This window comes from Ictidomys tridecemlineatus, chromosome 16, assembly GCF_052094955.1.
Source record: "Ictidomys tridecemlineatus isolate mIctTri1 chromosome 16, mIctTri1.hap1, whole genome shotgun sequence".
Taxonomy (NCBI): Eukaryota; Metazoa; Chordata; class Mammalia; order Rodentia; family Sciuridae; genus Ictidomys; species Ictidomys tridecemlineatus.
The window spans coordinates 30,731,503-30,803,591 of NC_135492.1; the positions used below are offsets into that span (position 1 = coordinate 30,731,503).

The 72,089-nt window shown below is 38.3% G+C and overlaps 1 protein-coding gene across 1 annotated transcript; it reads left to right on the plus strand.

The window, feature by feature from the left end:
- The first annotated feature begins 14,151 nt into the window (after positions 1 to 14,151).
- LOC144371517 (uncharacterized) lies at positions 14,152 to 39,602 on the plus strand. Its single transcript, XM_078033834.1, has 4 exons — positions 14,152 to 14,328; positions 31,469 to 31,595; positions 31,776 to 31,836; positions 32,406 to 39,602. The coding sequence occupies exons 1-4, from the start codon at positions 14,326 to 14,328 to the stop codon at positions 34,732 to 34,734; spliced, it is 2,520 nt and encodes an 839-aa protein (XP_077889960.1). The 5' UTR covers positions 14,152 to 14,325; the 3' UTR covers positions 34,735 to 39,602.
- The last annotated feature ends 32,487 nt before the right edge of the window (positions 39,603 to 72,089 follow it).

Genomic DNA, 72,089 nt, shown 5'->3' on the forward strand with positions numbered 1-72,089 from the left:
TTTGCTCGAAACAGGAATAAAGCCAGCAAAGTTTCTGTGATGACCAAAAAATCCTTATTGTCATTCTAACTGTAAAAATAAATATGTATACTCAAGGATTTATTACAGTTACATCAAGTGATGTCACATAGAAGAGTGCACTCCTAGTTAAGAATAAATTAAAATGGATCCAAATGTTTTAAGACCACGTGGTTACATAAAGTTAATATAATTATAAGTTATGTTCTTATTCTTAATATATATTTTTTTAGATATTTAGATAACCTATATTTGTTAATTGTTGAGATCCACAGCCAAAGGGGCCCCAGCAAACTTCCAGCTGCCAGCTGATGATTGGCTCAAAGCGGCCCCAGCAACATCTAGCTGATTGGCTCCTCTGCGGTGATGTTCATTGGGCTGTTTCCCTGCCCTTCAGACTGCCAGCTGATGATTGGCTCACAGTGGCCCCAGCAACATCCAGTTGATTGGCTCCTCCACGGAGCTGCTCATTGGGATATTTCTTTGGCTCCACCCACGCAACCCAGCCAATCGGCCTCAAGAGCAGGAAAATTGTGGGAGGTGGAGAGGCTGGTGTGGGGGTGAGAGGCTTGTGGGAAGCCAGTGGTGGCAGTTGGGCTCTGAGGGTTTTTTCCTGAGAAGCGGTTTTGTTTGGTGTTTGTAGTTTTAAAAATAAAGTTAGTTTCTTTTGACAAATGGCTCCTGAATTGTGCCCAGCCAGACTGCGGCAGTTAATCTATAAAATAATTAGCACATGCCTAATTGATTAGTTAATATATATTTGCCTAACTGTTTTTCTTCAACAGAAAACCCATAATTTATGCTTTATATTTACATTTATCAGATACTCTCCCTTTTCAGTTACAGATATTTGAGATAAATGTGTTTACTATAAATTTGTTTTTAAGTGAAAATACAATCTTCAAGTGGTTTCTAATTCTCAAAGTTACTGTTCAAACTCATAAGATGATAAATAATTATGTCTACAAAATATCTAAGGATTTTAATTATATTTTCATTGATATTTCTTATCAAAGTAAAATAATTTGTTTATAGATCCTAAGGTTTTCAGAAATTTTTCCAAAGTATAGCCAAAAAAAGAATTTCTAAAAGAAAAAGATGCTTCAACAAAGACAAAGCACACATGGATCCTAAAAAGAAAAAAGAAATCATCTTTAGGTAAAACAAGGTTTTTATATTCATTTTCCTAAGTAAAAAAAAATTTTATATTGTTATCTAAACAGATGATGTAAAAAGTTAGAACAATTTAAAAAGAGATCTATATATACTAAACTGACTATAATTAATTTAAGGGTATTTAAGGTTATTTTCCTAATTTAATTATACTAATATGAGCTAAGATTTTGTCCATATTTTGACATGATAAACTACCTATTATAAAGTAAGTTTATTTCTTTAAAGTAAGATCCTTATTGCCTGATAGTTCTTACTGTTTAAGACAAAGATTAGTTTTGGTAAATAAATTCACATTGTTGATTAAACATTAAGTATATTGAACTACTAACTTAAATCCTGATTTTAACAATTGTCCTTAGAGACTAAAATTGATTGATTCTAAGACACTGAGATACTAATTTTTACATATTTTGTTTGTTAGATAATTATAAAATTAAAAAAAGTTTTATTAAGACTAATGTTCTCCAAATTAAAGTTATATATTAATTTTAAACAATAACGGTTACAAACTTGAAAAAAAATTATTGATATTATATAAGTTATCTAACTAGATCTTTTGTCCATAAAAAATACAGTAAGATTCATATACTGCTCCCTACACAGAAAATAACCTTCATCATATTTTTTAAAGGCAATTAAGAGATACCTATTTAAAGGATAATATTCTAAAATATAGAGATTTTGAAACCTTCTCTCAAAAAGATTGAGGATTCTTTCTAAATTGTTAGGATGGATCGACTAGTCTATATTAAAAATTTTAATAATCAATAAAAGGTAAATCTATTCTTAGTCATTTAAATACTTGTACTATTATCTATAACTTAAACTAATAATACTATGACTTATGCCAAGCCTTTACTCAATTTTATTAAATAAAGAAAAGGGGGGATACAGGATCCCAGAGAGACACTAGATTTTACAAATACCTTAAAAGTTTTTTCTTAAATTGTATTATTGAGAGTCTTAGTGTTACTGAACATGATTCAGTAAATTTAATCAGATATCAAAGGAGAGTTTAAACCAGTTATCATTATAATAAGTGAGAAACCTGGCCCAGGAAGGTCAATTTCCAGCTACAAAGTTTATAGCCATGCAGCTTCACGAGCTTGTCAGGTAAATAAAAATGATGCAAAGACTTGTATGGACCCATTTTCCAGGTTCACCTTTAAAGTGTCTTGCAGTGTGGACTGGAAAGTCCACCCATGAAACTAAATTAATTGTCCTGACTGTAATGGTCAGTTATACCTATATATTGATTCTATGGTAAACAGACTGTCTGGAAGTATCTTTTGAGAAAAAGAAAGTGTTGAAATAACGGATTGTTCTGCATCCGTGTGGATAACAGCTATAGACCAGATGTGAGTAACACCAATTAAGGGCCAGTTCTGTATGAGGGATCTACTCTTCGTCTGTCTCTCTCAGCTTTGTGACTATATTATTGTTTGTCTTTCTATGGCCTGTCTCCTTCCTTCCTGAATTCATCCCCACCATCCCGGTGCTGTGAGCTGGGCCCTCCATGGAGAAGTAACCTGAGTTTGCTGATCCTAGGGTAAATGCTGGCATGGAGGCCATGGGGGCATTATCTATCAAGGAGACATAGAGCCCTCTTGGGGACGATGCCATGAACACTCCACATCACCCTGTTTGGCCCCAGAGAATGGCTGGTTAGCCAATGACAGGTAAGATTCCTCAAGGGAGAGACAACCAAAGACAGGCACAGTCGCAGAGAGGCCATCAGGAGAAAATTTGGGGGCCAGCAAAGGTGAGGCAAAGAACCTCACACCCCCGAGGTGCAAAGGCCTAATTCTTCTTCCCTTCTGAGAGAGGTCTCTTGCCCCATGGTTGCTTTGCTCCCCACATCCAGCTCAGATCAGAACCCTAGTGACAGAGACCTAGTCAACAGTGACTGCCTGCTCACCAGAGCAGGAGACAAATGCAGCTACAGTAATAGGCCATGACTGGATGCTTTTCTCTTTCTTGGTTCTCATTTTTTTTCTATGCCTTTTCTTTTCCTTTTTTTTTCTCATCAGGGTTCTCCTTTGACAATAAATTTAATAGAAGAGGGGAAAATGTTAGAATAGCCTTCAGTTGCAACTAACAGCTATGAGCACATAGAGTTTCCTCACAGTATGGTTACACTAGACAGAAGATGATTGGCTTATGGATATCATCTTGCTTATGTAGATTGACAGGCACGCCCCACTCAAACCCTATAATAGTTGTGTATATTGAAAAAAGAAACTGAGCTACTGGACATTGACTTGAGGTTTGTCACCAGCCAGTTATCACCAGTTCTTGGGACTGAGGTAGCCAAATAGCAGAGCAACAAATTGAGCACACCAGTGACAGAAACTTATGCTAGACAGCAGATAAAAAACTCAAGCCAGCCAATTTTGCTGGACTTTAGTGACCAAGACTACATTTACCTTTATGGACAATTGTTGGAAAGATTATTAAAATAAAATTTTTCAAGGGTATTTTATTACTGACAGAACTAATTAACTCCTTATATATGAGAGTGAAGAGAAAAAATAATAAATATCCTGTAGCCTAAAAGAATACAACTTACTGCCTCATTAAATATTGCCAGCTAATATTTATGAAGTATAATATGCTGAAGTTAATATTCAGGCTTTGAAAAAGGTGTATGTTTATTAACCAGACCTAGCCAAACTGCTGGTCTCATAATCCCTAAAGTAACTACTTTAAATATTATTTCTTGCTTATTCAATTTCGGCCTTTGTGGCTATGTCTTAAAACTTACAATGTATGGATTTTCTTAATGTTTGACTTAAATTGCATCCAACTTCTTTCATGGTCAGATAAGTGCTAATGGAAGGATGAGAACTAAGTAATGATGTTCTAAAAGACAATGTAATGAATAATGAGAGTGAGTCCTTTGCCCTATGGTTTATGGAGAGGCCTAAATGTCATGGCAATAAAAATGTGTGTTATTATGGCCAAAAACAATGTGTCCCAATAAAATTGGGAAAAGATTAAAAATCTTCTGATGAGTGTTTGGCAAGGTAATAATAATCCAGATTATTATGTTGACTGTTATGAAGATAATATGTTTTCTACTAATTCTTTTTGTGTTTCAATAGCAGATTGTGATGACCTTGGACCAAGAGCCAAGTGACTGAAAGAAAATTTCCTAGTTACATTCCTTTTTTTATATTAGGAAAGGGGGAATATGTGGGAGGCCAACCTTATGGGTGACTGAGTTACACTCCCCAGCTGGGTGCTGAGGCACTCAGTCACAGAAATGGGTGTGTCTTCCAGGGTTGTGCCTTGTGTGTGTCCCCTCCTCTTACTGTGCCCTTGGGTGTGGCCTACCCAGGTGTCAGTCAACCTGCTGACAGTGGACATCATGAAGATAGACTCAGCCCCCTGAACCCTTGCCTCATTTGAATAGCTTCTCCTCAATAAAAGTGGTCAGCGCATGCTCTCTCTCTCTCTCTTTCTGCGGTCCTTTAAGGTCAGAGGAGCCGTCACAGCAACCCCAAAGAAAAAGGTATTTGTGTCTTTTGTGTGGTTATTTCATGCAGCCCAGTTAGCCCAGTTTAACTGAAGTGACCCCTGAGCCTTTTAGTCACGAGAACAGAAACCCGGCACTCACCCATTGTTGGTGGGACTGCAGATTGGTACAACCACTCTGGAAAGCAGTATGGAGATTCTTTAGAAAACTTGAAATGGAAGCACCATTTGACCCAGCTATGCCACTTCTCGATTTATATTCAAAGGACTTAAAGATCAGCACACTACAGTGACTCAGCCACAAAGATATTTCTAGCAACTCAATTCACAATAGCTCAACTATGCAATCAGCCTAGTTGTCTCCCCCCACACACATACACACACACGAAGATTGAGGAGGGAAAAAATAAAAGCCTATTGGATTAGATAAAGGGAAATTATGGGAAGGGAGGGGAGTGGTATAGGAAAGAGAGTAAACTGAATGGAACACATTTTTATGTTCATATGTAACTACAGACCAGGGTAACTCCACATCATGTACAACTAAAAGACTAGGATCCTAATCAGAATAAGTTACACTCCATGTATGTATAATGTTTCCAAATATACTCTAGTGTCATGGAACACAGAAATGCAAATACTGAAATTACTCAAATTATCAGGACAAAAAAACAAGAGGGAATTTTGGGGTTCTTGAGAGAGGAAAGATGTCTTAGAATCATACTGAAGATTCAATCAGAAACCACTTTTAAAAATTTTTTATTTTTAATTTTATTTTCTTGGTATGGAGGATTGAACCTATGGGCACTTAACCACTGATTCACATTCCCAGCTCTTCTTTATATTTTATTTAGATACAAGATCTCACTGAGTTGCTTCAGGCCTCACTAAGTTGCCAAGGCTGGTTTGAAACTCGCCGTCCTCCTGTGCCAGCCTCCTGAGTTGCTGGGATGACAGGCATGAACCACTACACCAGCAAGAACAGAAAATTTGATAAAGAGTACCTCATCAAATTGATAAGAATTTTCTCTTCAAACACCATAAAGAATGTGAAAACAGTCTCTAGACTGGAGCATTCCAAAATCTATGCATACATCAATATAACATGATTTTACTAATGAATGTTTTCCAAAGGTTATTGATATGTCCTGTGCAAATACCCCCATCTCTGAAATCTGGGGGATCTTAGAGTGTGTCTCCACTTGCTGCTCAGGTGACACAATCTGAGGCTAACAGGGACCCTAAGAACTCTGCAGCTGCGTGTTCCTGCAAGAGCCCGGCAGGGGGCGCCCTTCCCACACACTCTACCCTTCTCCTGCAGGATTTTTTTAATTGGAGGAGGAATGATGGGGTCTGACTCTCATTCATGCTTTTCCTTCAAGTAAGGATACAGAACAACTCCAAAGCTGAAACCAGGCCTCTTGTGGACAAGACATCAGGAAGCTAGACTCAGCCCTCTGAAACCTGACCCCTTGCCTCATTTGAATGGCTTCTTCTCAATAAAAGGGTTCAGCCTGTGTGTGTGTGTGTGTGTGTGTGTGTGTGTGTGTGTGTTTGTGTGTGTGTGTGTGTGTATTTTCTGAACCTCCTACCGGATCAGATGACTGTAACTCAGGGATGCATTTGCTTATCGCAGAAACAAAGCCATCCATGTTCCTGAAATGACCCCCAAAATTCTTCTTCTTGTTCCTGACTATATAATTACAAGAAATAAATAAATGTATACACAAGGATCATCAGCTACATCATGTGATGTCACATGCAAGCGTGCACTCCTAGTTAAAAACAAATTGAAATGAATCCAAAATATCTTAAGAACCACGTGGTTACATAAAGTTAATCAATTCTACTGTGTTAATTATAGGTTATGCCCTTATCTACAGAAATATCCAAGCACTTTAACTATATTTTCATTGATATCTCTTTTCTTTTTTTAAAAAAATATATTTTTAAGTTGTTGATGAGCCTTTACTTTTTTTATTTATTTGTATGCAATGCCAAGAATTGAACCCAGTGCCTCATGCATGCCTGGCAAGCATGCTACCACTGAACCCCAACCCCAGCCCTCATTGATGTTTCTTTTTTATCAAGGTACAAAAGTAATTATCTTTCAAAAATTATTTTCATAAATCATTTCAAAGTGTAACCAGGAAAAATTCTAAAAGGAATTTCAACAGAGGAGAAGCACACACTGGAGGTCCTAAGAAAAAAGAAATCATCTTTGGGTAAACCAAGATCTTTAAATTCTAGATTTTTATGATAAAAATATTTTCCTAAATAGAAATATATTTATATTATTAATTAGACAGATAATATAAAAATGTAAAAATAAAGATTTGTATGTACTGGACTGACTAAAAGTTTTAACTGATTAATTCAAGGATATTTCAGGCTATTTCCCTGATTTTACTCTATATGCTGATACTGAGCTAATATTTTTTTTTCATATTTTGACATGATAAAGACCTATTAAAATATTAAGTTTAATTCTGTTAAGCAAGGTCTTTATTGCCTAATGATTCTTATTGTTTAAGGCAAGGATTAATTTGGGTGAATAAATTTACATCCTTGATTAAACACTAAATACATTAAACTGCTGACTTAGATTCTAATTTTTACAATTCTCCTTGGAGACTAAGTTTGATTGATTCAAAGACTGTCCATTCTTGCATATTTTGTTTGTTGAATCATCTTGAGTTCTGGGAATTTTATTAGGACTGAGCTTCTCCAAATTAAAGTTGTACATTAGTTTTGAGTAATAAAAGTTGTAAACCTTGTTGAAAATTCATGGACATGATAGAAGTTCTCTGATTGGACCTATTATCCACAAAATTTGGTAGGATTTATATAATGCTTAGTGACATTTTTTAAAAGACCATCGAGAGAAACCTATTTAAAGGATAATATTCTGAGACATAAAGATATGTTGAGACCTTCTCTCAGAAAGAGATTGAGGATTCCTTTTAAATTTGTTAGGATAGATCAACTAGTATTTATATTGGGAAATTACAATAATCAATTCAAGGTAAATCTGATCATTTAAAGACTTGTACTACTATCCATAACTTAAACCGATGATACCATGGATTATGCCAAGTCTTGACTTAATTTTATTAAATAAAGAAAAGAGAGAACACAGGATCACAGAGGCACACACTAGATTTTACAAAATATTTAATTTTTTTCTTAATTGTAATATTGAGAATCTCAGGGGATATAGCTCAGTTGTTAGGGTGCTTTGCTAACATGTACAAGGCCCTGGGTTCAATCCCCAGCACCATCAAAAAAAAAAATTGAGACTGCTCTTGAATTTACAGAATCATGTTGACTGCTGCTGAATATGATTCAGTAAATTAAATCAGATTTGAAAAGATAGAATTTAAACTTATCATCATGAAAATGACTGAAAAACCTGACACAGGAAGGTAAATCTTCCAACTGCAGAGTTTACAACCACGCAGCTTCATGAACTTCTCAGGTAGGTAAAAATCATGAAGAGACTTCTATGGACCCATTCCTCAGATATATTTTTTAAATTTGCTTTATACTTGTAGATGGAAACAATACCTTTATTTTGTTTATGTTCTCATGTGGTGCTGATGATCAAACCCAGGGCCTTGCAAGTGCTAGGTGAGCACTCCACCACCGAGCCACCACCTTAGCCTTCAGATCCATTTTTATGTACATTGTAATGTGGACTGGAAAGTCCACCCATGAAACTAGATTAATCTTACAGACTGTAGTGGTCAGTTATCTGTTGATCCTATGGCAAACAGGTTGTCTGGGATTATATTTGAGGAATAGTCACCATATGAGAAACCTAAACCAGACAATCATGCTGCCCTTAGAAATTAGATCTCCTTATCTGGACCATTGTCCGAAGAGAAAGATTGTTGAAACAGAATTTTTCTCTACAGGCCAGTTATTTACACAAGGTATCCACCAATGTAGGGTTGCCCTGATCATTCTACAATAGAAACTGGCACCTTTCCTAAGTATTATTCCTGAGTATTCTTGAATATTATGCAAATGTCTAGTCAGGACCACACAAGAGTTCTAGAAATAGTGGATGCATTTAGGCTGGTCTCCTAGAGTGGACAAGAACAATTACAGGAGAATGCCTGTAATCTGGAGGTTTTACTGGTAATACCCTAACCCTCAGTGAGATGGCACCCAAAAGGATGTTAAGATGTTTGTCTTCTGCCTTCAGAATATCTGCCTCACTGACAGACCTAACAGACTCCTTAAATGTGAGAATTAAGAGAAAGGATGATGACTATCCTGTCGCCTGCATGAATACAACTCATCTTAGTTATTGCCATTTGATATTTCAGAGCTATACTATGCTGAAGTTAAGGTTCAGGTCTGAAACAGGTGCATGCCAGTTAACCAGACCTAGGCCAGCTCCTGGTCTCATATCTTTGAAGTGACTACTTTAAATATTATTCGTTGCTTCTACAATACAGTCTTTATGGCTCTGTTTCAAACTTACAACACAGGGATTCTCTTAACGTTGGACTTAAATTCCTTCCAAGAGCTTTCATAGTCAGATAAATGCTGATGGAAAAACTAGAACTGAGTTAAAATGCTCTAAAAGGCCACTGTGATAAATATTGTGACTGAGCCCTCTGCTCCGTGGTTTGTGGAGAGCCTGAAGCGTCATGCCAAATGACAATGTCTATGTTACCACTGCCAAGTGCAAGGCTTCCCAATAAAATCGAGAAAAGATGAAGAATCTTCTGGTGAGTGTTTGGCAGAATAATAATAATAATAATAATAATAATAATAATAACAACAACAACAACAACAACAACAACAACAACAACAACCTGGATCTTCCAAGTTGGTTATGTCCTAGAGATAGTATGTTTTCTACTAATGCCTTCTGTGTTTCAATAGTAGATCATGATGACCTTGGACCAAGAATCCAGTGACTGAAAGATACAGTTTCCGAATCACCTTCAAATATTAAGGAAGAGGAAATATGTGGGGAGCCACTCTGAATGATGCCCCCGGTTTCCAGTCCTGAAGCAAGAGGCTCTGACCGATCACTACATCAATCCCTGAAACTATCTCTCTCATTCTTTCTCTTTCTCTCTTTCTGTGAACCCTTAAGGTCAGAGGAGACATCATAGAACCCAAAGAAAAAGATATCAGGCAGCCAGGAGGGAGATCTGGGGCAAAGATGGGACTAGTTTCATCATTACATTTCCTGATCTGGGTCTCAGGTGCGTAGAATTGGACATTGTTTTTATTTATTTATTTTTTCTGATGACCTCTACCTTTGGATAGGATCGCTCAGTCAATTCTCATATAATGTCACTGTTAATGTTGTTAGTTTTATTTCTGCCTTTTTACATTCTATTTTCTTATGTCTTTTTGGAGGAAGGGTGGGGACTGGGGATTGCACGCAGGGGCACTCAACCACTGAGCCCAATCCCCAGCCCTATTTTGTATTTTATTTAGAGAAAGGTTCTCGCCAAATTGCGTAGGACCTTACCATGGCTGAGGCTGGCTTTGAACTCACGGTCCTCCTGCCTCAGCCTCACAAACTTCTGTGACTTGAAGTGTGCCCCGTCATGCCCAGCCCTCTGAACTACATGCCCTGAACTTCATCTCTATTGCAAGTTTTATTTTGAGACAGAGTGAAGCTAAATTGCAGAGGCTGGTCTAGCAGGTTACTGATCTATTTTTGTTGTTGTTGTTTGTTTTGTTTTGCTGTTTGTTAATGAAGGTTTCTGATTTTTTTTATTTTAGAGAGAATTAACTCATTATAGAGCTGGGACCTCCTGAGAAACTGAGGCAGTGACAAGACCCCCTTGAACCTTTGATTTTTGCAATCACATCAGAAAGTTTTCAGACATGTCGCCCTGTAACAGGCATGAACTTCTTGAAGGGGAAGGGGACATTCTAAAGGGCGAGAGTGGGTCCTCTCAGACAGCAGAGGGACTCTGTGCCTCTTCTGTACTCTAGTTTTATTGGAGTCCGTGGGAAGTTTCCAGAGAGTCCTGCCCAGGTGCACGTTTGGACTTTTGACAGCAGGGTGACATCATACTTTCAAGTCTCCAGGTTCATGGAAACTCTATGTCACCTTGGCCCATGCTGAGCCATTCTAATTGGATTCTTATTCAAAGAATTATCCTTTCTTCCAAAATCTGGTCTGTGAAAAGAGTCACAAAGTCTGTCCCCGCATAGTCACTTGGGTTTCTCTTAGGGTGTTTCCTGCCTTTCTCATGCAGATCACAGGCAGTTGGCTGAGGAATGTGACATCTCCTGTCCACTTGGGCCAGGCAGAGTTGCAGGTAAATTGCTTTTTGGAAATCATGCATTTGCAGGTCAGCACAGCGGGCCCATTTTACAGGGTTATTCTCTTAACCGTCTGTTCCCACCATTCTTGCCTGTGTCCCCTAAAAGACTAAGAGATACAGGTACAGAAAAAGCACAGCTTTTGCTGACAGTGTGACAGGATGGAACATCTGGGCGAGTAGGCAAGTTGCAGTCAGCATTCTATTCTCTAGTTCACAAGGGTCCCCACTTCCCACCCCAGTTCCTCTTTGGCAAAGTACTATGGGGTGCACCAACTTCCAGATCTTCACCTGGGTTTCCCTGTGTCCCACTGGGCTGTTTAAAGAAGCATGCTGCAGGGCAGAGTAGCACATGCCTGAAATCCCAGTGGATTGGGAGGTTAATGCAGGAAAACTGCAAGTTGGAAGCCAGCCTCTGCAGCTTAGGGAGGCTCTAAGCCTCTTAGCCAGACCCTGTGTAAAAGTAAAAAAGAGCTGGAAGTTTGGCTCAGTGGTTAGGCAGTGCTCAGTTAAATCCCTGGTATCAAAACCCCCACATATTTTCATATAAAGCAATACACCCTTAGTTGTCCCCAACTCCCTTTGTCCTTTTGTGCCAGGAAAGTCTTCTTGGATTTAGTGCATTTTGGACCTAGACACTTTGACTTTACCTAAATAAACATGGCTTCTTTCTCTCTTGGTCAGGCTGACCCCTCCCCGACCTCCTGTGGGTCCAGGGTGGTTCAGGTGCACGGACTCGAGATCTTCCACATCCACAGTCTGAGGCTGTACACGTGACTCTCCATTTTGCTCTACTTGCCCTCAGACTGCCTTTCTTATATCTCAATTGTACATTTAAGGCAAAATACTATATTCTCACACCCAGCCATGTTTGGTATTTTATTTAGAGTCAGGCTCTCATTGAGTTGGTTAGCACCTCATTTTTGCTGATGGCTAGATTCGAACAAGCAATCCTCCTGTCTCGGCTTCCTGAGCCTCTGGGATCACAGGCATGAACAACCATGCTTGGTCTCACCCTCTGATTTGTCAACTTCCTCATTGGATTCATAGTAGCTTGGAGTCACCATCTGGAGTTATTCTCTCAGGCCCATTACAGTTATGCTCACACCCACCTTCTTTGAACCACAATAAAAGGGATGCTCAGTGGCAAAGTGCCCCTGCCCTCAATTCAATCTTTACCATGGGGGACAATAAAGGCACCTGGAATTCAATTCTCAGCCCTGGAAGCTATATGTCCACTTTTCCACACATTGTGGGAATACGACTTTTTACACAATAGCCCCCCCTTGGCCATGGGCAATATTGTTAGGTAGAATGAACTTGGGCCAGTGAGCAGGATGTGATAGACTTCACAAAGCCCAACTTATAAGTAGAGAAAAAAAAATGTACTTAATTTCCAAGAGGGGGATAGACATGACAGGCAGTGTTGGCCCCAAGTGGCAATTTTTTATGGTTTATATGCAGGGTTAATGGGCCCAGGAGAACAGGGATTTGGTTTCTTTCTGGTTGGACTATCAGTTGAAACCCAGGATGCTGAGAGTGCTGGGTCAGCTCCTGGGGCTATGTTGCTTCCTATGGCTTGTGGCTTTTGTTGAAAACCTTGACATGAAAAGAATACACTGGAGTGGGACTTCCTCCTGACAAAGTGAGGTCAGTCTGTGCAATAGAGTGACATGCGTCCAGGGGGCAAGTGAGTGTGAGTTCACAGATAGGTTATAAGACCACAGATGCTTGAAGCTTAAATCCTACAGATAATACTAAATCCTAGATACAATCTCCCCTATCCATACATGCCTATGATTACCCTTTCTACAAACCTCAAAGTCCTTGTCAGCATCTGAAGACAGGGTAAGGACAGGGTTTCCTTGTCTTCCTGGTGTAGCTGCACTGGTCAAAGTTTCTTTCCTGCTTTGCATCATAACCTTAGCTGTTTGGTTGTGGGTGAACACCTGAACAGACCTGTGGGGTCACCAGAGTCACATCTCTGCAGAAGACTTCCTAACAGTCGAAGTAGAACATCGACACTAAGCACAAAGCACCCATTTTATTTTCACCCCACATTGCTGCCCTAGAGGATTGCCCTCCTTCCTCCCCACCCTTTCTGCTGGGGAGGGAGCCTTGGGCATCAGAGCCAACCCCAGTTGCTTCCTTTTATAGATCAGGAGCCTCCTCAAAGCAACAGAGGCCAGGAGGTTAGGAGAATTACTAAATAGTTTTCAATTTGTTTTTATTTTTAGTTATTATATATGAGTCATATATATGATATCTTTAAAAAGTGTTTCAAAAATTTGGAGACCGTGTTTTTCTAAATCACTTGAGGTCGCATCAGCTAGGGAAAAAAAAAATATATATATATAAATAAATACAAATATAATATATACATGTATTATATATATTATATATATAATATATTATAGATAATATTCTGATTAGATGTATTTGGTGTGAGAAATATATATATATATATTATATATTATATATATAAAAATATATATTTTACATATAAAAATATATTTTATATATAAAATATATTATATAAAATATCCATTTTATATATAGAATATATTATATAAAATACATATTTTATATAGAAAATATATAATATATATATTTTATAAAAAATATATGATATATATTTTATATATACAAAAAATATATAAAATATATAGTATATATATAATACATAATAAAATATCGTACTTTCTTTTTTAAGGTACTGGGGAATAAACCCAAAGGGGCTTGACCCCGTCCTCTGAGCTCCATCCCCACCCTTTTCAATTTATTTGAAAACAGGGTCTCACTGTTTGCAGATGCAGACCTGACCTTGGGCTCCTCCAGCCGCAGCCTCCTGGAGAAGCTCTGCTTTGCTTTTGTGTTGAGGTTAAACCCAGGGCCTTGCCATGCTCGGAAAGCACTCTATGGCTGAAGCCCAGCTCAGCGCCAGGCATCACCTCTGTCACAGAGGCTAAGCCAAGGCTTCCCACCTTGATTCGTTCCCAGCACAGCCGGGAAGCTCCTCCTGAAAAGGGCTGGGACCAAGATTCTGTCACTCTACCCAATTTCAGCCAGTGATTGCACTATTTTAGCTGTCAGTCACGATCCAGAGGCGGGCCTGGAGGCCATCCATCCGGGTCGCTGGGGGGAACTGTCCAATCAGTGCGCAGAGGGAGGGGAAGGGCGGGCTTCCGCAAGCTCGCGGGCTTTTCTTCCTCACCGACTAGGCTGCTCCTGCTCCAGGCCCCGTGTTCTCTGCTCCAGGGACCCAGGTGACTGCGCTGCCCGTGTTCTCGGGGATCTCGGGTGCCCAGAGGTTCCTCCAGAGGACGCCAGGTCACCAGAGAAGCCAAAAATGGTGAGTTCCCAGAAGGTAGGCGGTCAGCACCTGCCTTGGGGCCTGGCGGGCGGGCGAGCTGCGGACTGGCGCGCGGAGTCGCCGCTGTCGGGTGGCCCTGGGTCCTGTCCCCTGGTTCCCTTGGTTTGGAAGGGTGGCTCAGGTCCCAGGTGTCCCCTTTGCTCTCTACCTGTGGCCCGCACTCACTTTTCCCAACGTGTAGGAAGCAGGACCATAAGTGCACCTTCCTTCTCCCAGTGGAGCTCCACCCAGTGGAGGTCCTCCAAATTGCAGGCGCCTCCTGCCTTCTAAAAGGCCACCTCCCTCCACCTCACAGCTCAGCCTCACATTCTTCTTCCCACTCGTTTCAAATAGACACCGTCTGCTAATTGTCATTATCGCTTAGTGAAATATTGGAAAGAGTCAATCAATCTTCCTTCCCCTCTCCCTTTCCCCCTCCCTCCCCCCTCCTTCCCTCCTCTCTCCCCCCTCCCTCCCCCCTCCCTTCCCCCTCCCTTCCCCTCCCTTCCCCCTCCCTTCCCCCTCCCTTTCCCCCTCTCTTCCTCTCTTCCCCTTGTGTTGGAATCTGGGCTGGCCTGCAGTTTGTGATCCTCCTGCTTCAGCCTCCCGCTTAACTGGGGTTACAGGCCTGTGCCAATGTCCCTGGCAAGAAGAACACTTTTGAAAGCATTTGTTTTCAATTTGTGATTATTATCCTTGAGGGGAAAGAATGAGCACTTAACACTTCCTTGTGTTTGGTCAGAATAACTGCTTTAAAGGAAATAAGTGGGTTGTTTATAGATCCCAGGGATATGGAATTCTGGGCTACATCAATAGAGTATAAGTGCTCCTTTTTCTGATAGTCCATTTTGTAGAGTCACACCAGTCCTGTAGTTAGGTAAGCTCACAGGGTAATAACGATGTAGGGACTAAGGAGGCAAGGCACTGAAGGTAGTTGTAAACAGTTTTATCTGGCTGCAGCCAGTCTCAGAGGGCACTGTTTTTGCTGTAATCAATCCATCCATCCCCTGAACCCCGAGTTCAGGTGGTTTCAGAATTTTATACCCAGCATGTAAGGGGAAGGGCTCAAAAGTTCACATTGTAATACCAGGACCCCCAAATAACTCTCAGACCACACAGTCTCATTCCAGTTAAGCCTTTATTGCTGGCCAGTGGCAGACACTGTGCTTTCGAAAGAATGAGATGGTCAGAGTGGTGCCCCTGCCTTCAGTTGGCTCCATATTTAAGCACAAAAACCACAAAAGGGAATTTTGGGTGTTCAACATAAGCAAGCCTGAAAGTTGTGGTCAGTTAGTCTCCAGTTGGCCCCAAAGATCATTCTGTGTTCTTGGGGAATTTTGATGAGCAAAATATTTCAAACTGCCCCAGTTATGAGCTTCTTGAGTGTCATGGCTGAGTTCACAAAGTGGAGTCACCATAGTCAAATTGTCACATCACTCACATAAAAGCAGGTTTTTCTTTCTCTATTCTGGCTAAGTTAACCCTTCAAGGACAGTTCCTGAGGAGGGGAGAGCTTCTTCTCCCCTTTCTTTCCTCCCCCACCAGCTGTTATCATGGAGCCCAGTTGGTTATTTGTCTGTGAAGCCCAGCTCAAGGCCAGAGGCCTTGTTTGCACATTTCTACAAACTACTATTCTGGATACAAGTGTGTAAAAAACTAGTAAGGGGGAGTCCAGCACCTGGAGTGTTGATTTCTTTCCTTTTTTTTTTTAATTTTTGTTTTACAGAGAGAGAGAGAGAATTTTTTTAATATTTATTTTTTAATTCTCAGCAGACACAACATCTTTGTTTGTATGTGGTGCTGAGGATCGAACCCAGGCCACACCCGTGCCAGGCGAGCGTGCTACCCCTTGAGCCACATCCCCAGCCAAGGAGTGCTGATTTCTTCCAGACTAGCAGCCCAGTAAAATAGGGCAACACAAAAATAGGAAGTTTATCTACACTGAACTTTTTTGTGGACACTCTTTTGTTGACAGTCCAAAAATTAGCCATGGTGAAGATTTCTGGAGAATCCCAGTTAAAATTTTCTGTGAAAAAAGAGGATGCTACTACAATAGTGTCTGATTCCTTTACTGTCCTTCATCCCCAGCTCTTTTCAGTATGATTTTCAGAAAGGATCTGGCTATGGTGCCCAGCCTGGCCTGAAAGCTGTGATCCTCCTGTCTCAGCTTCCCAATCTGTTGGGTTTAAAGGCATCGACAACCCCAGCTACAGAAAATAGTTCATTTTAACCCAAATATTAATTATCATACTAAGGAACATGGATTCGAGTTACCCTGAATGATGTGTGTGACCCTGCTTGGAAGAGATTACATCATTTCTTTTTTTTCTTTCTTTCTCTCTCTCTCTAATTTTCTTTCTTTTTTTCAGTCTCTTTTTTTAATATACCAGGGATTGAACCCAGGGGCACTGAAACACTGAGCTACATTTCCAGTCCTTTTTATATTGTATTTTCAGACAAGATGTCACTAAGTTCCTGATGGGTCTCACTAAATTGCTGAGTCTGGCTTTGAATTTAGCAATCCACTTATCTTTGTCTCTCAAGGTGCTGGGATTACAGTTGTGTGCCAGTGTGCCTGGCCTCCATGAACTTTTATAAAAGAAACTCTGTATTACTGCATCAACCAATTGCATTGGTAGGAACATCAGATTGGTGGGGTACAGAAAAAAAATAAAGAAAATTTCTTCTGTATATCTGTTATTGCATTGTGAGATTTGCTAGATTTTGGAGACGTCTGGTAAGGCTAGTGATGTATTCTGAGAAGTTGTGAGATTGTGGTCTGATACAGAAATTAAGATGATTGGCTGTTAAAGGGCTTAAGATAGCCCAAGATAATGTTTGCTCTCCATACCGAACCCTGCCTTTCCACCCTCATGGTGGTCTAGTTAGCCAAAGTCAAGTACTCTGAAGGTTCTTTGATGTAGATGCAACTGTATAGAGAACTTGAGTTCACAGCTGTAAAAATCTTGTGCTTTTTCTTTTATCTTCCTTAGGTGTAGGCACCATGTCCGATTTCTTGGGCAGAGGTTCTCTTTGGACACCTCCCAGAGTTCCATGTCCTCAGCCACTATCCTTTCCTGGAGCTGCCACAGAGTGCCCACAGCTGCCCTGTGACATGCAGGGTGAACAGAATTTCAGGCCCTGGGTCAGCTGCTCCCAGAGGACAGCCTGAAGTGTGAGGTGCAGCCTCTCAGGGAAGCTGCTGGGGTCCCTGGGCTGAGGAATCTTCTAGAAAAGGCCTCATCTAAACAGCTACTTCTTGGGACCTTGTTTTCCCCAAGTTCTGTTCCTATTCCTTGGATTCAGGCGGATAGTCAGCCTGTGGATGCTGGTGCTGAGGGGCCAGGTGAGCAGTGACTCCTGCCCTTTTAGTCTTTCATGGTGTGAAGGAGCAAACCCTCTCCCAGAGCATAAGGACCACCCACCCCAGTGCAGAGGTGTGCAAAGCTTAAAAGCCTCATAGACTGGAGTCATGGTACAGGTGCCTGGGAGGGTGATCCTGGATGCTTTTCATGAGCAAGACCAGAAGGAAGCATGTCCCAGCTGTCAGGGACCTTCCCTGCCCCTTGAGTCTGACACATCTGTTCTCCCTCAGCACCAAAGCTTTCTGTGTATCATTTTGAAATGATGTGCTCACTTATCTGTTGCCAAGGTTTATTTATTCAGAGCCAAATGGGATGGACTATTATTAAAGAGGCAAGAGAGTGGCGGATTAAAATCCACCTTTTTGTTGTTGTTGTTGTTGTTAAAAATCCCAGCTTACAGCCAGGTACAGTGGTGCACACCTGTGATCCTTCCTGCTCCAGAGGCTGAGACAGGAGTGTTGCAAATTTGAGGACAGCCTTAGCAACTTAGCAAGGCTTTATGCAACCTGGTGAGACTGTGTCTCAAAATAAAAAGTAAAAATGACTGGGCATGTGGCTCAGTAGTAAAATATCTCTGGGTTTAATCTCGGGGGTATCAAACAAAAAAGAAAAAAAGAAAAAGAAAACATTTAATTACCTAATTTACCTTTTGCTACCCCTGAGTATGTATAGAAAGTTTGTACGATTCAGATTTGTCTTTTCAGTGGTTTCAAATTGAAATCCAACCTTGGATTCCTAAATACCACATAAGATACAGAGAAAGTCTGTCTTGCATTATTGCTGCAGAATTTGAGTCCAATTCTACTAAAATAGTGGTGGACAAATTTATGAATGTGATTTCATGAAAACTAGAATCTTTCCTTCATAAGGTGATGAATTTGACTAAGGACGACAGTTTTTCACCGTTGTTGTCTGACCTTGGCAGGTTCATGTTAACTGTGTGGTTTTTTGTTATCAGGAATGGAACCCAGAGGTGCTTAACCACCAGCCCCTTTTAGATTCCTTGTTTTGAGACAGAGTCTTGCTACATAATCTAGGGCCGCTGGGGTTACAGGTGTGCACCATCACACCTGTCTTCATTGTAATTTTTAAGGACAATTTTGGCAATGCCTTGAATACCCAATTGTAATCATTTAATCACTGAATATCAGTGAAAGAGTAAATGATACCTGTTTTCTGCAAAGGAGAGATCCATGGGTCTAAATAAGGGTGGTGATCCCCTCACCATGTCACCTAATTCCTGTTCCCTCCCAACTGCCTCCTCTTAGGGCCACCCCTTTGGGAGCTAGCCTTTTAGCTTATGAAACTTGGGTGTAACATAAATGCTCTCTCTATTCTCTCTGTCCTGTACAACATTTTGCCTGGTCTTAGATACAGTTTACTGTTTCCAATTTTTTGAAGAGTATTTTTTGTTGTTGCTGTAGTTGGACACAATACCTATTTATTTATTTTTATGTGATGCTGAGAATCAAACCTAGGGTCTCTCACGTGCTAGACAAGCACTCTACTGCTGAGCCAGAATCCCAACCCTCTTATTTCCATTTTTAGATATAGTTTTTCTTAAGTTTACCTCCAAAATACAGTAAACCATGCCCTAAATTTCACAGAATTTGCTGAAAAGCTCAGTGTTTTTTCAGAGAGTTTAGAACATGGGAACATTCAATCTTCTTTGTGAGAAAGTGTGGTGTCTTTATACTGATTTTGTTGTGTTTTTATGCCTCTAATTGTGTTCCTTTTGTATCATAATCATTTTTCTCTCTCATTACATGTATTTTATCAAGCTACTCTCCAGCCCAAGAGAATTAGTATTGTAGACTGTTGTTTATTTATTTGCTTCCTTATTGAGTGCTGGGAATTGATGCCATGGACTTGCTCATGCTTAGTTATCTTCCAGAAATAAATTTCAATTTGTGAGCAACGTTCTGGTGGTGGGCAGGTGTTTTACTGGGGAATAAACCTACAGGCAATCGACCACTGAGCACATCCTCAGCCCTTCTTATTTATGTATTTTTTCTTTTTCTTTTTTTAAAAATATTTTGTATAGTTGTAGATGGACAGAATACCTTTATTTTATTTATTTTTCTGTGGTGCTGAGGATCATACCCAGTGCCTCACACACGTTAGCAAGTGTTCTGCCACTCAGCTACAGTCCCAGACCCCCTTTTTATTTTTGATGAAGACCAGTCTCACTAAATTTCTGAGTGTCTTGCTCTGTTGCTGAGACGGGCCTCAAACTTTTGCCATTTCCCTGCCTTGACCTCCCTAATGGCTGAAATTACAGATGCACATCACTACACCAGCAGTTGGAGTGAGTTTTGAAGAGTTATCATTTAATTTTTTTTCAGATGAAAATAGCATTGAAAATCAGTTTTCTTGCTTTTGTTCATACTTTTGAAATTTGTAAATATGACTCTTCCTCTTTGCTTTATTTTTGCATTATTATGAAAAAGGTATTTAGCATATCATATTGTTTCTTATGTATACATTTTTAAAACTTCATGGCTTGGTAGTTTATTTACTTCTTTATTAGATAAACTTTGTTTTTATGAGCAATTTTAGGCTTACATAGTTTATTAGTTAGTGTTCTCTAGAGTAACAGTATCTAGAGGAAGTATGATTATCAAAGGGGATTCATTAGATTGGCCTAATTGACCCGAAGGTGGATGCCCACAGTGGCCATCTGCAGGCTGGAGAGCTTGAGAAGTGGTAGCTGCCGAGTTGCAGAGGCTGAATCCTCAGAACAAGGGGGATTAATGGTGCTGCCTTAGTCCAGACCAAAGATTCTGGAAACTCACTAAAGAATCACTGGCAGAGTCCACTTTGGGAGAGTGAAGAATTTTGTTCCACCCAAGACACCCTCCTATTGGATGGTGCTGCCTAGCTTAACGAGGTTCTCCAATTTGGCTCACTTTCCCATATACCCATCATTTGTAGACACACCCTCATGGACACACCCAGAAGCTCATTAATCATCACCATCCTTTAATCCAATCAAGGTGACAATTAAACGTGCCATTACACATAGTATCAAATACCCCTTCTCTCCAGCTGATAGTCACCACTGTTTTCAACATATTGCATTGGTGTAGGGTGTTTGTTAGTTACTAAACCAGTTTTGAACATTTGATAAATAGAATGGATGAAGCAACATTTAGGATAAGCCAAAGTTCATCCTTTACTTTAGGGTTCCTCTTCCTTGTGATGTGATTGTGTGTGTCACGTCGTATACAAGATAATGTCATACAGAAGAGTTTCACTGCTTTGCTCCCTAAGTCCCTGGCACCCATCAGTTCTGCTAGTGCATCTATAATGTTGTCTTTTTCAGAATGTTCTTGACTTGGAATCTTACTGCACTTGGCCATTTCAAACTGGCTTCTCTCACTTACCAGTGTGCCTTTAAGGGTGCTGTATCTTTCCAGGCTGCAGAGCTCATTTTCTGGGTGATGCTCTTTGGTGTGGTTAAACTTCAGCTTGTCCATTCAGTATTGAAAGGTGCATCTTCCTTGCCTCTAGGTTTGGGCCGTTGTGGATATTGCTGCTGTAGTCACTGCAGTGAGGGTTCCTGTGCCCATAATTTTCACATCATTTGCATAGACATTTGGAGTGTGATGACTTAATTGTACATTTTTTTGCATTTATGATTAAATTTTGCATTTATGATTATGAGCATCATTCATAGTTTTCTATTCAATACTTTTCTTTATTTAATTTGGATAATATGGTAACTTATGCCTCAGGAAGACTTAGGAGGTGTTAACTCAGCTTCTATGTTCTGGAAACAAAGTAGAAAATTGGTGTCAGTTCTTATGTGTCTCATGGAAGCCTGTTTGAGATGTCAGAGCCTTGCCTCGCCTTTTTGGGAAGTAATTAGTTGTTGAGTCTGTTTTTCTCAGCAGCCATGGGCTCATCTGTTTTGTGTATTACCCCTTGTGTGTAAGTTGTAGGAGATTGTCTCTCTCAAAGAAATGGTCCAGTTTCTGTAAGTTGTCTAATTTGTGTCAAGCACAGTTATGATAATCTGAAGTCCCAATGCATTGTTGACGATGACACTTTTTAATGTGTTAGTAGGTTTTCAGTCCTCGTTGTTTTTTTCTTTAATATTGTTGTATATTTTACACTTTTACTTTTTTTCTTTTTATGTGGCAGTGAGAATTGAACCCAGTTTCTCCCAAACACTAGGCAAGCAGTCTTCCACTGAGCCACAACCCCAGTCCCTGTCCTCTGTATTCTTAGCCTTTTGTCAGTTAATCAGTGATGCTGATGTTCATGAAGAACTTGACTTTGCAGACTGTGGGTTTCCTGATTGTGGTTTCATTAACACTTTCTCTGTTACCTACTGTTGAGAGCCACAGCCGAAGGGGCCCCAGCAAACTTTAAGACTGCCAGCTGATGATTGGCTCACAGCGGCCCCAGCAACTTCTAGCTGATTGGCTCCTCTGCGGTGATGCTCATTGGACTGTTTGCCCGCCCTTTCAGCCTACGGAGCTGCTCATTCGGCGACATTTTAGGCTCCACCCACACGACCCAGCAAATCGGCCTCAAGAGCCAGAGGAGTGGGGGAGGTTGAGAGTCTTGTGGGAAGCCGGTGGAGGCAGTTGGGCTCTGAGGGTTTTTCCTGAGGAGCTTTTTTGTTTGGCGTGTGTGGTTCTAAAAGTGAAATTTGTTTCTTTTGACAAGTGGCTCCTGAATTGTGCCCAGCCAGACTGCGGCAAACTACCTGTGGTATATTTAGGTTTACCTTGCTCTTCTTTCTCTGGTTTTCTGAAGTGGCAGTTTCATTGGTTGCTTTTAGCTCTTCTTTTCTGAAATGTGTGTTGGATGACTTAGACACCACTACATCGCCACCTCTGGTGTTCTCTATGAATTTCCTATGATGGACTTTTACATTTTTTCTTTCAAAATGGTCACCTTTTCTCTTGAGTCACCTCTTTGTCCTGTGTCTGTTCAGAGCCCTGTGTTTCATGTCCCCTTCCCTGGAGGCTTTTCAGCTTCTTGTGATCTGATTTCTGCTTTAGCTCTCATGTTCTTTGAGCATACATGGGATTTCACTGGTGGTGCACTTGTAGGGGTGTGGTTTATGTCCTGTGGAGTGTTGCTGTGACCCTGAGACCTCAATGTGCTTCCCGTTTGGTTGAAGGTCCATGAAGCCCTCCTGTCTGCATCATTGTCCTGACAGAGTTGGGCTGATGTCTCTGAGGGTAATTGTGGGTTCTTCATTGTTTGGGGTGGTTATGTATGGTTTTAGTCCTTGAGTATGCTTCTGTGTAAGTGGCAGAGACATTTTCTTTGTTCCATCACTGTGCAGACATCATAGCATGCTTACAGATGTGAATGGTGGCCTCTTTCACACAGAGACAGTGTGGGATAGTTCACAATTCTGGGCTACAAACTTGTTTCTTTACTACACTCTGGAAGAGCTTCTGCCTTAGGTTTGTTTGCACCACCATTGCTACAGGCACGATGAATCTTTTTCACAACAGACAATCATTGCAAATGTGGCCCACCCTTGATCAAAATGTCCTTGAGCAGAACATTGGTATGTGTCTCATGACTGTATATTATGGTAGTGAACCTGCTGCTGTTAAGAAGAGTTTGAAAATCATTGGATATTCATTGTTGCTGTGAGACTTAGAAAAGTAGTGCCTGCTATTTATTAACAAGATTTTTTTCAGAGTTATAAAATTTTGTAAGGCTGTTGTTTGGACAAGGTGACATTTTTGTTTTTTGTTTTTTTTTGTTTCTTTTAGAGAGAGAGAAGAGAATTATTTTTAATATTTATTTTTTAGTATTCGGCAGACACGGCATCTTTGTTTATATGTGGTGCTGAGGATCGAACCCGGGCCGTACGCATGCCAGGCAAGCGCGCTACCGCTTGAGCCACGTCTCCAGCCCATGGTGACATTTTTGGGTCATTGAGTTCTTTCTTTTTTTTTTCTCATTTTTTTTTATTGGTTGTTCAAAACATTACAAAGCTCTTGACATATCGTATTTTATACATTAGATTCAAGTGGGTTATGCACTCCCATTTTTATCCCAATTACAGATTGCAGAATCACATCGGTTACACATCCATGTTTTTACATGATGCCATATTAATGACTGCTGTATTCTACTACTTTTCCTATCCTCTACTATTCCCCCTCCCATCCCCTCCTGTCTTCTCTCTCTACCCCATCTACTACAATTCATTTCTCTCCTTGTTTTTTTTCCCATTCCCCTTAAAACCTCTTATATGTAATTTTGTATAACAATGAGGATCTCCTTCCATTTCCATGCAATTTCCCTTTTCTCTCCCTTTCCCTCCCACCTCATGTCTCTGTTTATTGTTAGTCTTTTCCTTCTGCTCTTCCTCCCTGCTCTGTTCTTAGTTGCTCTCTTTATATCTTTTTATATCAAAGAAGACATTTGGCATTTGTTTTTTAGGGATTGGGTAGCTTCACTTAGCATAATCTGCTCTAATGCCATCCATTTCCCTGCAAATTCCATGATTTTGTCATTTTTTAGTGCTGCGTAATACTCCATTGTGTATAAATGAAACATTTTTTTTTATCCATTCATCTATTGAAGAGCATCTGGGTTGGTTCCACAGTCTAGCTATGGTGAATTGTGCTGCTATGAACATCGATATGGCAGTATCCCTGTAGTAGGCACTTTTAAGGTCTTCAGGGAATAGTCCAAGAAGGGCTACAGCTGGGTCAAATGGTGGATCCATTCCCAGCTTTCCCAGGAATCTCCATACAGCTTTCCAAATTGGCTGCACCAATTTGCAGTCCCACCAGCAATGTATAAGAGTACCCCTTTCCCCACATCCTCGCCAGCACTTGTTGTTTGACTTCATAATGGCTGCCAATCTTACTGGAGTGAGATGGTATCTTGGGGTGGTTTTGATTTTCTTTTCTCTGACTGCTAGAGATGGTGAGCATTTTTTCATGTACTTGTTGATTTATTGTATGTTCTTCTCTGAGAAGTGTCTGTTCAAGTCTTTGGCCCATTTGTTGATTGGGTTATTTTTTTTTTAAGAGAGAGAGAGAGAGAGAGAGAGAGAGAGAGAAAGAGAGAGAAGAGTTTTGAGAGAGAGAGAATTTTTTTTAATATTTTATTTTTTTTAGTTTTCGGCGGACACAACATCTTTGTTTGTATGTGGTGCTGAGGATCGAACCTGGGCTGCAAGCATGCCAGGTGAGCGTGCTACCGCTTGAGCCATATCCCCAGCCCAAGAGAGGAGTTTTAATATTTATTTCTTTTAGTTCTCGGAAGACACAACATTTTTGTTTTGTATGTGGTGCTGAGGATCGAACCCGGACCGCATGCATGCCAGGCGAGCGCGCTACCACTGGAGCCACATCCCCAGCCCTTATTTGTTTTCTTATTGTTAATTTTTTTGAGTTTCCCAGCACCATTTATTGAAGATGCTATCCTTCCTTCATTGCATGCTTTTAGCCCTTTTATCAAATATAGGATAGTTGTAATTTTGTGGATTGGTCTCTGTGTCCTCTATTCTGTACCATTCGTCCACCTGCCTGTTTTGGTACCAGTACCATGCTGTTTTTGTGACTATTGCTCTGTAGTATAGTTTGAACTCTGGTATCGCTATACCGCCTGACTCACACTTCCTGCTTAGAATTGCTTTTGCTATTGTGGGTCTTTTGTTTTTCCATATGAATTTCATAATTGCTTTATCTATTTCTACAGGAAATGCCCTTAGGATTTTGATTGGCATTGTATTGAACCTATAGAGAACTTTGGATAATATTTTCATTTTGATGATGTTAGTTCTTCATATCCATGAACAGGGTATATTTTTTCATCTTCTAAGGTCTTCTTTTATTTCTCTCTTTAGGGTTCTGTAGTTTTCATTGTATAAATCTTTCACCTCTTTTGTTAGGTTGATTCCCAAGTATTTTATTTTTTTTGAGGATATTGTGAATGGGGTGGTTGTCCTCATTTCCATTTGAGAAGATTTGGCGCTGATATACAGGAATGCCTTTGATTTATGCGTGTTGATTTTAAATTTGCTGAATTCATTTATTAACTCTAGTAGTTTCTTTGTAGACCCTGTTGGGTCTGCGAGGTATAGAATCATATCATCTGCAAATAGTGATAATTTAAGTTCTTCTTTTCCTATTTTTATGCCTTTAATTTCTTTCGTCTGTCTAATTGCTCTGGCCAGTGTTTCGGGAACTATATTGAATAGAAGTGGTAAGAGAGGGCATCCCTGTCTTGTTCCAGATTTTAGAGGAAATGCCTTCAGTTTTTCTCCATTCAGAATAATGCTAGCCTGAGGTTTAGCATATATAGCTTTTATGATGTTGAGGTAAGATCCTGTTATCCCTAGTTTTTTTAGTATTTTGAACATAAAGGGATGTTGTACTTTGTCAAATGCTTTTTCTGCATCTATCGAGATGATCATGTGGTTCTTTAAGTCTATTGATGTGGTGGATAACATTTATTGATTTCTGTATATTGACCCAGCCTTGCATCCCAGGGATGAATTCTACTTGATCATGGTGCACAATTTTTTTGATATGGTTTTGTATTCGATTCGCCAGGGTTTTTTTTGAGGATTTTTGCATCTATGTTCATTAGAGATATTGGTCTGTAGTTTTCTTTCTTTGAAGTATCTTTGTCTGGTTTCGGTATCAGGGTGATGTTGGTCTCATACAATGAATTTGGAAGATCTCTTTCTTTTTCTGTTTCTTGAAATAACTTGAAAAGTATTGGTATTAATTCTTCTTTGAAGGTTTTGTAAAACTCCACTGTATATCCATCTGTTTCAGGACTTTTCTTGGTTGGTAGTCTTCTGATGGCTTCTTCTATTTCCTCATTTGTCATTGGTCTGTTTTAATTGTGTATATCTTCCTGACTCAATCTGGGCAAGTCATATGACTTCAGAAATTTACCGATATCTTCACTATCTTGTATTTTATTGGAATATAGGGTTTCAAAATAATTTCTAATTATCTTCTGTATTTCTGTAGTATCTGTTGTGATATTGCCTTTTTCATCCCATATGTTGGTAATTTGAGTTCTCTCTCTTCTTCTCTTCATTAGCATGGCTAACTATCTGTCAATCTTATTTATTTTTTCAAAGAACCAACTTTTAGTTTTATCAATTTTTTCATTTTTTTTGTTTCAATTTCGTTGATTTCCATTCTGATTTTAATTATTTCTTGCCTTCTTCTACATTTGCTGTTGTATTGCTCTTCCTTTTCTAGGGTTTTGAGATGAAGTGTGAGTTCATTTATTTTTTGGTTTTTTCTTTTTTTGAGGAATGACCTCCAGGCAATGAATTTCCCTCTTGAAACTGCTTTCATTGTGTCCCATAGATTCCCATGTGTTGTGTCTGTATTTTCATTTATTTCTAAGAATTTTTTGATTTCCTCCTTTATGTCTTCTGTAACCCATTGATCATTCAGTAACATATTGTTCATTTTCCAGGAGATGCAAGATTTTTTCTTCCTTCTTTTATCATTGATTTTCAGATTCATTCCATTATGATCAGATAAGGTGCATTATATTATCTCCACCCCTTTATATTTACTAAGAGTTGCCCTATGGCATAATATATGGTCTATCTTTGAGAAGGATCCATGTGCTGCTGCGAAGAACGTGTATCCACTTGATGATGGTTGATATATTCTATATATTTCGGTTAAGTCTAGGTTATTAATTGTGTTATTGAGTTCTACAGTTTCTTTATTCAGCTTTTGTCTAGTGGATCTGTCAAACGGAGAGAGCGGTGTATTGAAGTCACCAATAATTATTGTGTTTTGGTCCATTTGACTCTTGAACTTGAGAAGAGTTTGTTTTATGAACATTGCAGCACCATTGTTTGGTGCATAGATATTGATAATTGTTATGTCTTGTTGGTGGATGGTTCCTTTTAACAGTATATAGTGGCCTTCTTTATCCCTTTTGATTAACTTAGGTTTGAAGTTGATTTTATTCGATATGAGTATGGCCACTCCTGCTTGCTTCCGAGGACCATGTGAGTGGTATGATTTTTCCCAGCCTTTCACTTTCAACCTGTGTATGTCTTTTCCTATCATATGAGTCTCCTGAAGGCAGCATATTGTTGGATTTGTTTTTTTAATCCAGGTTACTAGCCTTTGTCTTTTGATTGGTGAATTTAAGCCATTAACGTTTAAGGTTACTATTGATATATTGTTTGTACTTCCAGACATGCTTATTTATGTATTTATTTTAATATGGCTCGTTTTTTCTTTTTGGTTATATTTTTTGTTCTTTTTTTACTGGGTTACCTCCCAATGTTAGTTTTGGGTGCTGTTTTTCAATTCCTCTTCTTGTAGTGTTTTGCTCAGAATGCCTTGCAGTGCTGGTTTTCTGGCTGTGAATTCTTTTAACTTTTTTTTATTGTGAAATATTTTAATTTCATTGTCAAATCTGAAGCTTAATTTTGCTGGATACTGTATTTTTAGTTGGAATCCATTATTTTTCAGCGTTTGAAGTATGTTGTTTCAGGATCTTGTTGCTTTCAACGTCTCTGATGAGAAATCAGCCATTAACCTAATTGGTTTGCCCCTGAATGTAATCTGCCTTCTTTCTCTCGTAGCTTTTAATATTCTCTCCTTGTTCTGTATGTTGGATATCTTCATAATTATGTGTCTTGGAGTTGGTCTATTAGGATTTTGTATGTTTGGGGTCCTGTAGGCTTCCAGGATTTGGCAATCCATTCCATATTTCATATCTGGGAAGTTTTCTAGGATTCTTTCATTCAATAGGTTGTTCATTCCTTTGGTTTGAATCTCTATACCTTCTTCTATCCCGATGACTCTCAAGTTTGTTTTTTTTTTTTATAACATCCCATATTTCTTGGATAGATTGCTGGTGAATTTTTAGGATCCTTTCTGTGTTGACTATATTCTTCTGCAGTTGATACACTTTGTCTTCATTATCTGATGTTCTGACTTCTATTTGATGTAGTCTATTTGTAATATTCTCGTTTGAGTTTTTAATTTGGTTTATGGTTTCCTGCATTTCTAGGATTACTGTTTGATTTTTTTTAACATCTCTATTTCCTGGTATAGGTCATTCTTTGCCATTTGAATTTGCCTATTCATTTTCAAAGTATACTTTCATTGTTTGGACTTGCTGTCAAAAGTCTTCTCTAAGATTCTGTTCCATCTGAGTTAGGTATGCCTTGAGTTCTTTCTCTGTCCATTTTTCTAAAGCCTCTAGGTTCTCCTGTGAATTTAAGCTTTCCTGCATTGTTTGTAATCCTTTTTTCCCTTGTTTTTTCATGGTGCTCATGTTGCTTTCCAACTCTGTTTGACTGCTTTGTTTCTGTTTTCTTCTTTAAATTTGTTTTGGTTTTCATAGTTCCAATATATCTCCTTTGTGTTGGGAGACAATGTTTAGAGATGTTGGGTTTAATTGTGCTTAAGGTAAATTCATTAGTTTCATTAGAGGTCTACAGAATTTGATGACATGTATAGAACTGAGGTTTGAACTTAGGATTTTATGATGAGGCCGGGCACTTTGATGGTATTGAGGTTAATATATTTTAGCTTCTTTGGGGGGTTGCTCAAATGCAGGCGGATATTAACAAGAGAATAGACAGGAGTACTTGGGGGTAGTTAAGGGCTTAGTTGGACTATGGACTGTTTCATAGTATTCATCTATTTTCATCTAGTAAGTTGTACATAATTTGGGTGGTCATGCTTAAGAGGAAAGATAGGAAAAAATAAGGAAGCAAACCAAGAAAGGTAGAGAGAGAGAGGAAAGAAAGAGAAAAGAATAGAAAAGAAAAGGAAATGATAATAAAAAAATAATAAAATGCAGTAAAATAGAAATTACATTTAAAAAATAATAGTATAATTGTAGAAAAGAAAAAAAATAAAATTAAAGAAAAATTTTTAAAAAATTAAAAGAAAAAGTGACACTGTTAGGCTTCTGTTTTCTTCACTTTTAATAGGTGGTGCTGTGCTTTCCGGGCCAAGATTTTGTCCTCCGGCTATAGGAAACAGTCTGTGTGAGGCCGCTCCCTCCTCCCCCCACTGGTGTCTCTCAAAACCTGTTAGCTTAGGTTAATTCCTGGTTTCTACTCCCCTGACTTCTCCTGTCAGCCAGGTCTATCCCCGTGTGGTACCTCTCAGCAGTTCAAACTACACTCTGTGCCTGCAGTTTCCTGGACGTGGAGTGCAGCTTTTGGGAACCGGCACCTTATTGTTTTGATTTCCTCCAATAGCCCCTCCTCCTAGAGCTTGCGAAACAGGTTTTGTTTTCACTGCTGGTGGGAGGGAGGAGTTGGGGGTCAGGTGCCTTTGCTTTTTCCCGACACCGCTACTCAGATTCACTCTGTTAATCACACCCCCAGAAAGCCAGGGAGAGATTTTATGTGATTTCCCTGCTGTATGGAAAATGGTTTCAATGTCACAGACCTGTTCTATCACTGAATGAGATGTGATCAGTCGAAAATTGGCGATGGTGACGTCAGCTCTCCAAGATGGTGGCCGCTGGCTTCCTCGGTGGTCTGACCGGTGTGGAGGAGAGGACTGGACTGCTTCCTTCCCTTGTCTCAAACCCAGAATTCAGCACTGAGCACAGTGAGGGCACAGCTGGAAGGCGCCCGCAGAATCAGCAGCGCCTTATCTCTGCGTTGCTAGCTCACCGTTTCCCAGCGAGCTCCGCAGTCTCTAGCAGCGGGGCAAGTCGCTGAATAAGCAGCTTGAATCTCTGTGTGGACAAATCGCTCTCTATTGAGCCCCAGCAACTGATCCTCGGGCTATGGAAATCCTTCCTCTAGGTTTTGGTGCACCCCAATTTTGATGGAAATTCCTAACAAGATATCATTTGGGCATTCTAACTCGTCATTCACCTGCATAGTGACGCAGTACACGAGGGTGATGCACTCCATTCGCCGCCATCTTCCAAGTCCTCATTGAGTTATTTCTAAGACACGTGCTATCATTCCACTTATCCCATTCTACTTTGACAGTAACCACAAAAAACTATCAAATTGTCGTGTTTATTAATACATAAATTAAATTAATCAAATAGAGAACTCATGTTTGTTTTGGTCATTTAATAGTAAGCTAGTTGACTAAATTTGTTCTGGAGTAAAGCACCTGCAAACTTCTAGTTGTTCTTAGTGTAATCACCCAGAATAAGCTCAATCTCCAGTTAACACATTGTGACCACCGGTGTGAAATGTTGTCTAAATGTTGTCTATGAAGGAATCTCCTCAGTGACCCCATGCCCAGAGGGTGGGAGTGGGGGCTGGTTCTAGGCATTTCTTTAAGTATGAAACAATAGACTTTTAGAGGAAACAAGACATCAGTAAATACCATGTTGCCTATATCAACCTTATAGGTACAGGGAGCCACTGTAGTTGGCAGAATCTCTCTCAAATGTTTAGTTTCATGATTCCTGCATTTTTCTACTCATCACCTTTTTTTTCTAAAGATAAGTACTATCAGAAGTGCTTATATTAGCTCTGTACCACACAGGACGTTTCTAGGACATGAATAGAGATGCAACCATTAAAGAAGTTAGTAGTAATCTGGGAGCCTGTCTTATTTACTGTGAACTCCCCAGAGGAAGGGAATAAATCACTATGATGTTTGCCTTCTGAGTAGCCAATTTCTAGTGTTGGAATGGGTGTAAGAAATTGAGTGCAGTAAAGATTTGATGGACCAAATCATGGAATTAATCAGGAGGCCAGGGAATTATGTGAACATCATGCATGTTGAGTGCAGATTTCTCATGCTGTCAATCTTTCCTGGCCTCCACTATACATTTGTGGGATATTTCAGATCTCAGTGACCTTTGAGGATGTGGCTGTGAACTTCACCAAGGAGGAGTGGGCTTTTCTGGATGCTTCCCAGAAGAACCTTTACAGAGATGTAATGCTGGAAGTCATCAGAAACCTGGATTCTATAGGTAATAATGATGGTTTTAAAATAATCAAATCAGAGAACTCATGTTTATTTTGGTCATTTATGTAGAAGGTGAAAAGGAAATCAGTTGATGAATTATTGAAGTATAAATGGCACCTATAGTTTGGCAAAGCATTTCTAGCTCCTAAATATTCATAAAGAGTGTTATATTCTCTCATTTTAGGTAACAAGTGGGTAGACAAGACCACTGAAGATCAGATTGAAAACTGTGGAAGCAACCTAAGGTAACTGTACTCACAATAGGAATTCGTGAGGAAATCTGGGAACTGTCATATAATTTTTAAAGAAAACCAACCAAAGAAGTATGCATAATTTGAAATGCATTTATTCTTATAATATTTTTTTACCAGAAATATATACTTATCTGTAACAGGTATTCTGTCTTTTCAAAGTATTTGACATGCAAAAAGTACTATGAAATCACATATGTGAATATGACTATGTGAATAATAGCCATAGAGAAGCTGTGTTGCAAAGGATTGTTTCCTTTAAATCTCTTTATTTTCAGAGAACTTTAACAAGTCAGAAAATCTAGCCTTTACGTGAGGTTGGTAGAAATGTAAAGACCTATAAATAAATAGAAAACTATGAATGAGTTAGGTATCAATTATGTGCTGGTCACTTCTTCTTTAAAGAAGTCCTATGGTAAACTTCAAACTTTCCCCCACAGAATAGTGTGGGGAAACCTTCCAATCGATTCCAATTCTTAATCAAAGAAAAATTTTAATAGAATAAATCCATGTGACTTGATTATGTGTGCAAAAGATTTCATATGTCTTTCATTCCTTCATAGGCACATCACATCTCACTATGGACACAAATACTATAAGCATGAAGAATGTGAAGAGAAACCATGTGAATTTAAACAATATAGGAAATCTCTGGTTTCTCTCAAAAGTGTTCACACACAAATGTTACAAACTGGAGATAGACCACATGAAAGTACAGTATGTGGGAAAGTCATCAGTTGTTCCAATGACATTCAAAAACATGAAGAAACTCATACTGGGTGGCAACCCTATGAATGTCAACAATGTGGTGAAGCCTCTTCTTCTCTCCCAGGTGTTCAAAGACACATGATAACACACAGTGGAGGTAAACGTTTTCAATGTGAGGTATGTGGGAAAGCCTTTCATTTCTCCTCTTTATTTAGAAGACACGAAAGAACTCATTCTGGAGAGAAACTCTATGAATGTAAACAAGATGGTCAAACCTTTATTTCACAGACAAGTCTTCAAAAGCACAGGATCACACACACAGGGAATGTACGTTTCAAATGTAAGGTATGTGGGAAAGACTTTGCTTATCCCAGATTACTTAGAATACATCAGAAGACACACACTGGAGAGAAGCCCTATGAATGTAAGCAGTGTGGCAATGCCTTTGCTAGATCTGGTGACCTTCACATACATGAAAGAACTCACACTGGAGAGAAGCCCTATGAATGTAAGCAGTGTGGCAAAGCCTTTGCTAGATCCAGTGAATTTCAAATACATGGTAGAGTGCATACTGGAGAGAAGCCCTATAAATGTAAGAAGTGTGGCAAAGCCTTTGCTAGATCTGTTGACCTTCACATACATGAAAGAACTCACACTGGAGAGATGCCCTATGTATGCACGCAGTGTGGCAACGCCTTTGCTACATCCCATCAGCTTCATGCACATGGAAGAACACATACTGGAGAGAAGCCCTATGAATGCAAACAATGTGGAAAAGCCTTTGCTACATCCTCTGAGCTTAAGAGACATGGAATAACACACACTGGAGAAAAGCCCTATAAATGTCAACAATGTGGAAAAGCCTTTGCTAGATCTGGTGACCTTCACACACATGGAAGAACTCATACGGGAGAAAAGCCCTATGTATGTAAGCAGTGTGGAAAAGCCTTTACTAGATCTTGTGACCTTCGCACACATGAAAGAACTCATACTGGAGAGAGGCCCTATGTATGTAAGCAGTGTGGAAAAGCCTTTGCTACATCCCGTCCACTTCATACACATGGAAGAATACATACTGGAGAGAAGCCTTATGAATGCAAACAATGTGGAAAAGCCTTTGCTGCATCCCATCTGCTTTATGCACATGGAAGAACACATACTGGAGAGAAGCCTTATGAATGTAAGCAGTGTGGAAAAGCCTTTGCTAGTTCTAGTTACCTTCAGATTCATGGAAAAACACACACCGGAGAGAAGCCCTATGAATGTAAGCAGTGTGGAAAAGCCTTTGTTAGATCTAGTCATCTTCAGATTCATGGAAGAACACACACCGGAGAGAAGCCCTATGAATGTAAGCAGTGTGGAAAAGCCTTCACTCGGTCCTCTCACCTTCACTCACATGAACAAACTCATACTGGAGAGATGTTTTATGAATGCAAACAATGTGGAAAAGCCTTTGCTGCATCCCATCTGCTTCATGCACATGGAAGAACACATACTGGAGAGAAGCCCTATGAATGTAAGCAGTGTGGAAAAGCCTTTGTTAGATCTAGTCACCTTCAGATTCATGGAAGAACACACACCGGAGAGAAGCCCTATGAATGTAAGCAGTGTGGAAAAGCCTTTGCTAGATCTAGTGACCTTCAGATTCATGGAAGAACACACACCGGAGAGAAGCCCTATGAATGTAAGCAGTGTGGAAAAGCCTTCACTCGGTCCTCTCACCTTTGCAGAAATGAAAGAACTCATACTGGAGAGAAGCCCTATGATTGTAAGCAGTGTGGCAAAGCCTTTGCTACATCTAGTAAACTTCAAATACATGGAATAGTGCATACTGGAGAGAAGCCCTATGAATGTGAGCAGTGTGGCAAAGCCTTTGCTAGTTCTAGTTACCTTCAGATTCATGGAAGAACACACACTGGAGAGAAGCCCTATGAATGTAAGCAGTGTGGCAAAGCCTTTGCTACATCTGGTGACCTTCACAAACATGAAAGAACTCATAGTGGAGAGAAGTCCTATGTATGTAAGGAGTGTGGCAAAGCCTTTGCTAGATCTTGTGACCTTCGCAGACATGAAAGAACTCATACTGGAGAGAAGCCCTATGTATGTAAACAATGTGGCAAAGCCTTCACTCAGTCCTCTTACCTTCACTCACATGAACAAACTCATACTGGAGAGAAGCCCTAAGAATGTTAGCAGTGTGGCAAAGCCTTTGCTAGATCCACAGACATGGAAGAATGTATACTGAAGAGGAGCTTAATAAATGTCAACAACGTGGAGAAGCCTTTGCCACATTTTGTTGGCTTCACACATGTGAAAGAACACATACTGCATAGAAATCGTAAGAATGAAAACAATTGGTAACTCTTCTGTTATTACTGTTTCACTCATATACATGTAGGATGTTTACTGGAGAAAAATCCTTTGAATGTGAAATATGGTAAATCAATATTTCATGTCATCCTCAAAGACAAGAGATGCTCACACTGCTGAAAATATGTGTTTGTGTGTGTCTGTGTGTCTGTGTCTGTATGTGTGAGATAGAGAGAGATCGATCAATCAATCGATCCACTGGGGATTTAGTCTGGTGGTGCTCTACCACTGAGCTACATTCCAGTTCCTTTTTACTTTTTATTTTGAGACAGGGACTTGCTGAGTTTCTTAGGGTCTTCGTAAGGTGCTGAGGCTAGCCTCCAGCATTTATTCTTCAGAATCAGCCTCTCGAGTCTCAGGAATTAAAGGCGTACACAACCACATCCAACTGAATAACTCTTTAAATGTGAAAAATATCACAAATCATTCCATTTTCCCTGTTGCCTTCAAAGCCATTTCACTCACATTGAGAAACAAACCCTCTTAATTTGGGGGATTTGCTACATTCTGTAAGCTTCATTTCCTTTCTTATATATGAAAACACTCATGCAGAGAAGCCCTGTGAATGTGAGAAATGTGGGAAATTTTCTAGTTTTCTAATTTTTTTTCCTAAGGACTGGGAATATTGTTTTGGAATAAAAAGAATAAATCCTATGCAAATAAGAAATATAAAGGGTTCAGCTGTTCTAGTTTTGTTCAGTTGTATGAAAGGACTCATACTGTAGAAAATGCTGAGGATAAGCCATGTGGGGCAGTATTCAGCTTTCATAGTTTTCTCCAAAGGCATAAAAGAATTCACATCTGTGAAAATCCCTTTTCTATCTTTAAAAATTGCAGTAACACTTTCAACTTTCCAGGTCCCTTTGAACAGCATTTAAGAAATCACACTGGAGAAAAGCCCTGTATGTAGAAATGTGGTGAGAACTTTGCTTGTTTCCGATCCATTTGAACTTGTTCAGATTTGAGGGAAATTTAATTTTATTTATTTATTTTGAGATAACCACTGTAGGTGTGTGAAAATGGTGTGTGCCTTCATTTCTTTTTTCTTTTTTTTTCTTTTTTTCTTTTCTTTTTTTTTTCTTTCTTTCTTTCTTTTTTTTTTTTTTATCTATTCAGAGCTAACAAAACTGCATCCTGGGTTGGAGAGGAGCATTGCATCAGCATGAAGATTTGAAAGCAACATGTTTTTCTGGGTTAAATCTCTCTTATTGTTAGATTCCATTTTCCTGTATTTTAAGTCTTTTGAGTTTAATGTTTCATTACATATTGTGTATGTTAGATTCCATTTTCCTGTATTTTAAGTCTTTTGAGTTTAATGTTTCATTACATATTGTGTATGTTACTTTAGGCCTCTCTACTCCAGCCTTTGGTACAGATTGGTGAAATGGCTCTTCTGAACTTCTTTCCTCTCTTTGTTCAGATTTCACCCAGGAGTGCTCTAGCACTGAGTTTCTCCACAATCCTTTTAATTGTTATTTTTTTGAGATGAGGTGAGGCTGGCAGCTGGGACCATAGGGATGTGTCTGTGTACCCTGCAGCTGGCCTCTTCCTTTTCCTTGATTGCTTATTGATCTATTGATGGCTCTGGGACTATCACAGTTGTAACTTGTGCTTGTTCTAAGGCTCATGTATTGTGCTGTATGTAGGCACATTAAAGAGTATTATAAGATAATCCAAACAATTTTGTGGTAACCCTCAGAACCCTGCAGCTAATCAATGTTCTCCCGGAACATTCCTTAGGTGTCTAGCCTCATGTGCCCTACATCACTAATGAAGCTACAGCCTCCAATCAGGTGATATTGTGCAGTACTTGCTGTGGAGAGGGCTGTTTCTGCTCATGCTAAATAATTCAGTTACCTGTCCTAAGGATTCAAAGCCTCCTGAGCAAAACCTCACCCACAACCTATTCAGGTGTCATGGATTTTGTGCGATCATTGGTAAGAGTTCCTTACATACTTGTGTCCAAATATTGAAGTTTGCCAACATGCCAAAGATGGGTTGATTGTCACTGCTATCTCTGTTCCAGCTTTTTGCTTTGTCTCAGTGCTCATTTTGAAAGGAAGGCCAAAAGAGTGTGCTGTGGCCCTTCTGTTTTTGATAAATATAGCCTAAGCCATCTTGTAAAACTTCTTCTTTAAAAGATAGTTTTGAACACTTCCCAGGATTTCCAAAAACTTTCTTTGCAGCTAATGAGTCAGTGTGGCAATTTCCTAGTTTTACATTTTTGATTTAGTAGAAATATTGCTTAGAAGGTGTGTGAGCACTTGACGCAGTCTGGACTTTTTGTAATAAATCCATTTGCCAAATGCAGTAGTTGCAGGCTTGTTCCTTGGCAGTGTGAGTGAATGCAACTGCCCTGGGGTGTGGGCATTGTTTGTAGGAGTTCAGTCTTGGTGAGTACCTCAGTGTAGGAATCAGATTCATAGGAGGGCTACAGAATCTCCTGACAGGACCTGCCTGTCCCTTTTGGACAGTAGTGTTGTCATGTGAGCTGGCAGGTGGATGGCTACCTTCTGATGGATTTGGGTTTGTAGCTGAGCAAATAGTGAGAATGTACAATGATTAAATGAAAATTAAAATATTCTTTGTCATACCAAAGACATAATTTGGGGGCCAAACAATAACAAGTAACCTCGTGGACCTTGAATCACATATTTTCCTTCATGTATGCATTTTCTTACAAACTTTTGTAGTGTGATGCTTATGTTGAACAAACTGCGATAAACATGGAGAAGTTTATTTAATGGTACAGTGTACTAGAAGTTTTAAAGACTTGCAGCAGGCTTAGATTCCACTATTGTTAAAATTTTATTAAAGACTTGGAAATTCTCAAAATTCTTGAGAATCCCCAGGTGCTGTGGCATACACCTGAAATACCAATGGCTGAAGATTCTGAAGCAAGAGGATTGTGATTTTTTTTCACTTTTTTTTTAAAGAGAGAAAGAATTTTTTAATATTCATTTTTTAGTTTTCAGTGTATACAACATCTTTATTTTATTTTTATGTGGTGCTGAGGATTGAACCCAGCACCCCATGCATGCCAGGTGAGCACGCTAACATTTGAGCCACATCCCCAGTCCATGTTTTCATTTTTATTAAAAATTTATATATATAAACTTTTTTTTTTCCTAAGAATCAAACCCAGTGCCTCCCACATGGTAGGCACATTGTCAACCACTGAGCCACAACCTTAGCCCAAGGGTTCTGATTTGTAAGGTGGCCTCCCTGGATAACAAGGAGTAAAGAACTCAGTGAGACCCTGTCTCTAAGAAGTAACTCAAATAATAAATAAAAAAAGAAGGCTGGGTGGTTGAGTTCCACTGAGTTTGATTCACAGTACCCCGAATAAAAATGCATTAGGAACCAAGTTTTAATAAACCGTATGATGGGTGGATGGGCTTGTCCATTATATTGTTTTCTTCTTTGGATTCTTAGGCATGGTTTACTAATTCAGAAACTCTGTAAAATTCACCAATTCAATATAAAGCAAGTGTATGGTTTTAAAAAATAATAGTATAGCAAGGTCCATGAGGGGCAGCTTCCTGCTCTGGGAACCTCAGTAATTGGTAGTCATCACAAGAGGCCATAATGTCCTTATCATAAAGAGTTTGTGAAAGCTTCTATTGTGCAGGAGTCTCTGAATGTGCTAAACGTGTCTGTCTTTTCAGAGCCTTTTGGTGGAGGAATTCCACATGGAGGTCTCTGATTTATAGATGATGTCATTGGGGAGCTCAAGTGAAACTGATAAGTGAAGAACACATTGGCACATGGTCCAGGGCAGCCAAAAAGGTGTCAGATTTTCTTGTCTTCAAAGAGTGTGTCAAGCAACCTTGGAGGAGGATGTCAGCAATTTACGACGTGCTCCTGCAAAAACGTCTCTGCTCAGGTCATTTGTTAAAAGCTGATTAGTAGTCTGAAAATTTATTTGGTCCTGTTAGTGATAATGACAATTTGCATTAGAATGCTATTGAAATAGAGAAAACAGAAAATATTAGCCATTTTTAAGGCCAAAATATATACCAGTTGTGATTAAATAGGATCAGTAATTTTCATTATATTTGGTATGGGTATGGATACTTACAGACGGGACCAGATCATCAAAGTAGCAGTAATCTACCCAAGGCAAATGGTGAGATAGAGAATATCTGTGTTTCTGTAGTTGGTATTTTATTTTTTCCTCTGTGATTATCAGTGACTGTGTTTAAACATTTCAGGATGCCCAGTTAGAACTCTCATATTTCCATATTTAATGAATTAGAAAATGTTAGACTATTAAATATTCTGAGAAGCACATCAGATTTTATAGGAGTTTCCATATACCTTGTTTTAACATACCAAAAATATGTGAAGTGATTTAATTAGAGATTGATGGTGTTTATTTATTTGTTTTTGTTACTTGTGATGCTGCGGCAAGTGTGGCCAAACTAGCAGGTTCTGGCTAGGTTTGATGGAACATTGGAAGAAATAAAGAGTCACACATGCAGAAGATACAGCATCTGGGATTGGGTGGAGCACTGCTTTATGATGGAGCAGCAGGTCTAAAGAATTATGCCAGGGGGGCTGGGGATGTGGCTCATGTGGTAGCGCGTTCACCTGGCATGTGTGGGGCACTAGGTTTGATTTTCAGCACCACATATAAATAAAATACAAGATGTTATGTCCACAAAAAACTAAAAATATAAATGAACAAATATTAAAAATTATCTCTTTTTTAAAAAAAAAAAGAAAAAAAGAATTACACCAGCAATCTTTATTGTATATCTTTCATTGATTATATTAAAGACTATACAAGCATTATTCTTTGTATTTATGAAAGTTACACAGTTAGCAACAGTATGCAGCTATTTCCTCCGTTACATTCTATAGTTGGATTGTGCAATGTTAAGAGCTCTGTGCAACTCTCAAGAAAGTCCATCCTTTAAAGTTACTTTAAAGCGTCCTTTAAATCAGCGGAACTGGTGAAACTTTGTGGTTGACTTAGCAAGGAACTTTGTGCCTGAGAATAAGGTCAAAGCTGAAAAGTCTCCTCCAACAGAGTCTCCCCCATGGAGAACATTGCCATAACAACCAGGCATCCTATAGTTTTGCATAGAAACTTTTCCAGTCACCAAGCATGTCACTGCCATTACGTCATTAGAGACCTGCATCTCAGACACTTGTCTCCCAATCACTGTCCTGGTCTCTACAGGGGATTGAACCAAAGGCTGCTTTACCACTGAGCTACACCCTCAACAAGGCTCCCCCCTTTTTTTTTTTCTTGAGATAGTGGTGGACTCTGTTGCCCAGGCTGACCTCACACTCATCTAAACTAGAGCAATGTGGTCTCTGAACCTTTACCCCAATGGCAGTCACATTTGCTGGGAACTCAGCTGAAGTGGTTCAATTAAAATAATGACTTTGGAATTCTATAGGATGTGACTACTGTTTCCAACCCATTCTAGCAGGTACTGTTTCCAACCCATTCTACCAGGCCTGGTAGAAATTTGCAAGTCCATTTTTATGTTTTCAGATCATAAGAAAAAATATTTTTTTTCAAATTTTCACAGATGTACCAATATCACACAGACCCTAAGTACTTGGTTTTTAGGGCAGGGATTATGGGAAGTTCGTTGGAATTGTGTGGATCCATCCTGCCTTCTGATATGTCTTCCCTGTTTTCTCTCTCACTCATTATAGTACAAGGGGTTCTTAACCACTAAGCCACATCCCCAGACTCTTTTTTATCCCCATGAAAGTAGAATGCATATATACATATATACACATATTTTGGTATATCATACTTGCATGGGATATAATTTCTCATTTTTCTGAGTGTACATGTTGCAGAATCATATTAGTAATGTAGTCAAATATACACATACAGTAGTGATGTCTGTTTCAATCAACTTCTATCTATTCTATTCCCACATCCCTCTCCCCTCCCTCCCATCACTTTCCTCAAGTTAATGTAAGGTAAAGCTATTCTGGCCCAGTGCCCCCTCCCTCCTGAATTAGAATCAGCATAATAGAGAAAACATCTTTGGTTTTGCGAGACTGGCTTATTTCATTTAACATGATATTCTCCAACTCCAACCATGTACTAGAATGTGTCACAATTTTAGCCTACTTTCAAACTGACTAATATTCCATTGATTATATATACCACATTTTCTTTATTCATTCATCTTTTGAGCACCACCTAGGTTGGTCCGTACTCTAGCTATTGCAAGTTGAGCTGCTATAAACATTCATGTGGCTGCTGAGGAGTCATACATGTGAAAATATTTTTTCAAACAACAAGTTGCTGAGCAGGAGACAATATTTTACATTACTTATTTAATTATTTCATAGTATTCAGAGTATAAAAGGAACTCTAGTGACTCCATAATAAAATGATCAGCAAAGTAAAAAATGAATTCTGAATTGTGAACCCCTGCCGAAGTCTGGCTTGGCACAAATCAGGAGCCACTTGTCAAAAGAAACTAACTTTATTTTTAGAACTACAAACGCCAAACAAAACAGCTCCTCAGGGAAAAAACCCTCAGAGCCCAACTGCCACCACTGGCTTCCACATGCCTCTCACTCCCACACCATCCTCTCCACCTCCCACAATCCTCCTGCTCTTGAGGCCGATTGGCTGGGTTGTGTGGGCAGAGCCAAAGAAGTTCCCCAATAAGCAGCTCCGTGGAGGAGCCAATCAGCTAGATGTTGCTGGGGCCGCTGTGAGCCAATCATCAGCTGGTAGTCTGAAGGGCAGGGAAACAGCCCAATGAACATCACCGCAGAGGAGCCAATCAGCTAGATGTTGCTGGGGCCACTGTGAGCCAATCATCAGCTGGCAGCTGGAAGTTTGCTGGCAGCTGGAAGTTTGCTGGGGCCCCTTTGGCTGTGGCTCTCAACATCTCCCCCTCTCTGTTTAAACAACAAGCATGTGGCTTAGGGACCGTGCCTGCCTTAGGTTGTCCAATACTACATATGGTCCTTACCCGTCTTCGGATGAGCTGACCTCAGGGCGTCAGCCTCCTGTCTTAGGTTGGTACCATTGTAATTGGATCTTACCCGTCATTGACTACCGGTCCAGTATACAGCCACACCTGTGGAGAGGTCTTTGTACCAGTGGGGGGGTGAGGTTCTTTGCCTCACCTCTGTTGGCCCCCAAATTTCAGCTGAATGATCATGATAAGCAGAAAGGAGGAAGATACACCAAGCCAATTGACGGCTCTTGTTGGAAAAATTGTACCACCGATGACATCATCAGCAAAAATACCCCAACACTACCAAAAGTTGATGCACTAACATTCTGGCAATAATGGCTAAAGAAAAAATTATGTAACATTCCAGAAGGCACTAAAAAAAAACAATTTTCTTAACAATTTACATTGTCTTCACCGGCACTGTGATGAAGATAGGAATTCTGGCAATAATGGCTAAAGAAAAAATTGTGTAACATTCCAGAAGGCACTAAAAGAAAACAATTTTCTTAATAATTTACATTATCTTGAAGAGAATTATTAAATACAATGAAAAGGAAAGGTGAAAGTAAACAAACAGATCTGTTAACCTCCTTTTTTGTTACATATTAAAACAATTCTTAACAGTTTTAAATTTACCCAATTTAAATTAAACCATTTAAATCACGTGAAATAAAAAAAAATATTTGAATCCATTTTTTCATGAGTGCTCATCATATATGATATATGGACATACGTACATTCAAACATATAACATAAAACACAAGTGTGCACACATAATATAATACATACAACACATAACATAGTAATAAAGGCCTTATAACTTTTTACAGGTAAAATCTCTATTGCAATGTTTAAAAACTCTATATAGTCAAAAAAAAAAATAGAACTGATCAGCAAAACATTAACCTAGGTCAGTATGAGCTCAAAAAAACCAAAATAGAACTTCATGATATGGGAAAGGGCAATAATAAATTAGATATTGAAAAAAGCATCCTGGTTCTGTCGCAGATGTAGGGATAGCCAAATTGGAGTTTTGGATATCAGCTGTTATGGATTTGAGCTAAATCATCTTCTTTTAGGTCTGTAGAAATCGCTTTAGTTAATCTCTCTGGAATCCAAATTGGCTGCTGTTCTCCCTGTGGAAACACACAAACAGACCCCTTACTCCAGACAATCACTGGGTCAGAACCTTGGTTAATCTCTCTGGAATCCAAATCGGCTGCTGTTCTTCCTGTGGAAACACACAAACAGACCCCTGACTCCAGACAATTACTGGGTCAGGACCTTTCCATTGTCCTGTTAGAATATCTTTCCAAAGAACCTTGGCCTTATGTACATTTTTTTGGACACATATGCCTTTCTGCAGCACTAAGTCCTGATGAATCCAAATTTAAAAAGTTTAGAGTAAAAAGGGTTATTTTAAGTTTATCTTTGGGGAATATATACCCCTTCCCAATTCCGTCTTTTTGCTTTAATAAGTACATTTTAATAGTTTGATGAGCTCTTTCAACTATGCCTTGACCCTGTGGATTGTATGGGATTCCTGTTATATGAGTAATGCCAAATGATGAGCAAAATTGTTTAAAAGAGGCAGAAGTATAACCAGGGGCATTATCTGTTTTGAACTGTTTTGGAACACCCACAGTGGCAAAATTTTGTAAGCAATGAGCTATAACATCTTTAGTTTTTTCTCCGGCATGAAGGGAGCCCATCAAAAATCCAGAAGAAGTATCAACTGTAACATGCAAATATTTTATTTTTCAAATTCTGGCAAGTGTGTGACGTCCATCTGCCAAATATGGTTAGGTATCAGTCCTCTAGGATTGACTCCAAGATTAACTTGTGGTAAAATGGTCACACAATTTAGACATTGTTTTATTATTTGTCTAGCTTGTTCCTTAGTTATTTTAAAACGCTTTTGTAAAATATTAGCATTGACATGGAACTTTTTATGAAAATTTGTAGCTCCTTCTAGTGTAGGAAAAATATGTATGTCATGTGTAGTTTTATCTACTAAATCATTGCCCAAACTAAGGGCTCCAGGCAATCCTGTATGTGCCCTGATATGTCCTATAAAGAATGGATATTTTCTGTCCCAGATTAGACTTTGTATACTGGAAAGCAAAGAGAAAACAGTAGAGGAAGGGGAAATCCTACCAGCGTCTTCAAGGGATACTATAGCATTAACTATATACTATCAGAAAAAAAAATTAAATACAGAACCTTTAAACATCACAAAAGCTTGTAATACTGCATTAAGCTCTACATTTTCAGCTGATTGTTTGGGAACTAAAAATGTAAAAGTTTGGTAACTATTGCTGCTGTACCATTATTTGACCCATCAGTGAATATATTTGGAGCATTCATGATAGGTGTTTTTCTTGTCATTTCTCGAAAAATTACAGGATGCGATGACCAAAAAGACAATAAAAGATTAGATGGTAAGTGGTTATCAAATGAAACATTAGATTTGCACATGATTATTGCCCAAGTATTTAGCTCATTAGCTAATTCATCAATTTGATTCATAGTATATGGAGTAATAATTTTATTGGATGAAATTCCACACACTCCCTTTGCTGCTTTTATTCCTTTGAGTATTAATTGTCCTACAGCCTCAGGATACCTAGTAAGAGTAGTGTTAGGAGAATAAGATAAATGTATCCATAATAATGGACCTTCTTGCCAAAATACTCCTGTAGGAATATTTTTTGTTGGTAGTACAATAAATAATAAAGGCAAACTTATATCAATTCTATCCAAATGCATATTTTCCATATATGTTTCAATGATTTTTAATGCCTTTCTTGCTTCAGGTGTTAACATTCGGGGTGAATTTGGATCTGATGGACCTTTTAGGATATCAAATAAAGGTCCAAACTCTCCTGTTGGTATACCTAGATAAGTCCTTATCTAATTTATGTCTCTTAATAACTTTTGAAAGTCGTTAAATGATTTGAGTTGATCTACTCGTATTTGAATTTTTGGTGGACGGACCATGGTTGAGGATAACAGAACTCCTAAATAATTAATTTGAAAATTTAATTGTACTTTATCTATTGCTATCTCTAGATTATAATTTTTTAATAAGTTTGTGAGTGTGGCATAACATTCTAGCAATGTGTTTTTATCTTTGTGTGCTAATAATACATCATCCATATAGTGAAATATTTGTAGTTCAGGATTTTGATTTCTAAGTGGCTGGATTACTTTGTTAACATAAATTTGACACATAGTTGGGCTGTTAGCCATCCCTTGAGGGAGTACTTTTCACTCATATCTCTGATCAGGACCTACCTTCATGATTCAGTGCAGGTATAGTAAATGCAAAATGTGAACTATCCTCAAGATGAATTGAAATTGAAAAAAAAAACAATCTTTAATATCTATAACTAAAACATACCAAGTTTTTGGCAAAGCAGACAATTGAGGAATCCCCGATTGAGCAGGTTCCATAATAACCGTCTCATTATTCATGGCTCTTAAATCTTGCAATAATCTCCATTTACCAGATTTCTTTTTATTGACAAAAATGGAAGTATTATGGGGAGATACAGAAGGTGGTACATGTCCTTCTGCTAATTGTTGTTTGACCAGGTCATGGGCTGCTTGTATCTTTCTTTAGTCACGGGCCACTGAGAAACCCATACTGGTCTTTCTGATTTCCAAGGAATTTTTATTGTCTCAGTGGCCCTTTCTGAAAATCCAAACCCATGTCTGTCCGTTCCTTGATCTATTTGTATTGGTGCTGCTGTACCTTGTTCTTGTTTTTCTAATCTTTTTCCTTTCCTAAAACCTTGTGTAGTCATAATAGTGGGTGCATTTTGGTTGATGTTATTTGTTAATGTCAAACCTAATTGATCTAGGACATCTCATCCCCATAAATTTACGGGAAGATGATCCAATACATATGGCTGTAAAGTTCCTTCACATCCTTCAGGATCCTTCCAATCTAATACCATTGCACTTCTATGGGGATTAGTCGCCACTCCCAGGCCTCGAAGCTTTTCAGTGGCTTGTTGTAATGGCCAGTGTTTTGGCCATTCTTGATGAGAGATAATGCTAAAGTCTACACCTGTATCCAGTAGCCATTAAATTCATGTCCTTGAATATTTAGTTTTAGCATGGGGCGAGAATCTAAATTTAAAGACAGCATAGCCCAGTCTACACCTGTGGAGCCTAATCCCTTGGAACCTCTTTCTACAGTACGACTGGAAAATTTATCATGTATGCTGGGTATTATTAGTAACTGTGCTATTCTATCTCCTGGTGAAATTACTGATATACCCTTTGGAGAACTGGCTATAATTTTTATTTCACCTTCATAATCGGGATCAATTACCCCAAGAATTATCATAACTCCTTTTAGAGTAGAAGAGCTGTGTCCCAATAATAAGCCTACTTTTCCTTTGGGAAGAGGTCCTTTCACCCCTGTGGGAATGATTTGAACTCCCATCTCTGGAGTTAGTACTGATCTGGCAGAGGCGCAGATGTCCAACCCTGCGCTCCCTCTGGTTTGTCTAATGAGGGATCTGATGGACAATGTGTCCTGGGCACTAACCTGATGGGTTTGCTGGGTTCCTCCAGTGCTCCGTATATTTGTGGTTTTGGGCCCCGGAGCATTGGGCCCCCCCTGTCCATTTTTTGGCAATGGAGCCCGATGCCTTTCTCCATGATATCGTGGATAAACACCTGGTCCTTGTTCATTTTTTGATAATGCAGTACCCTCTATGGTGGTTTGAGAACGGCATTCATTAGCCCAATGTTTCCCTCTATGGCATCGTGGGCAAATACCCGGTATTCTACTCCTTTGATACCTAGTTTTGTTAAACCCTCCTCCTATTGGGCAATTCCTTTTAAAATGTCCTGTTTGTTCACAATTGTAGCATGTTCTTGGCCTGGCATCTAAAGCCTGTTTTACTGCAGCTGCCACAATTTGCCCTTGTTCATTAATGTCTCTGGCATCTAAAGCCTGTTTTACTGCAGCTGCCACAATTTGCCCTTGTTCATTAATGTCTCTGGCATCTAAAGCCTGTTTTACTGCAGCTGCCATGACTTGCTCTTGTTCATTAATGTCTCTACATAATTTAATATATGTGTTTAAATCTTCCTGTTTCCATGGCCTAATGATATCTCTGCACCAACGATTCGCTTGGTCATAAGCCAGTTGTTTTATTAAGGGCATTGCTTGTTCTGTATTCCCAAAAACTCTGGTAGCTGTTTGAATAAGCCTATCTACAAATTCAGCGTAAGGTTCATTAGCTCCTTGTATTATCTTAGATAATTGACCTTGTAAACCTCCATGTCCTTGTAAAGTCTTCCATGCCTTAACTGCATTTACAGCAATTTGTAAATATACACCAGGATCATATGCAAGTTGTTGCTGCCGATCCTCATAAGGTCCCTTTCCTAACAACATATCTAGATTTCTCTGAGGATAACCAGCTGCTGCATTTCGACTAGCCGTCTCCTTGCAAAATTCCTCATTGGCAACCTTCCATAACAGGTATTGTCCTCCAGTTAACACAGCTTTACAAACATTAGCCCAATCTGCTGGCATCATGTTTAAGTCGGTAATGGATTCGACCAAGCTTACAGTGAAGGGTGCTTGAGGACCATAGGTTGTTACAGCCTCTTTTAGCTTCTTCACTGATTTGAAATTTAAACCCTGGTGAATTCGCTGCCCTCCTACCTCAAATACAGGGCATACTTGAGATCCTGTCTCAGGATCCCAACTATCAACTGCGGGGGTTGGGGGTCTCCTAGCATATGGAGGTGGTGCTGTTGATTGGACACTTATGCCCTCTGGTAGAGGTGGTGCTGTTGGTTGGACACTTTCGCTCTGTGATAGAAAGATGTTATTAGCAGTCTCCTGTTGTAACTTTTCCCCTGATGGCTTTTTCTGCTCTAAACTTCCTTCCTCTGTCTCACTAGCTCGAAAGACCTTCTCTTGTACTTGAATCTTTTCCTCTTTCTGACTAACTTGAGAGACCTTCTCTTTTACTTGAATCAATATGTCTTCTCCTTCCTCTACCTTTGTCTGAACTGAAGGCTTTGGACTAAGCAAACCAGATACGTACGTCAACAATGGCAATGTGCCAACTGGCAGAGTCCCTGGGTTGTTCTTTTCTATTCTTTTTAAATCTTCACCATGATGATTCCATTGTGATATATCTAACAACTCCTCCTTAAGAAGCCATGGGCTATATTTTTGTATTATATCAACGTATGCCCTGACTGCTCTTGATTTTACTGGGAAGTTTCCTTGCTCTAACAATTTACTTAACAATCTTTCGGTTTGTTTTTTACTAATTGCTGATCCCATATTTCTACTATAATACAACCCAACAAGATGATGCCAAACAAAACCGAGACAGAATGCAATAAAAATGGAACCACACAAAATCATTATATCAGCCTTTCTATCCTCCTGACATGGAACCTGACATATGCATCCGTCCTTTCTCCCTATCTGTTCCTCAGACGCAAATAGTTTTTCCTCAAATGTGAGCGGTTTTTCTTCCCTCTCACTCATCTCCAGGGATAGGCAAGTTAAAACAAAAATGAAGCAAAACAAAAGAGTAAACTTAGAATGGCTACCCATCCTCTCGCCCTGCCCTCAGGGGCGGGCAGTTTACTTACCCTCAGTCACTCCCCGTGCGAGCCACTAAATGCCGAAGTCTGGCTTGGCACAAATCAGGAGCCACTTGTCAAAAGAAACTAACTTTATTTTTAGAACTACAAACGCCAAACAAAACAGCTCCTCATGGAAAAAACCCTCAGAGCCCAACTGCCACCACCGGCTTCCACACGCCTCTCATTCCCACACCAGCCTCTCCACCTCCCACAATCCTCCTGCTCTTGAGGCCGATTGGCTGGGTTGTGTGGGCAGAGCCAAAGAAGTCCCCCAATGAGCAGCTCCGTGGAGGAGCCAATCAGCTAGATGTTGCTGGGGCCGCTGTGAGCCAATCATCAGCTGGCAGTCTGAAGGGCAGGGAAACAGCCCAATGAACATCACCGCAGAGGAGCCAATCAGCTAGATGTTGCTGGGGCCACTGTGAGCCAATCATCAGCCGGTAGCTGGAAGTTTGCTGGCAGCTGGAAGTTTGCTGGGGCCCCTTTGGCTGTGGCTCTCAACAAACCCCTCAGATATTTCTGCTACTCTTTATGGTGTTTTCTGAGAATGATCTTCAAAATGCTAATTGTTACTTTTTTATCCCAGTCATCTGGAAGTTTCTAGAGAAAGGGCGCCCCTTTCCTGCAGTAGGCCTAAGTTCCAGTGGTTTTGCTAACTTCTGTTTCCGGAAGAATTGCTTCTCTCTCAACTCAATTATAGGTATCAAAAAGGAAAATTAAACAAACTACTGATAGACTCAATAATATTTGAGAACTTTCTGAGCCCTGACCTACCCTTGTTTACCCCAGTAATAATTCCAGGCCTTCCAGTTGTTTTCAGAAGTAGTTTCTCCATGTACTGAGCATCTAAAATTAGTGACTTCTGTTCCAGGGGGTATATCCTAAATGTGCAATTTCTATAAGCAACAGAGACTGAGCATGTGCAAATATTCATACATTACAAATAGTTGGATTTGCATTGTTTGTAACTACTTCCAAAAACTAAAATTTGCAGCAGTAGGGTTAAAAATGTGTTAGCAATCACAGATTCCTGTTTCACCACAGAAAATACAGTACACTCTGCTTCTAGCTACTTGACAACCTGGAATATAACACACTTGCCTCAGAAATTTAATGTATCAGTCAAATGAAAACTTTCCTTCATCCTAAGCAGTCTTTTCAGAAAGCCTGTGATAAAAATCTGAAAGATAGGGGTGGGGTTCTGGCTCAGTTATAGAGTGCTTCCCTAGCACATGGGAGGCACTGTGTTTAAGCATCAGAACCACATAAAAACAAATAAATAAAATAAAAGTGATTTGTCTATCTATGACTAGTAAATAAATAAGTAAAATATTTAGAAGTAAAAAATAAAAATCTGAAAGTAGGTACTCCAGAGCATGTGAGCATGGATATAATGATTCACTTGTAAAAATGCTGGTGAGAATATAAATGGAATAAAGCTATTTTTGAAAATGGTATTAAGGTTCTTCAATAAATTAAAATAAAAGTGTAATATGATTCAGTAGTAGTAATTCTGGATATGTATCTAAAAAAATTGGAGTCATTAGATCATAGAAAAGACTACATTTATATTTTCATTGTAGTAATTTTCACAGAACCTGGTAAAAGAACTGAAGTACTTTTAAGGTAAATGGTAGGTTGGGCATAGTGCCACATACCTGTATTCCTAGCAGCTTGGGAGGGTGAGACAGGAGAATCATGAATTTAGAGCCAGTCTCAGCAACGTATCAGCCAGGCACTAAGCAAATCAATGAGATCTTGTCTGTAAATAAAATATAAAAAAGGAGCTGGTGATGTAGCTCAGTGGTCGACTAGCTCTGGTTTCAATGCAATAAACAATAAATTAAAAAATAGGCTCAACACATTGACCCTATGCTTTTTTTTCAAAGAAGCAATTGTCTTGCACCCTTTCTGGATTAACTTGACACGATGTGTTACATTCTTTAACAAACTATTACCTGCAGAAAAATTCAGTTTCAAAATAATGTTTGTAAGAGGAACACAAGTTACACTAAAGGGGAGACTTTCGTGATCTTGTTGAAGATCAGATTCTGAAACTCAGTGAAATAAAGATAATTCCTACTAACCATAAAATCTGCAAGAGTTTATGATTAAGAATTCAATTATAAATCATGAACATGAGGCTAATTAACCTAAAGATTTTATGGCACTGGATACTTGAGAGTTTGATATTATCCTGCTGTCAGTCCAAAGTCAAAAAGGGTACCTGGGCAGGATTCTTTAAAATTTTTTTTCAGATCTCTAATAAAAATGGAGAGAAAGAGAGCCATGCTCTTCTCTTTACAGAGAGGACACATTCTCTCTCTTTAAAGTGTCACCTTTTTCTTTCTTCACATCATTTCTAATAATCTCATTGTTTCTGCTTTTTTTCTCATGTGAAATGCTCACAAAGAGAAAGCAAAATCTGTAAACTGTCATCTAGTTCTTGGAAGAAAAAATAGAAATACTGCATCCATTTGAAATATAGCATAAAAATAGTTGATAAGGCAAAGAGGAAATGCTGGCATTAAAATTGTGAACAGAGGTGAGTGCAGTGGTGCACTTCTGTAATCCCAGGGTTCTGGAAGGCTGAAGCCAAAGGATCATGAGTTCCATGCCAGCTTCAGCAAGGGAGAAGTGCTAAGCACTTCTTTAAACAAAATACAAAATACTTCTGGGGATTTGGCTCAGGGGTCGAGTGAGCCAATAAGTTCTAGAATGACTTGTTATCCAGTGACAATTAATTGACCCACCATAGGCTGGAACTCAAGATTCAATCACAAGTTCCACAGAAGTCATATGAAAAATAGCTGGTGTCTTATAGATAATGTGGTTAAGTTATTCCTGCACCCTCTGTCTGATAGGGTCACAGCATGGGAGATGCCAAGGCAGAGCTACACCATTTGGAAACTGAAACCATATGGAGGGTTAAATGTATTGTTTATGATACTCACAATATGGAAAATGGGGGTATATATCAATAAATAATAAAAGTACATGTTGACTGAAATGGCAGAAACATTCCCAAAATGAGGCTAAAGATACAATTAAGACATACCTGGAGATTTTTTTTGATATCTCTCAGGATTCAAACAATAGTGTTATGCTTCAAAAATTTATGAAGAAAATCTTACAAATCTCAAGGTTCTTGAGAAAAACTTAACAATTTGCACTAAGCCCCACATTCTTAGTCTATAATCTGTGCAACATACATTTCCCTTCAGTAACAGGCCCTCTTTTGCCTTACACAGGAATTCATGATCAAAATGGGAAATACATTGTTAATGGTAAATGAGTTGTGCTGAAGAGCCTGCTCTTTTGTTAAAGATTACAAAAACATAAGAATAGTTGTATTTTGGAAAAGTATCAAAGAAACTCTTAAAGCAATTAAATAGGTCATATGAAAAAGAAAATTACCTTTGGAATTAAAAATAGAATAATATAAAATTAATATACATTTTAGAAGCACTTCAGAAAAGTGCTTTTAAGTAATAGGCTTTAACTACTTTAAGTGTTTTATTGGGACTTTAGAAGTAAGAAATCTTACCAATAATAATAGGTATGCTCTAAAGTTAATGGTTAATGATATAATTATATGTGTGCTTTAAAGTTAAAAGTTAATAATAGGTCAAGATACATGTAGTCAAGTTGTGTAGTCTAGCACTTATTGATTGAGGTGAAAATGTAAAAGCTTAATCGTGAATGGCAAAGGTTACAGGAAAATATTTTAAACAATGCACTCAATATCTTAGGTAATTAATATATATCTGAAAATAGTGTAACTTTTAAAATTATGTAAATCAAAGAAATTTTGAGCTTAGAATCTATCTATTAACTACATGAAAAAACACTTGTAAAAAATGTTTAAAAATAAAGGCCCCTCTAGGGACAGCAGGTACTTCTGAAGGCTGCTCATAACTTGAAACTATAGTCCTGTCTCCTCTTCTTTCACCTAAGCCACTCATCCTTCAGGATCCCTGGATCTCTTGTAGCTAGGGCTTGACCTAAACAATGGAGATTTACTTTTTTACTTTTAAATTTAATGTTGAGTTTGTTAATGGGCTGTACTAAAATATATATAAAATCTGTGATTTGTGCTCATATTCTCATAGTACCCCTCATAATCCTACCACTATGCTCAAGGCAATATTGCAAATAAGTCTGTTTTTAATTGCTTATCTTCCAGAGTCTAGAGATCTGGCACCCTCCACCTCTTTTTCATTTTTATCATTAGTACTAGAAACTTTAAATTTGTACTTTTCAAGTACAGCATAAGGTGTGTAGAAATGGTGGGTGTATATTTGGACTGGTCTCCTAAAATTGAAAAAAGGCAGTTATGCAAGGGTAATGCCATGAATCCTGGAGGATTTGTTAGTAGCATCCTTACCTTTAGGGAAGGTGGCATTCAGAAAGATGTTTGGCACTTAATTGCTGCCTCAGAATTCTTACATTTTACTGACAAAGCTTTACCAGACTTTGTAGGCAAAAACTGTAATAGGAAGGTTCTTGCTACAGCTTATGGGCCTGTGTTCAATCTCCTTATGTTTTAATTACAGGAAATGTAAAAATTAAAAGGGAAGATGATAGATATCTTGTAACATATAGTAAATGTAATTTAACTAATTGTATCACCAGAAATAGTAGAGAAAAAGGAACATTGACACTTCATCATCCCTCCTTTGTCTTATTACCAGGAAATATTTCAGAGCCATGGTAGGCTGATGCTGTTTTTCAAGTCTTACAACAAACACATGCCCAGCTAGCGAGACCTAAGTGTGCTCTTGGAGGCCAAGAGCAGAGAAGAAGTCCTGAAGCTTGTGTGAAGGTAAAGTGTGTCTATGTTTTATTTGGTTTCCCTGGAAATTCATAGGAATGCCCTTAAGTTAAGCTGACTTTGCAGGTCGGGGGTGGCAATTTGTAACTGTGTGGGCAGCAATATGCCTGACCTGCATGGGCAGCAATTTGTAACTGGTATTCAGAGGGATTACATACACACACACACACACACACACTGCTTATATTTTTTCAAGAGTGAAAGCTAAAGCAAAAATGCCCCTGAGATGACTAGATATCCACAAGAAGAAAAAATGTATTTAGATACGTACCTCACATCATGTACAAAAATAAAATTAAAAAAGGATCAAAGTTTTTTGTGTAATAGCTAGAAGCATTAAAGTCATAAAAACAGTTGAGAAAATTTTCATTATTTTGGATGTGGTTATGGCTATATAATATTTGTATTTATTTTCATCACGCCACTCAGATAGAATAATCCCCGTTTAAAAGTGGTATGATTTCATGTCAAAATAAACCTTAATGTTATGTGTAACTAAAATTCAAAAATAAAAAATAAAATTTAAAAATGAAGAAAGGCACTGAAGATGTAGCTCAGGGGTAAAGCACCCCAGAGTTCAATTTTCTGTACCAACAAATAATTATTAAAGGAACAAAGAAATTTCTGAATGTAAGAGGCTTAATCTTGACTCTGTTGATACTTCTGTGGGTTCGGTGAAAATGAGAACCATTTTCATGATAATTCATAACTTGCTAAAAATATGCCCACAAAATTATTATATTTCTCTTTTGTGTGACTCAACAATGCATTCATGACTACATGAAGAATTGACAAGTATACAGTTGTTATTTGGGGTCAGAAGTTAATTAGTTAATATTATTTCTTTTACAGCCCTTCAGTTAATATGATTCCACACAATGCTATAGATCATTTGGCTCCAGAGGAATAATCTTTACTCTTGAGAAATTTCAATTTTATTTAAGTCTATAGATTAAGAAAAATGGATGTCCAGGTTTGACTTATACAAGGTAAATGTGGTTGGAGTTTTTCAGATAGAAGTCCCCACTGGAGACAGTGAAATTTTAAATAGTATATATGGAAGTCTACATGAAGTCTATAGTTTAAAAAAACATATTGTCTAAATTATAAATATATTTTTCTTTACCCTTCACAAAATTTATTATGCCACATCATAAACCTCATATCTAAAATCCTATAGATACTTTCTAAATATGTGGCATTATAAGCAGTATCTTTTGGCACATGCCTATAATCCCAGCAGTTTGGAAGGCTGAGGCAGGAGGATCACATGTTCAAAGCTAGACTTAGCAATTGGGCTCTAAGTAAAATTTTTTAAAGGGCTGGGAATGTTGCTCAGTAGTTAAGCTCCCCTGTGTTCAATCCCTGGTACCAAAAAGAAACAAAGAAAATTTGTCTTTTCTAAGAATCTGTTGTTCAATGCAGGGTTATGAGATTTTTACATGTTTTCTGCCAAGAATCTTGTAGTCCCAATTCTCATATTTACACTTTTCTTCCATTTAAAATTAATTGTGTAAAGTGTGAGATAGTGTTTGAGATCATGTTCCAAGTTTTATATGGATAGTTGTTCCAGATGATTTGAGAGCATTTTTTCTATAATGTCTTGAAATTCTCCTTGAAAAATAGTCGACCATAAATATAAGGATCTATTTCTAAATTATATTCCATTTACTTATTTTTTTTGCAGTAATGAATTTGAAACTAGAAACACTCTACCACTGAGATTTATCCCCAGTTCATTATTTCTTTGGTTTTGAGACAATATCTTGCTATATTACCAAGGGTGACCTCAAATTGTCAGTTCTCCTTCCTCAGTCTCCTGAGTTGCTGGTAGTATAGGCATCCATAACCATGCCTGGAATATTATTCCATTTAATCATTTTGTAAGTGTGACTCAGTACTGATTACAGTAACATTTTCAAAATAGCTTTGATGAAAATGTACTATATATACACAATAAAGGGTCTCTGCATGGTATTTTAACACATATGCCACATCCACTGATGAAATTCCTTTCTCATTTCCCACCTTCACTCTTTAACCTTTAAAAATCACCAACCTAAATTCAGGTTTAGCCTCCCCCACATGAGGGACAGCATGCAGTGTTTGTATTTATGTGTCTAGTTTTGTTTCATTTTACCGCTCTACCCTCCAATTTCACCCAATTGGTTGCAGGTGGCAGGATTTGATTTTTATGGATGTATGCATACATATATGCCATATTTTCTTTATCCATCTGCCCCAGAATTCTTAGGTGATTCTATATCTTTTCAATTGGGATGTGCCTCAATAAACATGGACATCCAGGTATCAGATGAAGCTTTCATTCTTGTTCATTACATACTCCCAAGTGGGATACCTGAATCACAAGGTAATTCTATTTTAGTATTATTTAGTTGAGATACAAAAGACTTAACCAAAGCCTCATGTGTTGGCAAACATTGGACAATTAGACTACATCACAGTGCCTTATTTTTTATTATTATTATTATTATTATTATTATTATTATTATTATTATTATTACTATTTATTTATTTTGAGGGAGCATTACATGAAGTTTCCTATCCTCCCAGCAAATTCAGGATTCTTCTTCTGTGGCCTCCCAAGTTGCCTACTTTACAGGCATTTATCACCATTCCTGGCCTCCAGTGTATTTCTTTTTTTATTGGAGACAGGGTTTTGCACTGTTTAGCTTCTTAAATATATGGGATTAGTCATGTGCCATGATCCAAGCTATTGTTAGTTTTTTTGAGGAATATGCACAGTTTTTCATATCAGCTACCCAATTTACTTGCACATACCCGTGCCTAAGTGTTGATTTTTTTCTACATCCACATCCTGTTTGTCACTTTTCTAATTTATCCATTCTTACTGTGATATGATGATACCTCATGTATTTTTTTTCTTGTGGTGCTGGGGACTGAACCCAGGGCCTTGCACATGCAAGGAAAGCACTCTACCTACTGAGTTATTTCCCCAGTCTTCCTCATTGTATTTTTTTATTTGCATTTTCCTGAAGGCTACTTATATTGAATATTCTTCTTCATGTTTGCTGGAACTTTTTGTTTCTTTTGAAAAACTGTCTACTTCGTTTGCCCACTTGAATGGCATTATTTAGTTTTTGATTTTTTGTTTGGAGTTATGATTTTTTTTGTTCTTTACGTATTCTAAATATGAAGATTGTATCAAACACATACTGGGCAAAGATTTTCTCTCATTTTATAAGGATTCCCTCTCCTCTGTTTTTCTTTGCTGCTCGTCAACTTTTTAGTTTAATAAAATTTTTAATTTTTACTTTTTTGTGATTTCAAAATTCTGTCCAAAACATTTGTTGTCCTTAGAAGAGTCTTAAATTGCTTTCCCTTGTTTATTTTGTAGTTTCACAGTCAGGTCTTTTAACACTTTTGAATTGATTTTGAACAGGGTGAGGAATAGGGATCCAGTTTCTTTGAGTACTGAAACTTATTATGAGCTTTAAAATTGGGATGTATGAGTCTCCCAATTTTGTTCTTTATATTTTTATTGAAAACAAACAAACAAACTGTATTTGGTATTTGATGTTGCCTGAACTTCCATATTATCTTTAAGCTTATTATTACATCTTTTTCTAAAATGGCATGTGGGAATTTTGGTAAGGTTTACATTGATATGTAAATCTATTTGCATTTTACCATTTCAGCAACATTAATCTTATTAATAAATAGTCAATGCCTATTTATTCTTTTAAACATTTTCTATAGTATTTTCTGCTTACAAGACATATTTGTTAATTTTTTGCTATGTATTTAATATTTGATACTACCATAAATGAAATTTTTTAAAGTAATTTTGCTTTTAATATTTATTGTTCAGCTACAAAAATTGTATTAATTGGTGCTATATCCTGCACAAATGCTGAACATTTTTATTTAAATCATTCTTTTGTGAGACCTTAGGATTTAATTCACACAAAGCTATCTATCTGTTTTTAGAGTTAGATATAGTTTGATAGTTTCACTTCACATTTCTAATATGAAATTTTGTTGTTTTGGGGTTAAAGGGGTTGAACTCCAGGGCCCTTGACTCCCGAGCCACATCCCCAGCCCTATTTTGTATTTTATTTAGAGACAGGGTCTCACTGAGTTGCTCAGCACCTTGCTTTTGCTGAGGCTGGCTTTGAACTCACGATTTTCCTGCCTCAGCCTCTCAAGTCACTGGGATACAGGTGTACACCAACCATGCTCAGCTCTGATATGGATGTTACTATTGTGTTTTTTTACTGATTCAATCTCTTATTAAGTCTTTTGAGATTTTCTATGTCTAAGTCAGTTTTGATGGATGTTATGTAAAAATTTGTTCACATTCAATTGTTCATAATATGCCCTTAAATTTTTCTAATTTTTTTGTGGAGTCTGTTTTTGTGGTCTCACTTTTTTTGGATATTTATTAACTTGAGTAATCTCTCTCTCTCTCTCTCTTTTTGCTTGGTTAATTGAACAATCAATATTGTAAATCTTTTGAACAATCAAGTTTGTTTTCTTAATTCTTTTGTCTTTATGTTTTATACTTGCTCTATTCTTTATTAAAATTTATCCTCTGTGAAGTTTGATTACAGCTTACTTCTCTTTGTCTAGTACTGTGTAAATTATGTTTTTGTTTGGGCAGTTTTCTTTTATAATATGGGCCTTTGTGGTTATGAATTTTCTTCTGAGGGCTCCTTTAGCTGCACCTCATCAGTTTTGGCATGGTTGCTTTCATTTTCATGTTTGATTTTCATTTTTATCCATTTAAATTACTTTCTATTTCTTTCTTTTTCTTCTTCCTAAAGAGTTCACTGTCTAATTACTACATGTTTGTAAATTTTTTAATTTTCTGTTTTATTAACTTTAGTTCATTGTAGTTACAAAAGATACTTGTCCTAATTTCAATGTTTTAAAATTCATTGACATTTTTATGGCTTTAAAATGGCAAGTTCTGCATAATGTTTCCTACACACTGGAGTAAAATGTGTATTCTACTCTTCAGGACAGAATATTCTATATAGTCCTCTAGACCTAGTATAGTTATACTGTTATTCAAGTCATTTTGTTTTGTTTTACATGGACTTTCTGCTAGACATTTCATTTATTTTTGAAAATGGGATATCACAAATTATCCACCCCTTTTTGGAGAAATTTTTCTTCCTTTAATCCTGATAGTTTTCATTTCACATATTTTGGAGCATTGTTTTTTTTTTTACATGTATACATTTATAACTTAGTCTGTGAGATTGCCCCCTTCATTGGTATGTATTATATATTTTAATTTTTATCATAAATATGCATATGTATTTAATATATAATTTAATATATATAATTATGAGTATATATCATGTTCTTGCCTCTATCTAACAATTTCTGTTACAGCTGATTTTGTCTGACATGTGCATAGCCCTCCAGCTGTTTTCTTTGTTGTTTTTAATTTGTTTTTACTTGTACTGGGGGTTTTACCCAGGAGCACTTTACCACTGAGACCTATCCCCAGCCATTTTTATGTTGTATTTTGAGGTAGAGCCTCACTGACTTTCAAGGATCTACCTGTGAATTACTTGGGGGTCATCTATTTATCCATCTAAACTATTTTCTTTTTCTTCTTCCCAAGAATACACTGTCTAATTGCTATATGTTAGCAAATTTTTAAATTTTATGTTTTTTTGACTTAATTTCATTGTAATTATGAAAGATACTTGTCCTAATTTCAGTGCTTTTAAATTTATTGACATTTTTATGGATTTTAAATGGGAAGTCCTGCACAATGTTTCCTACACACTGGAGTAAAATGTGTACTCTACTCTTTTGGGCAGAATATTCTATGTAGTCCTGGAGATTTAGATTTAAACTTGGGAAGTATTGCAGCTTCCCAAGGTACATTAAATTGCCCAAGTCACATGACCTCTAAAAGTCACTAGGTGATATTCATTGGCTATGACCTAGTTTAAAACTAGCCACTGCAGATTTGTGTTCTTTGTTTTAGATTGTACATGGAGATCCTTCTCTACCTTCTCATTAACTTTGGCAGAAGAAAGGATTGCCATAACAAAAGTTGAATCTGCAAGGATTACTGCACAGCTTACTAGAATTAATCCACAAGAGCCTATATATTGATTAACATTTCCCACTGTTCATACTTCTACAGGAGTAATATGGCAATAATTGGGAATTATTGAGTGGCCTTACCTACCTTATTCTCCTCAAAAGTCATTAACTCCATACCATGGCTTTATTGCTCAGTTAGTTACTAAAGGAAGAACACGAGTTTTGCAGAGAGTTGGGTCATAGCCTAATATTAATGTTGGCCCTTTTTCTACTCAAGAGCATGATTGGCTTTGGAAATATTCTAATACTTGGCAGATAGCTTTTGTTAATTTCCCTGGTCAAATGGAAAACCATTACCTTCATGAGAAAATTATTCAGTTTACTCTTGTGACTATATTTATTTTTCCCAAAATTGTATGTGCTTAACCAATAGTTGGAGCACTAACAGTATTTGCTGATGGATCGAGTACAGAAAAAGCAGGTTTCTATATCCATGTTTATACAGAGATAATATAGACAGCATATACTTCTGCATAATGAGCAGAAATTTAAGCTCTCATTTGGGCTTTAATTTATTTTGCAAATTAGTCAATCCATATTTATTCTGATAGTTTATATTGCAGTTGGAGTCACAAAAAATATTGAAACATAAACTACTGGGAACACACCATTGCAAGAGTGTTTCAGACCTTATAAAAGACAATTCAAATGTGTCACCATCATGTTTCATTAGCCATATAAGGGCACATTCTAATATTCCAGGTCCTTTAGAATCAGGTAATAATAAAATTGATAAACTTATTGCCATTTGTGAATAAATGTCTTTATATGATTGTGCAAAAGCCTCACATTCTTTACATCATCAGAATGCTTCTAGTTTACATAAAAAATTAATATTCCTGGGGAAAACTTGTCAAATTTTACATCAAATCTCACAATATTTTATACATATTTTATCTTCACCAACTAGGGTTAATCCCATGGTTTATTACCAAATCAGTTATGGCAAATGAATGTAACTCACATCCCTCAATTTGGCAAAAAGTGTTAAGTTCATGTTATTGTTGATACTTAATCTAGATTTATTTTTGCCACTGCCTGTGTAAGAGAGAATACTCAGCATGTTATTTCTCACTGTCTAGCTACTTTTGCAGCATTGAATGTCCTTTACAGATTGAAATTGATAATACACTATCTTATACTAATTTTTCTTTCAGCAGTTTTGCCATGAATTTTGTATTGATCATAAAACAGGTATTCCATAGAAGCCTCAAGGTCAAGCCATTGTAGAATGAGTTCATTTATCTATTAAGCTACAATTAGAAGTCCCCACAAAATAACTTTAATCATGCTTTGTTTTAATTTTTTTTAATTGTGACTCTGAAAGTCGCACTGCAGCCAAAGGACTCATTTCTTCTACTGCAGCTGGTCCCTTGAGCCAAGGTTTGTGGAAAGATTTACAAACATAATAACAGAAAATATCAGATCCAGTGATAATTTGGGGTAGAGGTCATGCTTTTGTTTTCCCAGGAGGTGCCTCTCATCCTATTGTGGTACCTGAATGTGCTATCGAACATGGAGGACCTAGAACCGAGGTTCAGATACTGAAGATTGATCCAGAGATGTCAGCCCTGATCCCCAGCAGGAAGTGGAAGATACAAAGGAGAAAGAGGATGAAGAAGGCCCAGAGAGACTGAACGTTGAAACTACCATCATGGAGGCAACTGTAGAATCTAGCGCTATAGCCTCAACAGATACTTTGACACAAGGAGAAACGAACCCTGAAGCCACAATGTTTGTCACCATGTTAGCTCTGTTGAGTGTCCAGAAAATGGGGTCCAGGGAGAAACCAATTAGACATATTTTCAGACCCACCTTTGGTACACCCCGTGGTGTGGACCGGAGAATCCATCTTAGAATTTACGAATGATACTCATGTACTGTGTGGTTTTACAGATAACTCGGATTACACCCATTAACTAAATCCCTGTGACTGGATTTAGTTATACTGGTTACAGTGGACAACTACGTATATATTGGTCCCATGGTAAGCAGCTGGCTATCTAGGGGTATCTTCTGAAGAAAATACAGCATATCTGGGGTCTAGACCAGCCAATCGTACTGGACCCTGGGACTGAATTCAATATGTCCAAACAGTTATTAAAATGGGACTTTCTCATAAAAAGCTAGTCATTGTCACAGAACGTCTGCCAATACCTTACTGTCCTAATCATTCTGCAATAGAATTTGGCACCTTTCCTAAGTGGATAGACTGTGCAGATGTCTTGCCAGTACAACAAAAAGGTTCTAGAAATAGTGGATCTATTTTAGGCTGGTCTCCAAGTATTAACAAAATCAAGCACATAAGGATGCATGATCCCTGGAGGTTTTGTTGGTAATATCCTAACCTTCAGTGAAGGCGGTATCCAAAAAGATGTTTGGTGCTTAAGTGCAGCCTCAGATTTCCTATATTACACTGTCAACCCTATGCTTGACTTTGTAGGCAGGGGGTTTAAAGAGGGTTCCTTGTATGGCCTACCGGCTGTGTTCAATCTCTTTATTTTTTAATTACTGGAAATGTGAGAGTTAAAAGAAAGGATGATAAATATCTTCTAGCCTGTAAAAAGTGCAATTTACCTAACTGCATCACTAGATATAACAGAGGGGAAAGGAACATTAATCCTTCACCAGTCTTTCTTCATCTTACTACCGGTCAACATTTTAGAGCCATGGCATGCTGATGATGGTATTGAGGTTTTATAATAGACGCATGCTCAGGTGACCAGACTTAAGCAAACTCTTGGACTCATAATTCTTGGTTATATTTTTTACAATTTCATTTAATTTAATTCATCACTTCTATTGTTACAGCCTCAGTGGCTATATCTCAGAACATTCAACATGCAAATTTTTTTAATAATTTGGCTCAAAATCCTTCCAAAATACTACCTATATATCTTTGGTTAAAGAAGCCCTCAATAATCATAAATATTGATGAAAATATAGAAACTAACTTGAATGCCTTATAAACTACTGTCATAAATATTGGTAATGAGCTTTCTGCTCTCAACTTTAAGGAAAGGCTTAAATTCCATCTGACTATGAAGATCTGTGTTACTGCAGCCAAATATAAGCCTTCCTAATGGGATTGGGAAAAGTTTAAATCATCTAATGGGTATTTGGCATAGCAAATAATAATAGCCTGGATCTTATGGAGTTACAACACAACATCCAGGATATTCAAAAAAGCAAAATTGAGCTTATGAATCCTACCTCTCGAACTGGAAATACTTCAAGAATGGAATGGCTTTAACCTGGAAACATGCTGAAACACTCTGCATGGTATATTATTGGAATGAGATGTTTGCTACTAGTTCTTTTTTGTATTGTGATAGTAGGTTGTCACACTATCAGAAAAAAAAAATCCAGGAACTTGAAATAACAGCTCATCATTTTCTTTTGCAAAGTAAAAAGGGGGAATATGCAGGGTGCCACCCATGAATTTCTTGAGGGTCTTCTCTGGGTATGTAGCCATGGAGAATTAGGTCTTACCTTGGGAACTATCTACATCCCCCCAGAGTGCGCTAGATTGCCCAAAGCACATGACCCTCTTGTAGCTCCGGAGTTGGGCATAACACATTGGGAACTTCAAAGCCCACCTTCTACCTTACTTGGCAAAAAACATTCTATGGAAAACCTTTGATATTCCCTGATATAAATAAAGAAAACAGGGGCTCCATTTTGCTCTTTTGAGTGTGGAAGCTTCATCGCTAAGATCAGCTAGCCCACCCCATCCCCGCTTTTAAAATTACTTTCTGTATCCTGTGGGTTATTCCCCCTGCTTTACCTTTTTTAGCTTTTATTTTACAGCCAGACCATTCCACCAAGAGGAACTCTATTTATACCACCTGCAGTTTTGAATTCATGATCCTCTTGCCTCAGCTTCCTGAGTCACTGAACTACTGTGGTGGGCTCTTGATTGCTATTTATATATTTTTTTATATTTATTTTTATTCTCATCCTGTCTTTGTCTTGGAATCTAAAGTAAATCTGACGTAGATAGCAGAATAATTTTATTTGGTTCCAGGTCTTATGCCCAAAGGTGTGGCTACATTCCCAGTTATTTTTAAATATTATTATATTTATTTTCAGATACTGTTACACTAAGTTGCTGAAGTCAGCATGTAACTTGTGATACCCTAGCCTCAGTCTCACAAGTAAGTTAGCGACAGCATTGCACCACTGTGCCCAGATGATGATGAGTTAGACAGGCTCTCCATAAGTCATCAAATTTGCCCTCAAACTTGCAATCCTCTTACCTCAGCCTCCTGAGTTTCTAGAGTAACAGATGTGTGCTGCATGCCCAACTTGATCAATATGTTTTCTAAAATTGGAACAAATTGGATCTATATGCAGTAATAGTAATGAAAAAAGTAATAGTAATGAACCAAATGCTTTTTCTATGTTGTCATTTGTTTTCTACCTATATGTTTTTGGTTCATCAATTTTTCCATTATTGCCTATTAATGATTCATTTTTCTTCTGTACCATTTTTATTTTATTTTATTCTTTTGGCACATGGTTTAGTTTTTCCTTAGTGATTGTGCTGGAAACTCTAACATCTTAAATTTATGACAATCAGTTTTTATGCATGACAAATTAGTTTCAATAGTATAGAAAATTTTTGCTGATCTTACAGATTTGTCCCTCACAATTGGTTTCTATCTTTGTCATAGACTATAACTTCATGCATCGTGTGTCTTCTACGGCTTGGATATCATTTGTCCACAAACAAGCTTAGGTTTTGGATACTTGGTCCTCCTTATGGTAGCACTGAGGCAGGGTAACCTTAAAAATGTGCTGTCTACTGGGTGTTAATTCAGTCATTGGGGACACCACCCTCAGGAGGAATGGACACTAGTCTCTTTGAATGAGTTTTTGAGAAAACGAGTTGTTATGAAAACTCAAGACTACCCCTCTCTGCTCTGTAGCTTGTATTGGTCCATATGATTTTTCCTCTTTCACTTGTCCCCACTCTATTTCATGCTGGAATAGAGCAAAGTGTGTACTCCCCAGAAGCCAAGTGGATGGCATGCCTTTATCTTGGACTCTAAAATTCTGACCTAAATGACTGTTTATTCCCAAACTACGCATCCTTAAGTATTTCCTGATAGCAATGAAAAATGGAGTTTTGTAATCATTCAACATCAATGTTTGTTTGGTTCTAAGTGTTATTTTTGTGTGATAAGTGTTATTTTTGTGTTCTAAGTGTTACTTTTGCACTCATTTATTCTTAATTGTTTTTAATTTTATTTGTTAAAATACATGACAGTGGAATGCATTGCAATTCTTATTACACATATAGAGTACAATTTTTTACACTTATATTTTTAAAACACATAGAAAAGAGTTAGAAACTAAATACTCCATGACACTGGCTATATTTAGCTACCATATTGAGCTACTGAGCTACATCTACCACTATTTTTCATTATTTTATGTTGGCTCAAGTTTATGTCTTTTTTCATTTCCTTTATTCTTGATGGTTCTATTGGCATTTCTGGAAGAGTTGTTTACTCACTGCAAACCTTTCCGTGTATAAATCTCCCCTTATCTTTTGAAGCAAAGTTTTGCAAGATATAAAATTATTGATTGTTTATAAAAACAAGTTCCATTATGTTGTCCCACTGCCTTCCAGCTTCTTAGATTCTCTGGGGAAAACCACTAATGCTTTCTTGTACTTGAACAACTGTTTCTCTCTGACCACTCATGAGATTCCTTCTTGGTATTTATTTTACAGAAATTGGACTATCATAGTTCCGCTTATCTATGGTTTCCCTTTCTGTAAGCTATAGACAATTCCAGAATGAGCAACTCATGAGTTTTAAATTGCAAAGTGTTCTGAAGAGCATGATGTAATCTCACCCCACCCCATCCCAGCCCTCCAGGGGCAGGACACTCTGCCTTCTCCAGCAGTTAACCAGTTGATATACTGTTTTTGGATACCTTCCTGTTAGTTTCTAGTTGCCATCTTTGTTGAAAGACTGACTGTCATGATAGTGCTCCACTTGTGTAGAAGAGAACATCTCTCCGATTACTCATGCACCACATTCTGTTTGTGCCCATGTTGTATGTTAGCACTTGGAGCCTAAGAATAGAAAACACACCTTGACCCTCTCTAAATGGCAAACATGATTTCCCATGAGACTATGACCCAAGAAGTTGAGATGTGTTTAGTAAGTTTAGAATGAACCCCTTTCACAAATAACCCCAAGAAAAAGTGCCAATGACTAGGAAGTCAATTCTACTTCGTTGTAATGCCAAAATATCCACCAGGAAGGAAGTTGAACCTCGTTTCCATAGTATATGGTTGTATGCCAAAGTGTCCTTTAAGAATGGCTCATGTGTCAACAAGGCAGTCTGGTGTATGCTTAACACCCAGAATTGAACCTAATTTCATCTGACAACACAAGGTAACCCCTTCCCCCAGTGCCACTATGATCTGAGGGATGAGGTATCAGTCCCTGGGCATAACGAGGAGCCAGTGGAGGTCCTTGTTCTCTCCAAAAGGAAAATGCTTTAGTCGTCTTCCATATAAGAATTTAAGCCTCATTCTCATACAATATAATGTATGCAGAAGCATATATTTTTCGTGATCCTGGGCTAACATTTTGCAACCTCTACTGAATACTAAGCTGTGAGAGTTTGAAAGTTTCTTAGAAGGAATTTTAGTGGTCAATTCTGCTCATAATTTATTTAATTATTTTTGGCACCAGGGATTGAACCCAGGGCTGCTTAACCACTGAGCCCCATCCCCAGCCCCCCCTTTTAAAAATATATACTTTATTTAGAGACAGGGTCTCCCTGGGTTGCTTAGTCCTGATTAAGTACTGAGGCTGACTTTGAATTCATGATCCTCCTGCCTCAGCCTCCCAAGTTGCTGGGATCATGGGCATGCAATGTTCTGCCTGGCTCAGTTAATTTTCTTTAATGATAAAATAATGATTGTTTCAATGATTAGGGTTGAAGTCAAGAAGTGAGAGAGAAGTTGTTTTTGATTTGTTTTTTTTCCCCACCTGTTTAAGCAAGAGCCAGTAAGGGTTTGTGCCAGTACTGGATGAGAGAGAGTTGCAGAAAAACTTCCATGTGAATGATTGCAAGTAATAGAATAGATAGCTGACCAAGGACAAAAAGTCAAAGTCACTTCAAAGTTCTTGGTGACAAAATGTGAGAACCCAGATTTAAAAAAAAAAGTTTGTGGGAGGAGAAAAGTGAAGACTGATTTCAGCAGTGGAGATGTCTTGCAGTTTTCATTAATCATAGGTGGGTGACTTGTTCCAGGCCAGCAATCCCGAAAGCATTGAAAAGTGCATCAATTTATTTATACCGTTTGCAGACAGCCTGCTCACCTCCTTCTATAATTTAAATGATCTCTGGGTCACTAGTACAATTTGCTACAAGGCTGGGGCTTGGGATCAGTGGCAGAGTGCTCACCTAGCACTTGTGAGGCACTGGGTTTGATCCTCAGCAACACCTGGAAATAAATAAATAGAAAAAAGTTATTCTGTCCATATACAACTAAAAATATTTTTTTAAAAAAACTGGTACAAAGTAACCACTACGTAAGTAGCCATTATGCCATTGTCGTAACTTGGGAGAAAATCTGTACATTTACTTGGTACATGAGCAATTCATTTTTAAATCCTTCCCATCCACCAGAGTTTGAAACCTTGGGTGCAGAATCCATGCATATGGCCACAGGTATGGATGGGCAGATTGTCTAAAAAAGGCTTAGAAATATGTTGTAACAATTCCAATAACATCTGGACCAGAGAGAGAGGCAAGTAGAGGATCAGAGATGACACCTGGGAAAGCAGGGGATGACAGGTGGAGCCATGAGTGTTGGGGTGGCAAAGAGGACAGGCAGAACCTCTGGGGACACAGGGGCATGGACAGATGTTGAGACCTGGAAACACTGAATGCTTGGGGAGGCAGACAGAGAAAAAAGATGTCACCGTTAATAAAATAAAAAATGGGGACAGAATAGATTTAGAAGCTCAGAAAGTTTTGACCTTCAAACTCCTCCTCCATTCTAGAAGATTGCATTCCCCTTTATGGGAAGAGTGCCCAGTGGGGTTATTTGTTTTGTTTTTGTTTTATGTTTGTTTTAGAAAACTGATAAAATGTTCTCTGGTTTTGAAAGATGATTTATGGCCCATGAATAAAAGTTTTCTTGAGTTTCTGGTCACACAATATTGGTCTCTACTTTTTTCCATTTTTGATGAATATCTAGCACCTGGCCTAGCAGAGGATACTAAATTTTATAAGCCAATGATTGTTTTTTTAAAATGCAAAATTATTATGGAACTCTATGGGGTGATACATAATTGGTTCTCAAAGATGCAGCTCATGCCTGCCTTTATCTATCTATCTATCTATTTATCTATCTATCTATCTATCTATCTATCTATCTATCATCTATCTATCTATCTAATCTATCTATCTATCTATTTTCAGTGCTTGTGGTAGCTCTACCACTCAGCTGCATACTGATAGAGACAGGTAGCATGCTGATGTTTTTGATGAGATCATGCAGATCAGGGAGTCATTTTATAAACCTGCCCTCTGTGCAGACCCCCACTTTTCTTTTTCTTTTTTTAGAAATGTAATTTACCTAGAGCCCTGCCTGGGTCACGTCAATGTGCTAGATTCCATTCCTCAGCCAACAACCTGTGATTTATGTGAGCAATACAGGTATCTCTACCAGTGAGAACACAAATTACGCTGGTGGGGACAAGTTCTGGGACACTTTCACAGACTAGATTCCAGAACTCAAGAAGATAGAATGATTGCACCTAACCATCAAATATGTAAGAACCATTCCAGACCAGCGTGGGCCAAAGTGACCTAGAGTTGTCCTGGATCTTTGGCATGTCAACTTTCTGTTCCTGTCACTAGTGCGCACCTGATAACTACTATTTCAGACACATCCCTCACTCTATCTGGTATTAGTTTATTTAAAGACACAGGGAAGGGAAAGAGGGAAACTCTCAAGCTGGAGTGTCCTCTCTGATAGTATGTTATACTCTATTTTCCTACTGGTCCCAGAAAAGGTCAAATTAGAACTTGTCAGGGCAGAGCAAGGTGATTTGAGAGTTGCATTTATATATTTAGAATATCATCTTAAACATTTCATAATAAGTTTTTTCTATTTATTTTTAAAAACTAAATAACAGCAGCATGCATTACAATTTTTATTACACATATACAGCACAATTATTCATACCTCTGTTTGAATATAAAGTATGTTTACACCAATTTGTGTCTTCATACATGTACTTTGGATAATGATGTCCATCACATTCCATCATCCTTGCTAATCCCCTGCCTCCTCCTTTTCCCTCCCACCCCTCTGCTCTATCTAAAATTCATCTACTCCTCCCATGGTTCCACTCCATACCTTACTATAGTCAGCCTCATTATATCAGAGAAAACATTTGGAATTTATTGTTTTGAAATTGTCTAACTTCACTTAGTATTATCTTCTCCAATGCCATCCATTTACCTGCAAATGCCATGATTTTATTCTCTTTTGTTGCTGAGTAAAATTCCATTGTGTATATATAATGCATATTTTTTTTATCCATGCATCCACTAAAAGGCATCTAGGTTGTCTCCATAGTTTAGCTATTATGAATTGTGCTGCTATAAACATCGATGTGGCTGTGTCCCTGTAGTGTGCTGATTTTAAGTCTTTTGGGGTCAAATGGTGGTTCCATTCTCAGATTTCCAAGGAATCTGCATACTGCTTTCCATATTGGCTGCACCAATTTGCAGTCCCACCAGCAGTGTATGAGTGTACCTTTTCCCCACATCCTCACCAACACTTATTGTGTTTGTCTTCATAATAGCTGCCATAATAAAGTTTTATTACAGTAAATTTACACACACACACACACACACACATACACACACTGTTTTCTCTGGTGTCTCTGGACAAGACCATGTGGAGTAGGAACCTACAAATATGATGCAATCGTATTGCCAGTTAAGAAGTAGGACTTGGTCCATGGGAAGGCCTCTGGTATCACCCACAGCATCTCCCATAACCTTGAGCAGCAAATCAGGTGTGAGGCCTAGAGATATCAGAGAAGCCTCACTGTTTCCTTCCTCCCTCCTGCTAGTGATTTCTTGACCAATAAACTTTGCTCTACTTTGATTATATTTTATGTATTATCTAAAATCATCTCTGGCTTTTAAAAATTTTTTATTTGTAAATCTGATCTTTATTTTTATAAATAGTTTTTAGTTGGACAGTATACCTTTATTTTATATATTTCTTTTTTAATTTGGTGCTGAGGATTGAACCCAATGCCTCACAAGTGCTAGGCAGGTGCTCTGTCACTGAGCCACAACCCCAGTCCTTTGTTTTTAATTTCAAAATTTGTGGGCTTTCCTGCATTCTGGTGATTTATGAACCTTCTCCTTTTAGGTTCAGAGTAACTTTCTTCTTGGTATCCAGCATTTCTGCCCCAACCAGATATGTTCCTCGGTTCTTTATGACCTCAAGTGTTGCTAGAGGAATTATTAAAAGCAAATAGGGCAGTGTTTTCAGGAAGGAAGTCTTAAGAGAATGCTTGTTATTCGATTTCTATTTTTACTTATGTATTTAGCCATGGACTCATATGGTTTTTGTCGTTATCCTCAAATATGGTCCACAAACCAACAGATTTCAGAAACTTTTCATGTTGATAGCTATTTTCAAATGGTGGCATTCTGATTGAGGCACATTTGACTGAGGGTAAACATTAAGATGCTTCTAAAGTGCTTATGAATTTTCCTGGCTATAATATTGCAGAGGGTTTTGCCAGTTTTCTTGCCACTCTGCTTATCTCATTGGTGTTGAAAAACGTCTTAGATGCAAGGAATGCACCCCAGAGGACAGCTCCTGAGGGTTCCATCCTCAGCATGACAAAAAAATAAATGGTTAGAAAAAAGGTATTGGGTCTGACTCCAACTAGAAAAAATATTTTTAAAAAATACTGAAAAGGCAATGGATCTAGCACGTTGGGAAACGCAAATTAAAACTGCATTGAGCTTTTCTTTCACTCCAGTCAGAATGGCAATTATCAAGAATACAGTAACAATAAATTTGTGAGGATGTGGGGGACAGAAAATGCTCACACCTTGTTGAAGAAACTGCACATTGGTGCAACTCTTCTGGAAAGCAGGATGGAGATTCCTCAAGAAACTAGGATTTGAAACACCTTCTGACTCAGTTATCCCACTCTTCAGCATAAAGAGGATAAAATCAGCATACTACAAGGACACAGCCACATCAATATTTATGAGAGAACAACTCACAATAGCTAAGCTATGGAGCAAGTCTAAATGCCCACCAACAGATGAATAGATAAAGAAATTGTGGTGTGTATACATGGTGGAATATTACTCAGCTTTGAAAAAAGGATGACTTCATAACTTTGGCCAGTAAGTGAATGGATCTGGAGATTATCATGCTAAAGTAAAATAAGGCAATCCCCCAAAACCAAAGGTCACATGTTTTCCATGACATGCATTATCTATATCACAAGGAAGGTGGGGGGGCAAGAAGAGAAGTTCTGTAGATGAGACAAAGGAGAGCAACAAGAAGGGAGGGGAGATAAGAACAGGAAAGACACTAGCATGAAGTGACCATAATGTTTCTATTTAATTGTATGAAAATACCTAAGAGAATCTACTCATCTTGCCCACTCACAAGAATTGGGTCCTAAGAAGGATAAGGTATATTTTATGTTTGGATAAGTTTACCACAATGGATTCTATGGCCATGTATAACTAAGGAGAAACAATAAAATAGAAAAAGATTTAAAAGTACTGAAAAGGACCATGGGTCAAAATTGATAGCATCCTAGCCGGATGAGGAAATGTCTTTAGGTACATTCCAGAATTTTCTAAACCTCTCTCCCATTGGATGCTGCCAAAGGTGTTGGAGCCTGTGGGAAGATGGAGGTTCAGGGCACTGCATGAGTAGAAAGGACTCCTCCCCCCACTCCGCATACATCTGCAGGTTCAGAGGTCCCAGGGGGCAGGTAACCTCGAGGCCTAACTAAGGCAGAGAAGAGCAGGGTACATTGGAGTCTGTGGAGTTATTTACCAAATTAGGAAAACCTGGAATTGGCTTTCCTGGACTCCCAATCAAACCCAAATTGTTTTTCCTTAAAGAGAGAGACCCTTGAGCCCCTCTTAAGGAGAAGTCTTCTCTGTATTATGTGACTTTTTGCACCACTGAATTGGGGGGGACAAGACCAGAGCTCTCTTTAGAAACACATAGACTTTGTTTGCCTCAAGACAAGCAGGAAGGGTGGGTCTTTTTTGTTCTTTTTTTCTTGTCAAGTGCAGAGTATTCAGCTGATATAAGGATGCACACCTGTAGAGGGGGTCTCTGGTTTTTGGAGGAGGCAGGATTCCATTGCCTGGGATCCAGGGGACTGGTGGGAACCAGGAAGAGCACCCAGGGTGGCCTTGATCTGTGCAAGGCTGTTATCCTGTGGCCACCGCAGGTATTTCTCTCAAAAAGAAAGAAAGAAAAAAAAACGTGTCACACGCCTGTCATTGCAGCGTCTAGGGAGGCTGAGGCAGGAGGATGGGGAATTCAAAGCCAGCCTCAGCAAAAGCAAGGTGCTACGAAA

Excerpts from the sequence above, each read along its gene's own strand:
- LOC144371517 (XM_078033834.1), top strand. Across the intron at positions 31,596-31,775 it reads CAGAAACCTGGATTCTATAG|GTAACAAGTGGGTAGACAAG; the intron begins GTAATAATGATG and ends CTCTCATTTTAG. Across the intron at positions 31,837-32,405 it reads AACTGTGGAAGCAACCTAAG|GCACATCACATCTCACTATG; the intron begins GTAACTGTACTC and ends ATTCCTTCATAG.